Source organism: Salvelinus fontinalis, chromosome 32 (assembly GCF_029448725.1).
Source record: "Salvelinus fontinalis isolate EN_2023a chromosome 32, ASM2944872v1, whole genome shotgun sequence".
Taxonomy (NCBI): domain Eukaryota; kingdom Metazoa; phylum Chordata; class Actinopteri; order Salmoniformes; family Salmonidae; genus Salvelinus; species Salvelinus fontinalis.
In genome coordinates, this window is record NC_074696.1 from 23464449 (window position 1) to 23525396 (window position 60948).

The 60948-nt window shown below is 41.3% G+C and overlaps 5 protein-coding genes across 17 annotated transcripts in view; 3 read left to right on the forward strand and 2 right to left on the reverse strand.

Moving 5' to 3' along the window:
- Positions 1-3529, forward strand: part of LOC129830949 (protein OSCP1-like) — an 8639-nt gene extending 5110 nt beyond the window's left edge. The window contains exons 5-11 of the mRNA XM_055893813.1: positions 559-639; positions 784-887; positions 1324-1452; positions 1584-1638; positions 2158-2300; positions 2445-2505; positions 2884-3529. Of these exons, the coding sequence (XP_055749788.1) occupies positions 559-639; positions 784-887; positions 1324-1452; positions 1584-1638; positions 2158-2300; positions 2445-2505; positions 2884-3021 (711 nt within the window). The 3' untranslated portion in view covers positions 3022-3529. The remainder of the gene's footprint in view (positions 1-558; positions 640-783; positions 888-1323; positions 1453-1583; positions 1639-2157; positions 2301-2444; positions 2506-2883) is intronic.
- On the reverse strand, positions 3530-5572 carry LOC129830947 (glutathione S-transferase A-like). Its single transcript, XM_055893809.1, has one exon. The coding sequence runs from the start codon at positions 5477-5479 to the stop codon at positions 4790-4792; it is 690 nt and encodes a 229-aa protein (XP_055749784.1). The 5' UTR covers positions 5480-5572; the 3' UTR covers positions 3530-4789.
- Positions 5573-5610: 38 nt separating this feature from the next.
- On the forward strand, positions 5611-7510 carry lsm10 (LSM10, U7 small nuclear RNA associated). 2 transcript variants are annotated; one of them, XM_055893811.1, is made up of 3 exons: positions 5611-5691; positions 6182-6385; positions 6670-7510. In XM_055893811.1, exons 2-3 carry the CDS (start codon positions 6218-6220, stop codon positions 6868-6870), a joined length of 369 nt encoding a protein of 122 aa, XP_055749786.1. In that variant the 5' UTR covers positions 5611-5691; positions 6182-6217; the 3' UTR covers positions 6871-7510. The 2 variants fall into 2 exon arrangements, with proteins under 2 accessions (XP_055749786.1, XP_055749785.1); XM_055893810.1 differs by having other exon boundaries at positions 5627-5739.
- Positions 7511-9825: 2315 nt separating this feature from the next.
- On the forward strand, positions 9826-14115 carry LOC129830950 (protein eva-1 homolog B-like). Of its 2 annotated transcripts, XM_055893815.1 has the most exons (4): positions 9826-10178; positions 10479-10572; positions 12732-12927; positions 13427-14115. In XM_055893815.1, exons 3-4 carry the CDS (start codon positions 12861-12863, stop codon positions 13855-13857), a joined length of 498 nt encoding a protein of 165 aa, XP_055749790.1. In that variant the 5' UTR covers positions 9826-10178; positions 10479-10572; positions 12732-12860; the 3' UTR covers positions 13858-14115. The 2 variants fall into 2 exon arrangements, with proteins under 2 accessions (XP_055749790.1, XP_055749789.1); XM_055893814.1 differs by lacking the exon at positions 10479-10572.
- Positions 14116-15486: 1371 nt separating this feature from the next.
- On the reverse strand, positions 15487-58841 carry thrap3b (thyroid hormone receptor associated protein 3b). Of its 11 annotated transcripts, XR_008755656.1 has the most exons (13): positions 44859-45065; positions 34278-34411; positions 32597-32617; positions 25803-26654; positions 24580-25236; positions 24219-24394; positions 23394-23505; positions 23101-23176; positions 20006-20190; positions 19515-19791; positions 18709-18870; positions 17515-18140; positions 15487-16228 (listed from the first exon to the last, which is right to left on the reverse strand). XR_008755656.1 is itself a non-coding variant. In XM_055893821.1 (12 exons), the coding sequence occupies exons 2-12, from the start codon at positions 34391-34393 to the stop codon at positions 17907-17909; spliced, it is 2868 nt and encodes a 955-aa protein (XP_055749796.1). In that variant the 5' UTR covers positions 34394-34423; positions 58750-58841; the 3' UTR covers positions 17403-17906. The 11 variants fall into 11 exon arrangements, 8 of the variants coding, with proteins under 8 accessions (XP_055749796.1, XP_055749795.1, XP_055749791.1 ...); XM_055893821.1 differs by lacking the exons at positions 15487-16228; positions 44859-45065 and adding an exon at positions 58750-58841 and having other exon boundaries at positions 17403-18140; positions 34278-34423; XM_055893820.1 differs by lacking the exons at positions 15487-16228; positions 44859-45065 and adding an exon at positions 45229-45321 and having other exon boundaries at positions 17403-18140; positions 34278-34423.
- Positions 58842-60948: the final 2107 nt, after the last annotated feature.

The window sequence follows — 60948 nt, forward strand, 5'->3', positions numbered from 1 at the left end:
GTAGCAGAGAGCTATACACTGATATCGGGACCTTGACAAACTTAGCACTGAGTAAGTGTTGACCATGAGAACACAAGATTGATGGCTATAGCTATACTCAACAAGTATATTATACCTCTGGCTTATTCTATCTAGCTCTATTTGTGATATTTTTCCTTGCCTCTTTAGCTTGCTAGGTAATCAATCGTCTGACACCTGTGATGATGTACACAATAGCCATCTGATTACGTGTTTCCTAATTTACATGAGCTGCATCTGGAGTCAGATGTGATCTTATTTACTTCTATGTAAACAAAACGGTTTCTGATTCGGAACTGCACACACAACTTTTCATGACATGATTGGGAAATGGGTTTATAGGGCTCTGGTCAAAAGTAGTGCAATTTTTTAGGGAATTGGGTGCCATTTGGGACGCAGCCTGATTCATTGTGACAGATTACATGCATGCTTTATCTAAACTACAAAAAAATGGCCTTAATCTGCTGTCTCGCCCACATCCTGCTTGTAATGCCAAGCTAAGTCTGATGTACCCTTTTCTACTCTTCCTGTTTGCTAAAGGTGTACACACCCTTGTCTGATGGGGAATTTCAACTCCTCCGACAAACGCTTCTCATATTTCTTCAAGACATGCATGTCAGGGTAAGTCCCTTTTTATCTTTATCGGCTGTTGAAAACTAAATGTTTCTGTATAAACATTTTAAAAAATCCATACAAATAAATAGTATTTTGACCGATTCTGCTGTTGACAAAAACAAAAACAAATATGAATGCTGTCTCTGACAGGTATCACTTTTCCTCAAGGATAAAGTGCAGAATCCCAATGGACGCTTTTCTCTCTCGACCACAGGCCCAGTGCCCCATGGGACAGAAGTCCCGGGGTTAATCAGGTAAAATACTTGGCAGTAGCCAATGTGGAGTCGCCAGAAAACGCTAAGATCTGTTTTTCAGGGATATAGAATTTTCAACATAACTTCCATTTCCCCTGAAAACACTGAAGTGGGAACTCTGCTCAGGCATCTTTCTATGCCTGCTACGTTAGGTTAACTTGGCAGTAACGCGAGGTGTTAAACATATTTGAACCGCTAGTTCGCGGATCAACTACCTGGTCTCCATGAGTAGTGACTGAGAGGTCATATAGAAATGCATTGTAAAGGCCAAGAGGAATTGTATTGACGGTCATGCATCGCATGCTACAGTTAGTGGTAGTATTTTGCTAGTCTGTTCCTTTTTTTACTACTTCCCTTTTAGATGCGTTTCAACCTGAAGACATCAATGTAACCAATATGAATTCAGGGTTTCATCTCTGACTTCCTGTTATCCCAGGATGTTTAGTAGCAATGGGAAGGAGTGGAAGAGGTGGGAGTTCCCCACTGGAGGCAGTTACACCAGCTCCATCCGAGTGGGCTCCTTTGAGCGGTTTGGAGATAGAGTCATCCGAATTGGGACAAATATGTAAGTAGCTACCTACTGCACCTGGCATGGAGGCTCGACCATTAAAATGGCAAAAAAATCCTGGAAAGGGAGTCGTAAATCTATATTAGCTGTTTGTTTTAAATCGATATGTATCTGTTGAATTCTAACAGGTACAGTGTGACTCAACCAGAAGAAACTCACACATCCAAGAACTACTCTCAAAAGGTAGAACTCTGAACACACTTCATTCCACTTAAATCGCCCTCATTTTTGTCATCAGGCAGTATGTATCATGCATCTCAAAGTAGGGGTGCTGATTTAGGATCAGTTTAGCCTTTTAGATTACATTGAATAAGACTACATGGACAGGTAGGACCTGATCCTAGCACTCCTACTCTGAGAGACTTGATCCAAACAACCCCAGGTGTGCATGCTTACAAGCACAGTAAAGACTGCCCTCTTGAGGCACTAGCACTTACTGTACATTTGAGTCATTTAGCAGACAGTTATCCAGAGCAACTTACATGATTTTTAAAAACTTTTTCATAATGGTCCAACGTGGGAATTGAACCCACAACCCTAGCGTTGCAAGCGCCATGCTCTACCAACTGATCCACACAGGACTTACTCTCCATGGGGGGGTAGTAAACCCAAGTAACCCAAATTGCAACCCAAATGGCACCCTATTCCCTATATAGGGCCATTTGGGACGCATCCCCACTATATATACTTATTGTTCCACAGGCGAACTCTGAACCCAACCCTCTGGCCAAAGAGGAGCTGAACCTGCTGGCTCAACTGCTGGGTGGAATGAAGGTTCAGAACCGAAACACTGAAACAGGGTTCCGGGTCAACCTCTTTGCCACAGACCAAGAAGAAGAGGAGGCGTGAGTTCTCTTTCACTACTAGTGCCTTAGTTCTTTGTTTAACAGTGATTGTGATGCACATTGCAGCATCTTGATCATCTATAATTTGGTTTGATCAGAGCAAGTAATTGATATGTGTGAAGGAATGATCTTTGTCTTCTACAGTGGAGCATCAGGAGGGAATGGGGATCAGTCATTCCAAGTGATTAATATTCAAGCAACACAGGTATGATGGTATTGAGTAATTTCATAGCAATTACACATACCGAATGCGATCTGCCGTTCATCTGGCGTTTGTTCGCCGCAGTGTGTTTTAGAGACCGTCTGACTGCTGACATTTTCAAGCGTTTCTACATGTAGATCGGTTTGCAAATTACGGCTGGCACTCTGTTCAGAGGTGCTAAGTACTCTCGGCAGGCAACCTAGCATCAGACTGACAAACCAAAGATCACCATGTCATTGGTGTGTATTCCTGCTCAGCTCTCTTTTACAATCTCCACTAAACCCCCTTTAAGCTCAACAGCATATCTGTATCAAGCAACAATTGTAGTTCATTATTGTACTGATTATGCATCAAATGAAGTGGGGTTTTTTTCTCTCTCAGGACGTGCAAGTCAACACAGAACTGGCTCGGATCGCGGGAGAGTTTACCGGGGAGCCGGAACAGACTGAATCGCCAGCGGGACCAAGCAACAAGGGGGATAACCTGCTGGCCATGATGGATGAACTTATTGAACTATAATGTTGATTATGATGAGGTTTTGGTGGGTAGAGCTGTACAATCAGTATTGTAGTTTTGGCAAGATGCCTATTGTAGTTTGGGTGCCTAATGTTACTGTGGTTATCCACTATACTGGAGCTGGTCAATCAATGCTTACATACACAAACTCAACATTACCTCTTAGGCCCGTTTGTTGGACAAAAGTTGAATCACGTATTACATTAGTCAATCTTTTCATCCCTCTGGTGGTGCTATTCTGGTTTGTAGATTACATCTTAAAACAAGTGCAAAAAGTGAAGTATAAGACTGTAAAAATAAATGAAAATTATTGTAGATATGAATAGCTGTTAAGTTGTATATTTGTAGTGTAGATGATTCTATGAAGAAAATCTTGTGTATATAGAGAATATTTATATATAGTATGTATGAGTTTTATTTTTGTACTCGGTGGCACTTCATATTTTGGTAAATGATCTACCAGTCATTGAATATAAGAAGCAGTTGTCTTCAATAAACCAACACTCAAGCATCTTTTTCCACATTTGTATTTTTGTAGATTTGCACAGATCATGTTTTCTTTCTGAAGGATCCTCAAATCGCCAGCAGGGGGAGTAGTAACAACATGCCAGCAGAGCCATGTATTTCTAAAAACATGTTTTCTTGTTAAGTGATGTTCTTACAAACATAGATGGGGTTACAGTACAAAACAGCCTTTGTTTGTTACAAAAACAAATGTGTAAATGCTTAAAATTATGTTCGCTTGGTGAATTTAAAACTACTCATCTGTTAGGAAACCCACAATAAAAGCAACTTTTCTGTTTCATGAGGTGTGCAACAAAGGGAAGCTACACTACATAACTAAAAGTATGTGGACACCTGCTTGTCAAACATCTCATTCCAAAATTATGGGCATTCATATGGAGTTGGTCCCCTTCCTTTGCTGCTATAACAGCCTCCACTCTTCTGGGAAGGCTTTCCACTAGATGTTGGAACATTGTTGCGGGGACTTTGCTTCCATTCAGCCACAGGAGCATTATTGAGGTCGGGCACTGATGTGGGCGATTAGGCTTGGCTTGCAGTTGGTGTTCCAATTCATCCCAAAGTTGTTCAATGGGGTTGAGGTCAGGACTCTGTGCGAGATGGTGAAGCGTGATTCATCACACCAGAGAACGAGTTTCCACTGCTTCCGAGTCCAATGGCGGCGAGCTTTACACCACTCCAGCCGACAGTTGGCATTGTGCATGGTAATCTTAGGCTTGTGTGCGGCTGCTCGGCCGTGGAAACCTATTTCATGAAGCTCTCAACGAACAGTTCTTATGCTGACATTGCTTCCAGAGGCAGTTTGGAACTCGGTAGTGAGTGTTGCAACCGAGGACTAATGATTTTTACGCGCTTCAGCACTCGGCAGTCCTGTTCTATGAGCTTGTGTGGCCTACTACTGCTTGACTAAGCCGTTGTTGCTCCTAGACGTTTCACTTCACAATAACCACTTATAGTTGACCGGGGCAGCTCTAGCAGGGAAGAAACTTGACGAACTGACTTGCTGGAAAGGTGGCATCCTATGACGGCACCACACTGAAAGTCACTAAGCTTTTCAGTAAGGCCATTCTACTGCCAATGTTTGTCTATGGAGATTGCATGGATGTGTGCTCGATTTTATACACCTGTCAGCCGAATCCACTAACTTGAAGGGGTGTCCACATACTTGTGTATATATAGTGTACATAGATTTTAAGTGCCTATAAATACTTTAAAAATTGTGTGTGTGTTCCTTAAGTAGGTGTGAGTCTCAGAGCTCTTTGAGAAAGTCACCCCACTGAGGTTTTTCCTGGTCTTCCAGCCAGTGTGGGGGCCAGGTAGTTTTGACACTTGGTCTGTCCTTCATCATAGAGTAGTATGCTCTCAGTTTGGGGTAACGCTCTGCTGACAGCCCAGAGCGGAAGGCGTAGGCAATGGTGGGGAAGACAAGGACATCAGCCAACGAGAAGGCTTTTCCTGCCAGGTAAGAGCCTGCATCCATCTTCTGAAAGTATCCCTCCCACAGTTTAATTTCAATCGCAAGGTTATCTTTGTTCCTCTTGATAGCAGAGTCATGTCTCTCTCCCTGAGGGACATAATACTCATAGTAGACCACATCACTAAGTTTCTCGTAGAAGGTTTGGCCCTCAAACATGCGTTGGTACATCAGGGCTTGTTCGGCTAGACCCTCAGGGATCATCTGGGTCCCCTGGGACCTGAACTGGTTTTCCAAATACATGCATGCTCCATAGGACTCGTTCACTATGCAGTCCCCGTGTTTGAATGTAGGGAGCTGTGCCCGGGGGTTGAGGTCCATGACTATTGTAGATTTGTGCTCTTCTTTATCGAAGTCCAACAGCGTCTGGTTGTATCCCTGCAACATTTTCTCCTCCAGAGCGATCATAACCCGCCAGCACGGAACCGAGAAGGTGCACCAGAGAAGTGTCATGTTATTGGCCATGATTGTAGACACCGCAGAGAAAGAAGCGAGGAGTAGTCGACTTGGTAGTGTTGTTCAAGACGTTGGCAAGTTTCGAAATACATGGGCCCTGCGTGGCAGTTGGCGGTGACGTAGACGACACAGTTGTGAAACGTCATCAAACTGCTCCGGCGGTTTACTTTCATCCTCAAGTTTGCTCCGTTGACATGATTAGCTGCGAGGTTCTTCTCTAAGTACACTTAACCTTGGTTTCTCCTGAATGTAAACGAATCAACCAAAATGTACGCTCGCTTCTTAGCTTTGACAAGCTTTGTGTAAAGTCCATGTTATCTAGCTTGTGTTGTTGTACCTCTAGTCCATCGCGCCACTACAACGAGTAATCTAGCTTTGTCGCCTTCCATTGATCCTTTAGGAGATTCTTTCTCTATGCTTATTGACTTGACTTATATGTATACTTTAGTAACCCACCAAAGTAAAGATGTTGTGCTGTACCGTGAGAACATATTTATTTGTGCGCACGGTGTCGCGTTTTTCCAAAATAGTAGCTCTGGTCCATGCGTCAGATGGGAATGCAGATCCAACGCGTGCACCAGAGCCTTCTATTTAGAAATATAATGTATGATAGATCTACCCATAATGCCGTTTTTGCAAGAAACGTTTTGGAAACGAATCAATATCAAGTTCTTACATTTTATACACAGACCCTTTCCTCCCTCTCCATAGTCTTCCCTGGCTGTATCCTCAACTTAAGCAGGACCAATGGAGGTGTCCCATTCGATCAGGGAGCGCACCATAGCAGAGAACAGCCTAGTGATCCTTCTCCAGGGGCTTCAGGGGGAGGTAACCACCGTGGACCTGAGGGATGAGAGCACGGCGAGGGGACGTGTGGTCAACGTGGACGCCTTCATGAACGTGCGTCTGGAGGAGGTGAATGATTGGTTGATTTTTGGGTGAAACTGTTTTTGACATTTAGAAACAATAATGTGAAAGTACAAATAACTCCAGAGGATGACACATGGATGTGTTAAATACACGTTTTTCCAATGTTAACTCATAGTGATGATGATAATGATATGTGTTGCACAATTTTGCACAATATTTATTTATTCTATGTGGAAGCAGCAGCACATTCTTTAATTGTCCAAGACGATTTTCCCCTTTGGTGACAATAAAGTATATCCTAATCCTTCCAATGTGGTCCTCGACCACAGGTGCTGTACCGGGACCGCCGCGGCCGGCTCAGTCAGCTGGCCGATCTGTTTATCACGGCCAGGAACGTGCGCTACGTCCACATCCCCGACCACGTGGACATCATGGAGACCATACAGACCCAGCTGACCAGGATCAGACGCGTTCGCAACTTTGCCGGCGAGAAAAGGGGCAGGAAGGAGTATCTAAAGAAAAAGAACTGAACTTGGAATGGTGGAGGACGTTGTGTTGGCCCCAAGGGGCTGACCTTTTCTGACCTGAGTTTCAGCTCCTTGTCACTCATGGTCATCCCAAACGTGTGGCTTGACAATGAGCAATGGAGTTGGCAAGAGCACAAACAGATCTGGGACCAGACTGAATTTATAAAATAATTGAACTTGAAGAGTGTTATTCTCATCCACGTGTTGGCTTTCTCTCTGTCTGTATGTGGTTGGCTAGCAATTGAACCAGGGGACGAGGTTAGAAGGGTGGAGGTTGTGTTGCCCCAAGGAGCCTTCCATCACCGCTCATTTCAAATTGTGCAATTTCTCCTTGTTTCATGAATGAAATTGTGACTCCAGAACAGAAGAATATGAATTTGAATTGATTCTCACAAGTTACAGGTGTCATCCTTGAGTCTTTATGTTCATAATGCTTTAACATTATAATTCACAGAGGGTGACAGGTTCTCCTCTTATCCAAGGAAAGAAAACAACTAAAGTTTAAGAATGTCAATAGTTGGCATTGTAAAGACTTTTCTTTGGTAAATAAGACTATTCTTTTTGATGCTTAAGTGTTTTTGATTCTCGTTTTGCTCCACCTCTTGTTGAAATACTTTGAATAAACATTCCTTTTTTAAAGAAATCATTGCATTTTCAGAAAACAAAACTAATTGAGTAATTCCAAGCCATGCAATCTTAAGTGCTGTTTGATAAGATGACAAGATGTGTGATTGCTATATTTTGTTGGTTAGATTGTCCTTTTGTCTTGGGGAAAACTGGTTTTGATATAGGCACAATGCAATTTGGTTTATTGTGAATCAATCAAATGTATTTATAAAGCCCTTTTTACACCAGCAGATGTCACAAAGTGCTGTACAGAAACCCAGCCTAAAATCCCAAACAGCAAGCAATGCAGATGTAAAAGCACGCCATGTAGGTTACGCCTATGTATACCATTATTTCATTACGTATACCTTTCGTCCCTTCCTTGAAGTGATCACAGACGGTTGATCCTGTAAACTATGTATTGGAGTCCTTGCTTTCACCTATCCAACTGTGTTAGATCTGTACTTATGAATTCAAGGAAGCAAGGAAATGTTTTAATTGTATAGAATTTGAACAGGAACCAATACATACACTACACTACAGTGAGGGTGTGTTTGTGTGGGGGCAGTGTTTTCTCTACTGGACATGAACATGGCTGTGACCCAAATGGCACCCTATTCCCTATGTATTGCACTGAGGTGCAATATCCCTATGAGCTCTGATGAAAAGTAGTGCACTATAAAGGGAATAGGGTGTCATTTGGGACGCAAACATGGCCAGGAGCCTCGGCTAGGATAGACCACAATGCCCATCTGTCTGAGTTCACGACTAGGCCGGTCTACCTCCCTGCCCACAGGCCAGCCAGGGAAAAGATGACATGATCAATACCAGTCTGAATGAGGGGAAAAAAACAGGGCTGTTTCCAAAGCTTAGCTCTCTCTCTCCCAAACAGAACCCACTCATAAAAGCCTTTTGGTTCACTCTTGAACGTGATTGGTGGACTGGCAGTCACGGAACCAGGATGGAACTTCTTGGGGCCAATGGCATTGAGCAGAGAAGCTAAGAGGAAGAAAGAAGTGCTTCCCTTGGAAATGGCTATCCTAAATGTTCCGATGGTGTTTGGGATTTAGAGGAATTTCTAAATGGGTATGTTATTTCTTAGCAGTGTCAGGAAGAGGACAGGTCTGACATAACATGTGTTGGCTGGAGAAGAAGATTAACGCTTGATTTCAGATAGAGTTTCACCATTATCAGTCAGTTACATTTATATAGTGTACTACAAAGGGGAGGAGTTGAATTCACCTGGGCTCAATATGTCCCTACAGAATGTGGTATATAGGAAAAGGGGGATACCTAGTCAGTTGTACAACTGAAATGTGTCTTCTGCATTTAACCCAACCCCTCTGAATCAGAGAGGTGGCTGCCATAATCGACATCCACACGTCTTCTGCGCCCGAGGAACAGTGGGTTAACTGCCTTGCTCTGACAGGACGACAGATTTTTACCTTGGTCAGCTCAGAGATTCGATCCAGCAACCTTTCGGTTACCTGCCCAATGCTCTAACCACTAGATAAAGAATGAAGTTACACACCACTGGATCTCAGGAATTTCCCGATGCCGTTCCATTATTGTTAGTCGGGGACCTGTGGTATGATTTTGGTTTTGAACCTTCTTTTAAAAAAACAAATGTTTTCTCTAAGACCAACCTTGAGAAACCTCTCAGTGACAACAACCACATAACTGCTTTTGAAAGCCACTGGACTGACTGCCACATCAACACTGTTTAGCTCAGAATAGTTCTTTACAGAGGAATTCAAAATAAACATTTTGGTTGTAAAAGCCCCTTGGAATAATAAGAAACAATGGTTGTTTACCTCATCAATCTGAAATCCCTAAAACCATGTGCCTGTCTTAAATGGCACCCTATACCCTACATAGTGCACTACTTTTGACCAGGGCCCATAGGGCTTATGTCAAAAGTAGTTCCCTATATAGGGAATAGGGTGCCATTTGGAATGTAACCCCTGAGATCACAACACAAAAAGTTGAATTAATCCCGTCAGTCCCTCCTTTAGCACCACACCAGAGCCCTCCTGGGTTAACACTGAACAGAGGTTCCTCACTGTGGCATGGCCTAGAGCTGGAGATAGCCCACACACTCACAGAGGCCAGGTTAACAGAACACTCACTACAGCACAAGTATACCTCAGACTGAGTGTAAGTATGTATGTATGAAGATCTGGAGAAGGCAACTAATGTTGTTTGGGGATTTTTGATAAATGCTAATCAAGCTAATTTCTCTCTGGGTTTTTTGGAAAATGCTAATCAAGCTCATCTCTCACTCTCCTCTCTCTCTCTTCTTTTCTCTCTCAACACTTCCATTTTGACAGCCTCTTTTGGCCCAGGTTTGGCCAGTCCTCCCTCTCTCTGAGTAGAGGCAGTGGTGGTGGAGCACAGCTGATGTTGAGGAGAGAGGCAGCACGTGTGAAGGCTGTTCTCTAATGGACTAACTTCAGCTTTACAGAGAGGCCAGGTCAAGCACCCCTGAGCCTTGGATCATTCCTCATCTTAACCAGCAGTATAACAGCCCGATGGGACTAACTGCTCCTACTCCTCTATGCCTCTGAGATCCTCTGATTTCTCCTCCACTTTTTTTCACAGCCTTACACAGAGATGGACAACTGCTCAGTCTAGACTTAGAATCATTGTTGGTTCTGTGGATTGACTGTGAAGCCACAAATTCAACTGACTTTATCAAGATTAAGGTGAGTGAGTGGTTTCAGTTCACTTGTGTTGTTGAATAGTGTTGTCACTATTTCTGTATGTAGGACCGACTGTTGATGTCCTCACAAGTGATAAGGATGTATTCTCTTGCCTTTTATATGTTATGTTTTCTATGGAAGAGATTGATTTCCTAACAATTTAGGAAAACACTCTGAGTTGACCTAAAAAAGTGATCCTGTACTCTGGAAGTAACATGACATGGAGGTTTATTAGTAGAGACTGTTGTTAATTATTATTAATGCCTGTACTTCATAATGCCACATCTATAAAACTCTTTATAGGCACTGTAGCAGAAACAGAAGCAGAGACCCAAACCGCCTCTACATCCTCACCTAAACATGATCAGAGCAGTCTGTCTCCCAGCCTGTCACACATGTATGTTGTTAAAGACCACTTGTGCTTTTGGCAGTTTTGTTGTCTCTATGTTTGTTGTATTATGACAACAACCTTATCCATTAAAGTTACTGTGTTGTTGGATGTTATCTGTTTTAAGGCACCAGTGACAAGAATAATACTTACGGGAAATTCCACGGCAACAGAGTGATATTGAGATTTTAACAGAATGACGGTTTGTGCTTTTGATGCCGTCATTCTGTTACCAAACTTTGCATCTGCACTGTTCTTCAAGTAAATGTGTTTTTGTCAAATTCTGTGGAAATTGTTAAAAGTTGTCCTTGTACATAGTTGTATGGTTTGTTTAACTTCGCAGTCATTGGTTTTTGTTTGGCATACATTTTAAAGTGAAAAATCTGAGTCTGTGTTACCGTAGAATTTCCCTTAGGTATTCAAAGGTTTAAAATGTAATTGTTTGAATCTGATTGGTTTATCCAAGCAGGAAATGTGTAGGGTTGAAGGCAGAGGGTTTAATGAGGTATATAAACACGCACGCCCACAGTTGATTCCAGGAGTTATTGAACTTGTCTGGTAGGTGTTAATGCTGTCTGTCTTAGAATTTGTTGACTAGAACTGTGTAACTTAAAGAGCCATCACCAGTTACCGCCGGTATGTAGCCTGCAGATATTTTAAGACTTTGAGAGAAACTTTTATGACGGTAACATTTCTTGCTTGTTGTAATAAAGTTTTATGGTTGTTTGTGATAAAACTGCTTGGAGTGCCTTGATATACATGGCTATTCAAAGAGAGGGAGGGAGGGGAAGGAGAATGCACAGGGAGGAGAATGTGCTTGAAAGGGATTACATTTCGAGATGCCAAGAAGTAGACTATAAACACACAAAAAAGTACAGAAATGTGTCTGGTGCATTTTTCAAATGAAGAGAGCTTTTGTGCCTCTTTTTTTAAAAGAGTCTTCCTAACCTTGATCCTTTTCAATCTGCCTGACTCATGGGGATGAAACACCATCCTGGTAATTTGTATGATTTGGGAAATTAAAATTGAGGCCAAGCAAGGCCTAATTAAATGAAAATATTGTTTGTCTTTAAATGAACTGAACACAAAATTACTCACAGCACTTGTCATTAAAGCCTGAAAAAAAAAACGAGGATGAAGTTGGTGAGCTATTTCCTTCCAAAAGTCAAATCAATTACCTAGCCAAGAGAACTATAAGCAGAGAACCCAGGGCCCTGATGGGGCAAGGCGGCAAGTCCCACCATCTCCCATGAGTCTGTGGGCCAACAAAGCAGCAATGCTGCCAATTGTGGCCACCATTTAATTGGCAAAATGTACTTTGAGAGCGAACAAGGTCAGGGTCTGCTGCCAAGAGTCGGCGGGATAAAGATCAGGGTGGCAAAACACAGGGTCCTGATGGGCCTGATGATAGCTGGCATGATTTTAAACTCCCAGAGGAAAGACACAGCGAAAGAGCAACATTCTGCCATTGCCTCAACTGTTGTTGAATTGCATGCAAGCAATGAGGGAGGAAATCAGTCAGCAGTCATTGGATTTCATCAACACTTTGTTGTCCTATTCCCTCCCCCTATCCCCAGATTCACTCTCAACCTCTGTAACACTGTATAGTGTTATTTGTCTTTTAGATCTCTCCTTCCCTTTCTCTTTGGCTCCTCCTCGCTGTGAGACTCCACACAGACAGACTGTTAGCGTGCATGTGAAACACGTGTTTCTGTGGGAAAAGTGAACCCCCCCACTCTGAGCACACAGGAAAGGGATAGCTGGGTCACTGCTACGGAAATACCAGAAATACGAAGTAATTAGTGGTTAAGCAAGCACACTGACTGACTCTGTGTTTATGGAGTCCTCTGTGGGGCACTCGTGACGAACTACCAGGAACACAATGTGTACATCCCAGTGACCTCTGACACCTCATTGAATTGTAGTGATGATGGTTGGGTGGGAAATAGGTGGAGGCATTATGTTACACTCTCCTCTAAGCCTTGTGAGACTCCTAAGGACCAGAGAATGAGCTCAGACAGTTAGACACTGAGTGCTGTCTGTCCAAAATGTCAGTCTGTTCCTCCCATTGGAAATTACACATGGCGTCATAGTAGAAGAGGAAATGTTGATTGTTTCCTGTTTGTGGGGGCAGTTCTGACAGTATATTAATTATTTTTGAACTACAGGTCCTTGTATTGGAGACAGGCCCGGAACTGACACCATAGAGACCTAGAGATGTGATGACCAGAGAAGTCGTCTAAACAGAAGAACTCGTAATATTGTTGGTGAATGGTGTCAACCAAACAGAGGTCAAAATGGAACCAATTAGAAAAGACATGGAGCTGCTAAGTAACAGCATGGCGAGCTATGCTCACATCAAAGGTGAGACATCCGTGTTTGTTCTTCTTATAGTTCTAGGATAAAGCAACCCTTTATTAATTATGATGCTTTAAGAAAGCTTTCCGATAGATCTGTAACCTCTGAATAGAACCACAATCCTTTCCAGGGACTTGTGTGTTCTGTTAGCTTTGGCTTGACACCCCTGTACCGTGAAAGTGTCTGCATGCTTGACCTCTCAAATATTGTGTAAAGTTCCTCATTTCCTGCACTCATATTACAGCCAAAGGACAGTGGCTTATACAGTAAGACCAGTCAGGAGCCCTTTGTGAAGAGATTTGCCAAGAACTGATAACAAACAAGGCATTGTTAAAGTCAATTCACATGCTGTTGTATTTAGTTTAAATGAAATGAAGAATTGTCTGAACCCCTTGCAATGTAGCTGATAGCATCAAAATGAACCCGATCTTGCAAGCTCACACAATCTGTTTTCACAAGGCTATGTAAGTGAGTGATCTAAACGGTTTTTCCTAAACCCATCTAGCCAACCCAGAGAGCTTGGCTTTGTACTTCATGATGGGTGTGTGTTTTGGCCTGCTCCTGGCCCTGTGCCTCCTGGTCACTGGCATCGCCTGTAGCACACGTCGTGGTCGCACCAAGAACAAGAACACTCCCCACTCCCTAGAGAGGAGACAACTGAAGTCTAGCGAAGAAGATGAGGAACAGGAGAAAGTGGATGTGGAAGAAGGGGAGGAGGTTGAGATCCCTAAATTAACTGCGGTGCCTATGAGCAACCGCAGCAGCCAATCAAATGGTACTTTGAAGAGCGTGAACGTGTTCGCGTCGGCAGATGAGCTGGAGAGGGCGAGGCAACTGGAGGAGAGGGAGCGCATCATCAGAGATATCTGGAGAAACGGGCAGCCCGATATACTGGCCACTGGGACAGGGACCATCGAACGGGTACACTACCTCTAAAGGACCTAAAGTGACTCAATGACCTATTAACATTTTATTAACCCTGAACTTTATCTACTTCAGACAGAGACTGTAGAGGACTTTACTGGGCAGGCACAGATTCACCTTCATCTTTTCATTCAATGTGTATTTTCAACATTTTTCATTAATGTATGACTATGGCAAATGTATTGCACAATACAATGTACACTTTTATGTTTATAATTCAATGAGTATCCATATACATTTTTTATTTTGGTAATAAAAAGTATAATTTCATGACCACTGGACATTTACACATTGATTTACAATGCAGACAGCTTAGAGAAACAACCAACCACTATCGCTGTCTCATGTATGTTAACATTTGCTTATTGACTTACATGGTTGTTAGGCTGCTCCAAGCTCCAACACTCCATGTTAATCTTAGCCGGCTACAAGTCTTCCCACAGAATCCCCCATCCTTTAACCCCTCGTTAGCCACCATCTCTGACCAGTAACTTCCTGTTTTCCTTTCCACAGTCCCAGCAGTCTCTGTTACAGCAGCAGCAACACTGTGGATGCGTAAATGGCACCCTACTCCCTACATGGTGCACTACTTTTGACCAAATTCCTAAATGATTCCATTTGGGATGCACACCAGATTTCCCTTTCCACACTCCCTGCAGCCTCTCTCTCTCTCCTGAAGAGGTTGTTCAGGACTTATGAAAAGCTCATTTGTCCCCAGGCAAAATACCTGTTTTGTGCCCCGAATGGCAACCTATTTCCTACCAAGTGCACCACTTTTGACCAGAGCCTCTGGTTAAAAGTAGTGCACTATACAGGGAATAGGGTGTAATTTGAGACATACGCCAGATTTGTTTTCTATGGCTGTTGTAACAATCCCCAATTGAAGTAGTAAAATGAACAGGACACTTACTGGCACTGGACATGAACACTCCAGTCATAACAAGCAACCTTTTCATTAAGCATAGAACAGTTTGGGTTTGGAGGGGAAAACTCACCCAGGGAAGCCAAAAATAGAGAATCCCCTGGGACATAGCTGGGATGCACTGGACTTTTCACAAGGGAAGTAGTGCCTTGGTAAGATATACAGTACAAGTACAGCACAGGGTATTTCCAAAATGACACCCTATTCCCTACTAGTGCACTACTTTTGACCAGGACCTTGGGCTCAGGTTAAGCAGTGCACTATGGGATAGGGTGCCATTTGGGCTGGCATTTATTCCTTGAATATAGCTTGAGTGAGTGACTCGTGTTTGCTTTTGAGGTTATGTAACTTCAGTCTGCACTAGTGATGGATGGGTTATTAGCAATTGCAGGTGAACAAACAGCTGACCCGCGCACAACTAGTCTGCAGTCGCATATCAAGTATGTGCTCATTACCAAATTCCACAGCTAAATTCCTGCAGTCCTTATCAAATTGTCCTAAGCAGGCACTCATGTCTAAAATTAGTTAGACATGTTGCAATATATCCTGTCAAGTCCAAAGAATTGCAATAAAACAAATACCGTGGATGTGTACACTTTTTAGAGCTAATTACTTTCCATTAGACATTTGATATCACAGGTCAAGCTTAAGAATGTTGAAACTCTGAACTTTAAATGAGGAGTGCAGAAGGAAAATGCAAGTAGTACATGACAAAACAATTCAAGTGAACCAGAGAAAATATTTATTGGAAATTAATGACAAGTACTTAAAATCTCTGAGGGAACAGTAGAAAAGATGTCAGCTTCTGTTTCGAGTAAGAGCGTAAAAACAAAGAATAGAATCCTACAGTTACGGTATGCTCAATACATACAATATGGACACAATGCAGTCTTGGGGTAGACTGCACAAAGCAGCAGTCTTGCACTGTAGCTGACTAAACCTGCTCCTCGACGTCTACTCACCTGTGTTCGTGCTCCACCAACAAGTATAGTTTGACAGTATTTATTTGCCACATACAGGGAAAAGTTATACTTGTCATCTTGTGCCATAACCTCAATAGTACAGGTTTACCTTTTGATGTAGAACATTACGGAAGGACGAAAATGATGAAGCCCATAAACTGCTATTCTAGACGGAACAAAAATATGAAAAACGCAACAATCTCACTTATTTTACTGAGTTACAGTTCATAAGGAAAATCAGTCAATTGAAATAAGTTCATTAAGCCCTAATCTATGTATTTCACATGGAACCACTGGGGAACCAGGCCCAGCCAATCAGATTGAGTCTTTCCCCACAAAATGGCTTTATTACAGACAGAACTACTCCTCAGTTTCATCAGCTGTCTGGTGGCTAGTCTCAGATGATCCCGCAGGTGAAGAAGCCGGATGTGGAGGTCCAGGTCTGGCATGGTTACACGTGGTCTGCTGTTGTGAGGCCTGTTGGACGTACTGCCAAATTCTGTAAAATGACGTTGGAGGCGGCTTATGGTAGAGAAATGAACATTACATTCACTGGCAACAGCTCTGGTGGACATTCCTGCAGTCAGCATGCCAATTGTACACTCCCTCAACTTGAGACATGTTGTGACCTTTTATAGTCCACAGCACAAGGTGCACATGTGTAATGATCATGCTGTTTAATCAGCTTCTTGATATGTCGCACATGTCAGGTGGATGGATTATCTTGGCAAAGGACCAATGTTGAGTAACAGGGTTGTAAACAAATGTATGCACAAAATGAGAAATAAGCTTTTTGTGCATATGGAGAATTGTGATCTTTTATTTCAGCTCATGAAACATGGGACCAACACATTACATGTTGCGTTTATATTTTTGTTCAGTATATTCAAAACATTTAAACTCCCAATATAAAGGCCTCAATATCAATAATTTTGTTTGTTACATAACTACTTATTTTTCCTAGAATTATATTAATTTACCAAAAATTATGACACAGGCACAAACATACACCTGCTATTTGTCAGCTGTGAAACAAAATCATTTTTTGTCACAGACCTTTCATTTTACACAGTGAAAGTCCTCTTGATGCTTAAAAACAGGAAGTATCAATGGGAACAAAGCACACAGAAACAACCTCAACCCCCCAACAAGTAGAAGACCAGAAGTATTGGTGGTAATGAGAATGCTTTATGTAGCATATGATGGAGAATTCTCAACGTGGCAGGACATACTGGTATGTGAGCAATAGCTGGGACGATAAACCGAAAATTAAATCGCAGGCATTTTGCTGGTATCGTTCAATACGATAAGTAGCCTATAGTAGAGAAATGTGAACCTTTAAATAAAGTTTGCTAATATGGGTGATTGTTAATGGGATAATTGATGGCTAAACCATCAAACTAGTAGTAGTTAAAAGTATAATAAAAAAAAAAAAGATTTAACTGTGGTGCACATTGTTAGAAATGTATTGTTCTCGCATCAATTCAGGCAATTTATCGTGATATGGATTTTTTGTCCACGTCGCCCAGTTCTAGTATGAGCCCAGTTCCCACAGTAGAGATTGGACTCTAACCTTACCACCCCATGGGACCAAAGTGTCATGCAAAACACCATCAAAAACCTAGCACTGCCCATACAACTGTTTAGCTAAAGGCTTGCTTTTTGCAATTTTTGGTTGTTGAGTCAATTAGACCATACCTATTTCAATCTGGGCATGGTCTAATTGACTCCAAAAATAAATAACTTTTTTATTTCATAATATTTACTGTAGGCAAGTTAGCTTACCAACTCCTTTATCCTGTTTTGTAGTATATCCCACAGGAGACGATGTCCCACAGGAGACTATTGTTCGTAACAAACAAGCAAATACAGATAAAAAGACAAACAAAGCACATCTTTACACCCAGAAACAAATACAAATTACTGGTAGTAATTTAAAAAAAATAAGAAGTAGCTCGCCCCTTAATTCAAGTTCAATTAAACATTTTCTCCCATATAACCCTTACTGAAAGTGGCTTGAGTCAATGATAGGAAAACAACCGTGTACATTCTGATGCTGTGACTGACTAGGTAGCCAGAGTTTAGGCTCTTCAAGCTTACACAGAGATGACGGCAGATAATCAGATGACCTCAAACAGATGGACAGAAAGCTCTGGAGGAAGGAAGAGGAGGGTCTACTACAGCTTGGAAGCTGAGGGGTCTCCGGACTGGATGTTGTCTTTATGGTCCATCTCTGTGTGGTGCTCCTCCCCATGCTCACCCCCCTCCTCCCCATCCCCCTGGAACTTGTCATGAGTCCACTTGTTGGGGCTGCTGCCGCCCTTGCGGTAGATGAAGCGTCCCCTGCTGCGGGGGAATGCCCCTCGGCCGCGGCTCTCCAGCCACGTCTTCTCTCCCTCTCGGTCATCATGCTGCCAAATAAGTAAACAGTCAGATCAGTGAAAAGGATTCCAAGACAACATCAGCAAATTAAAATATGTTAACATGTATTAATGTTCATTATTAAAACCTTGATCCACATTTGGTGAAACAGTGCCACTGGTCACCCCAAGCACATTTGTTATTGTTTTCTTTTGAAACGAGGCAGAGGAGCATTCTACATCATGGTAAAAAAATATCATAGAACATACTCTGCTGTTCTATCGCGCGTGCAATGCTGTCCGAGGGAAAACTACGCCTTTGTTGTAATATCGCAAACAGACGTGGCAGTTTCACCGCTACCGATTCCAGATTTAACATGTATACATCTTGTATTAATGTCACTAAGAGCTAAGATGATCATCTATCACAATACTGAAAACAGAATCAAGACCATGTTTTCATATTCTAATCTGGAAAACACAGAACCAAAATCAGCTCCGAATGTTAGGAGAGACTAATTGGATTCAAATCCACTAGGAGGGATATTGTGCAGAGAAGTGCTCACACAAAAAAAGTAATTATGGTATACTCAAATAAAGAGTAAGTGCTGAAACTTACAAAGTAATATTTCCTGCTCTTAGGAGTGTACTCTGGGTCCCACTCCTCGTCTGGTGGGCGCTCTGGGGGGGCGTTGCTCATATTAGGAGGGGGGTTGCTGTTGTTATTTCCTTGGTAATTGCCCCTGTTCCAGCCCCTTCCACCTCCTCTCACTCTGGGGAGCTGAAACCAAAACAAACAGGGTCAGACTGGGGGTGTAGAGTGAAGTTGCCCATAAACACTGATCTAGCATTTCCCCTACTAATGGTTAAGGTTAGGATTGGGGGAGGGGAAGCTGATCCTAGATATGTACCTAGGAGAAACTTGGTCTGAGCACAATCAACTATTATAATTTCCAATATTCGCAGGGCTTGGACTGAGGGCTTGGACTGAGGGCTTGGACCTGAATAAAAAATGATAGCTGCAGGAAAGCAGTCCCGATGTAAAGATCAAATACATCAGAGATGGAGAGCGAGAGAGCGAGCAAGCGGAAGAGAACACCAGGGGCTCTCAGTTGGCTGTGGAGAGAAGGAGGAGTCAGGCTTCTGCTTTGAGTATTGTGTTTCTGAATGTCACATGAGTATTACTTTACCTTTAGTAATCAGGTATGGATTAAGTGTGAAATAGTATCATCATCCTCCTCATTCTCCTTATCATCATCATCATCATTAGGAGGAAGGAACAGAGCAGAGAAGCACAGTCTACAGCGAAGTTATAAAGATAGAAAATTACAAGACAATCAAAGTCATTCCATAGTGCACTCCAGTCCATACAGTAGGCTGGCTAGGTGAAACAGTAGAATACATCACACAGAGAGCAGAACTTACAAATCCTCCTCCACGTCCTCGGCCCCTATCCATGTGGCCCTCATAATCCCGGGGGGGACCCCTCTCCATGTGGCCCTCATAATCCCGGGGGAGACCCCTATCCATGGGGCCTCCGTAGTCCCGGGGCCCGAAGCGAGGTTTACTGTAGCCCTGGTCCATGTGCTCCATCTCCTCCCCCATCATGTGGTCTTTACCTCTGAACCCTCCTCTGAAGGGAGAGGGAGAGGAGGAGGAAGAGGAGGAGGATGGAGAGCGATCACGCTTCTTCTTGGTTTTTCTGTGAGCGAGAGGGGTAAAAGGGGAAATTACAATTAGACTCCATTTTAACTGGATCTATATTATAAGTGCTGAACATTAAATCGCAAAGAAACCCTGGGGTGGAGAAAATGACATGCATATAGTTTATATAACCACATTTCAATGAAAGAAACAATTCAGGGACGGAGGAGACTATAGGGAGGTGATTTTAAAGTAAACTATAATAAGCCTACTTGGATTTCTTGTGGTGTTTGGCAGATTTCTCTGAGGACCTCTCTTGGCTGGGTCCTCGGGAGCCTCCGGAGCCCTTGCCCCCGTCCCGTTTATGCTGCCCAGGCTCCTTCCCAGAAAACCTTTTACGGCGCTCTATATCCAGACGCAGGTCCATTGGGTCACCTTTAGGTTTTTTACCCTGATCCTGTGGAGATATGGAAGTGCTGTCTATGTTATTTCCCACTTCCGATACCACAACTTAGAAGTGGGTAACATAATGAAGTAATGATTCCTTTCCATTTCATGGGTTGCACGTTTTGTCACAATATTGTTTTGAACATTTGTTTTAGGACTTATGCCTTACTGAGCATTCTATTCAATGCATTGTCAATGAGCGCTGATGAAGATTTATTCAAAAGTGCATTACAGTGTCTTGGAAATACAAAAATAATTAGTAAGAAAAGAGTCATCATTGTGATGTCGCCAGATTGACTTTAGATGCAGTATAACATTAGCTAGCTAGCTAAGATTGAGGGAAGACCACCAGTTTTTAGCTGGCTAACATTAGCATTGCTAGCTATTTTTGAGAAACTTTGCAAGATAATGACATCTGTCTAAAGTAAATTTGACAGCATGATAATGATGGCAAAGTTGCTACCTACAAAATATTTGCCTTCTTTAGCAATGTCAAATTTCCAGGTCACAATCGTATAATTTAAACAAAACAGTCATTAGCCTCCGTTCAGAATAACTGGGCTTATCACGAGGGCATCTTGAGAACGTTCATAACAATGGCATGGCGTGACAGTGACTGAGGTACAACCTATGAATATATCAAAGATTAAGTTAAAAAAAAAAGTTTTAAACATGCAGTGAAATAAAGAAGGTGTGTGTTTGTAGTATTGCACCCCATCTGCTGGTGATTGCACAATAAATGCATCCCTCCAGAGAGCTAAGGCCATCTTGAAATGTTCTCTTCCAAATAACTTAAGCTCTATATCAAAGTATTTTGAATTGATGTACTCAAGTAAAACAGATCAATCACGTGTGTTAATGTAATCTTAGTTCCTTTTCTAAGGCTTTATTAAACGGAGTAACTTGGCCAAGTAACAGACATTCACATCAACAGACATATACACACTCATGGGAAACAGGTGCATGCTTTTAAGATACAGTGGGAGAACAAGTATTTGATAACCTGCAAAATTGGCAGTGTTTCCTACTTACAAAGCATGTAGAGGTCTGTAATTTTTTTATCATAGGTACACTTCAACTGTGAGAGACGGAATCTAAAACAAAAATCCAGAAAATCACATTGTATGATTTTTAAGTAATTAATTTGCATTTTATTGCATGACATAAGTATTTGATACATCAGAAAAGCAGAACTTAATATTTGGTACAGAAACCTTTGTTTGCAATTACAGAGATCATACGTTTCCTGTAGTTCTTGACCAGGTTTGCACACACTGCAGCAGGGATTTTGTCCCACTCCTCCATACAGACCTTCTCCAGATCCTTCCGGTTTCGGGGCTGTCACTGGGCAATACGGACTTTCAGCTCCCTCCAAAGATTTTCTATTGGGTTCAGGTCTGGAGACTGGCTAGGCCACTCCAGGACCTTGAGATGCTTCTTACGGAGCCACTCCTTAGTTGCCCTGGCTGTGTGTTTTGGGTCGTTGTCATGCTGGAAGACCCAGCCACGACCCATCTTCAATGCTCTTACTGAGGGAAGGAGGTTGTTGGCCAAGATCTCGCGATACATGGCCCCATCCATCCTCACCTCAATACGGTGCAGTCGTCCTGTCCCCTTTGCAGAAAAACATCCCCAAAGAATGATGTTTCCACCTCCATGCTTCACGGTTGGGATGGTGTTCTTGGGGTTGTACTCCTCCTTCTTCTTCCTCCAAACACGGTGAGTGGAGTTTAGACCAAAAAGCTCTATTTTTGTCTCATCAGACCACATGACCTTCTCCCATTCCTCCTCTGGATCATCCAGATGGTCATTGGCAAACTTCAGACAGGCCTGGACATGCGCTGCCTTGAGCAGGGGGGCCTTGCGTGCACTGCAGGATTTTAATCCATGACGGCGTAGTGTGTTACTAATGGTTTTCTTTGAGATTGTGGTCCCAGCTCTCTTCAGGTCATTGACCAGGTCCTGCTGTGTAGTTCTGGGCTGATCCCTCACCTTCCTCATGATCATTGATGCCCCACAAGGTGAGATCTTGCATGGAGCCCCAGACCGAGGCTGATTGACCGTCATCTTGAACTTCTTCCATTTTCTAATAATTGCGCCAACAGTTGTTGCCTTCTCACCAAGTTGCTTGCCTATTGTCCTGTAGCCCATCCGAGCCTTGTGCAGGTCTACAATTTTATCCCTGATGTCCTTACACAGCTCTCTGGTCTTGGCCATTGTGGAGAGGTTGGAGTCTGTTTGATTGAGTGTGTGGACAGGTGTCTTTTATACAGGTAACGAGTTCAAACAGGTGCAGTTAACACAGGTAATGAGTGGAGAACAGGAGGACTCCTAAAAGAAAAACTAACAGGTCTGTGAGAGCCAGAATTCTTACTGGTTGGTAGGTGATCAAATACTTATGTCATGCAAAAAAATGCAAATTAATTACTTAAAAATCATACAATGTGATTTTCTGGATTTTTGTTTTAGATTCCGTCTCTTACAGTTGAAGTGTACCTATGATAACAATTACAGACCTCTACATGATTTGTAAGTAGGAAAACCTGCAAAATCGGCAGTGTATCAAATACTTGTTCTACCCACTGTATCCTTTAAACTAAATCATTTTTACTGAACTTGAAAACATGTTGCTTGTTTGAGGAGAAATACTTACGATGGCATTGCTTAGGGTCCCATGAGAGGCTTGGACACAGCATCTTAAGTCACCTCCTTTTAGCTTTTTCTTGGGTACGTACATACTCGCTCAATAACCATATCTCATAGGCTGGGGGGCTCGCTTGGGATTACAATACACAAATTGGGCTCTTTTGATTTAGACTTATGCATCTCCTTTAAAAGAAAAGCACAAGCTGAACACTGCTGCTTTGGATCGTCTCAATCACCTTAAATCTTTACATCAAATGTCAAAAAGGCCGGTCACCTTGTAGCTGCACTCCTCCAGCTCCTCTAGCAGGTGAGAGTGTCTCTTAAACGCACTGGGGGAGACATCGATTCTCCTGGAGGAGAACACAAAAGGAAAAGGCACAAGGTGAGTTGGATATGACTTCATCAAAGCATGTACTTAACACACTATAGTGTCAACGTATTTGAGAGTATTTAATTTGTTGAACACACACCTTTGCAGCTATATTGAATGCTTGACGTAAACTCATAGCAATCTGAAAAGGCAGCAGCCAATACTGGCTGACACAGTTATGAGAAAGACTGCCTTACCTATGGATTTCTGGACTCTTCCTTGGCTTCATCAATTCCATCTCAGCGGCTTTTCTTTGGTACATGGCAAATCGCTCACTTAAAGTCATGCTTGAAGAGCTGAAATGTTGGGCTGCAAATGGAGGACAGATACAATATTTATATAGTCTTCCTAGTCAATGGACATCTCTAACAGACCAGAGCCTAATATTAGACTTTGGCGGGTAAGATATCTATTTCACCAGCCACGTTGGCGGATGTTCAGGGCTCCACTGTGCAAACATTTCACTTGCCTTTTTGTGAAAAAAAAAAAAAAAAAAAAGTCAAGTATGACCACATTTATTGTAAAATCGTCAAAGAACTACAAATCCTATATAGCCCATTCCACCTTGTGCTGCAACACTACCCGGCTGGGCTGTGCACACATGAAGAACTGAGTGAAAGATTCATTTTTAGAAACGCTGCATACAGGCATGAAAGTTTACTTGAAGCTAAAGTCTACTGAAGTGAGACTTTGTCCTTGTTTCGTGGCTATTTACATTGTTTTGTTAACAAGCTAGGTTGTTTTTCTATGTATGAGTTTCAACTGCTAAGGAAGAGAAGATAACGCTCCTACCAAAAATGTTTATAGCTAACCCAAGATAGTGTCATTTTAGCAGAAAATATATATTTTGGCTGGTAAATAATCTGAGAGGCTGGTAGATTTACATCAAATCCTACAAAGGGACAAGTGATTGAACAGTCCATGGAACTAGTGACTATTTCAAAAGCTAAACCCCACTGCTGTCCTTGTTGTGTCTGTGGCTTCATAGACAGCACTTTATGGTCCCCAATAAGAGACCTTACCTTTGATGTAGTGCACAATGGTGACAATGTGCTGCGCAAACAGCTCCGAGGGGCTGCGTCTGAGCTGAGCCGCCTGAATATGCTGGAAGATGGAACGGAACTCTCCGTGATCTTTCTTAGCGGGATGCACCAGATCCCTGGACATACCACGCTCCTTGGTCAGACCTCCAGAGGAGCTGAGAAAGAGAGTCCAGGTGGATCAAGCAGATACAAAACTGTTTTGTTCAAGACCGTGATGAGTTCCATAACATTTTTAACTTTCAGGCAGATCAAAAACTATCCCGTGTTAAAAATTATATTTTCAGAAAACATTAACCCTCCAAGCAGTCTGTTGATGAACAATAATGGTAATGCTGCTTACCTGGGCATCTTGTCAAAGGAGTTGATACTAAGCTCAAAGTCATCCCTCTTTCCAGAGGGCCTGAGTAGGGGTGACTCCACCCTAGAGACGGGGAATAGGGCCAGGGGCCTGTCCTTCTCCCTGCTACCTGAACCCCTAAGGGCCACGGTTACTATGGCTGGGGACGTACTGCTCTTCTCCTTGTCTTTCTTCTCCTTCTTCTTGGACTTCTCTTCTTTCTTGGACGCCTGCTTGCGGCTGCGGTAGAGCTCCTCTTCCATGTGCTCCAGGTCTTCCACCACGTCGTCGGCCGTGTCTCTCAGTCTCTCCTCGTCCTTCCCTGGGGGGTAGTAATGGGGCTCGTCTTCCCACTTCCCAAACACGTCCCGTGTCGTCAGGGTGGCTCCTTTGGGCTTGGCCTCCTCTTCCGCCTCCCTCTCCCTCTCCCTCCCTGCAGCCTGAGACTTGAGGAAGGCCTCTTCAGCTTTGTCCAGGAAGGGCAGGGACTTATCGGCCTTGGAGCTGAAGGAAGCTGCTGTTATGTTTAAGAGGCCACTGCTAGTCCTGCTCTTGCCTTTCTCTCTGCCGTCTCCGTCCGTGGTGCTTTGGTCCCTGTCCCGGCCATTCTCCCACTCTGCCGCCGCCTGCTGCTTTTTGCTCTTGTTTTCTGCCAAGAACCTGGACAATCAGACAGAGAAGTAAATGGACCTTTACAACATGTTATACAAAGGAGAATGTCTAGTTGTGTTACAGAATCCCAGTTTTCTAACAGGGCACTGATTAAATTCGAATGCATTTCGTCACAAGGGGTACACATATTGGATGATCAACAAACAGAAAAGAAACAAACAAGACAGCACAACCATAGAGGTTACAACACCACAGAATGACATGTAACACTTACAATAGCATAGGTCTGGTATTGTAATAATTATACTTAATCACCACCTCCAAAACTAGGGGGGATTTCATACAACTGAACCTACTTTCAATGCATAGCAGAGGACAACAGCCAGCGAATTTTTAAATGTTGTCACTTGCATTTGAAATGCGAAGAGGACTGCCATTGACAATGGCATACAGTTTTAGCTGTATTCAGTTAGCTGAGCACAGACTGAACAATTTTAAAAGAATAATTACAATCACAAACTGGGATGAAGAAAACTCAACAAAAAGAAAATAAAACAAAACAGGTATGATGAAAGACAAATGTAGCAGAATATAATGGGAAGTATGGAACACACTTTTTGAAAGCAGAGGAAATGGCACTCTTATCGTCTGCCCTGGTGGGATCCTCCTTGCCAAGGAAGCCAAACCCGCTGAAGGAGGCGGTTGGCACGGCCTTGGTGGAGCCCGGTGGGCTGTGGGTGGAGGGAGCACTGCCAGTGCTGCCGATGGTTCTCCACAACGGCCCTTTGGGTTCTGATTTTCCCTGGTTGGCAGCAACAGCAGGACTGCTGCGTTTGGGGCTGGTGTCATAGTCACTCAGACCCTGCCATTTCCCAGCAGAATCCTTATCATGACTACTGGCTTCTCCCCCCTGTCCTTCTGCCTGCTCCCCAGCCCCTCCTCCGCTCTCCCCCTTGGCCTCTGCTGGCGTAGGTGTGTCCTTTACATCCTTGGAGCCGGGCTTCCCCGAGCTAGGGCTGCTGCGGCGGTGCCGCGGGGACGAGGAGCGGGAGCGAGACGAGCTGTGGCGCCCCCGAGACCACCGAGAACCCCTGGAGGACGAGCGGTCAGAGTATCGAGACCGAGAGTGGCTGCGGCTGCCCGAGCGTTTCCTAGGAGTGCGGGAGCGTGAGCGGCCTCTCCTGGGGCTATGCGGACCGTGGTGATCCTGGTCGCGGTGTGGCCCGTCCCGGTAGCCACCCCCCCGCCAGTTGTTGGCTCTGTAGCCATAGCTGTTCCCTCCTCTCTGGTAACCACGGCGAGGGTAGAAGCCCCGGGTTCTACCGCGGAAGTAGAAGGGTCTGCGGAAGCCGCGGTTGTAGCCTCTCTGGTAACCCTGGTAACCCTGGTTGTTCTGGTAGTCTCTGGTGGGATAGTTCCTGCCGTGGGACGGAGAGTGAGATCTGGAGCGGGAGCGAGACCTGGAACTAGGAGAAGAGAAGAAAACAGAAGAGGTATGTTAAAAGATATTGTGTAATCAACGCCCATACAAGTTTCAGGAGGTAGCCTAAAACATTGTAAACCATAAACACATGTTGAGATCCAGTCTGGTGTATTCAGACAGAGAGGAAAAGTGTTTTGTTTCGCCAGCCTGCACTTTGCCAACTCAGGTGTGCGTTTGCCCGTCTCCAGACAATTCACTCACAGAGAACATGGAATAAACCCCACAGGGATTGACATTAAGTTCTCAAAAAGGCACTTACTTTCCCATTCCTCCAGTCAGGAGCAGTTTTTACTTGCCTGGAGATTATGGTCGCTTGACCAGAAAATGTAGTTGGCTAAATAGTAACACAACATTAACAGATCCAGAAAAAAAAAATCAGGTCAGAGCCCTATACTACGAATGTAGTTTGAGTTGGCGGAGTAAATTTGGTCAACTGAGTTCAACTTGGGATAACCGGTACCATGAATGTGGCTCACCTTTTAGCCAGGTAAATGTCTATGGCAATGAATCTTTCAGATCTAACCTGCTCCAGGGCAGGCTAAATCAGGGCTAACTACATTTATCCTAAATGAAGTGTCTGAGCCATGAGTTGAGGATCAATTTAAACCTGATTCCCTCCCTCTCGCAAATATTTAGTCATCATCTACTTCATTTGAGGTAGACATAAGGATAAAATACTTTTCTAATCAAAATGTGTTTGTGTGCAAAAAAATATGTTAAAATAACTAGCACATTACCAATTTAGTAATGACAAATGCATTTGAAATTACTTAACACAATTATTTTATCATAGGAGTGTGAAAAAAAGGTGATCGTGCATTGATAACCACACCAAAGTAACACAATAAAAGACAGCACTTCTAAAAGTATATTTCACACCATACCCGGCTGAATTTGAAAGATATCTAAATTAAAGAAATGTTTTCGGTTCAAATGAAAGTGACTTGCCCATGGATTGATGTTTCAGCACTGTCTCAATGAAGAGTTTGGCATTCGACGAGCCATGTCAGACATGCATGCGCAGTTACAAGCCTGCTAGAGTTAGCGGCAGGCAGACGAGCAATATCCACCGTCGTAGTACGGATTGTTTGTAAATGATGTCTGAGTGTTGGAGTGTGCCCTTGGCTATCCATAAATAAGCTGGAATGTGAAGCTAACTTCAGTAAAAAAAAAAACTGAGTAGACCTAGCTTGCTTCGTAGTATACCCCTCAGCAGTGGTAGAAAAAGTACTCAAATGTCATTCTTGAGTAAAAGTAAAGATACCTTAATAGATAATTATTCACGTAAAAGAGAAAGCCTCCCAGTAAAATATTACTTGAGTAAAAGTATTTGGTTTTAAATATAATTAAGTATCAATAGTAAATGCAATTGCTAAAATATACTTAAGTATCAAAAGTGAAAGTATTATTATAAATAATTTCAAATTCCTTATATTAAGCAAACCGGACCACACAATTTGCTAGACTTATTTATTCATGGGTAGCCACGGGCACACTCCAACACTCAAACATCATTTACAAACAAAGTATTTGTGATTAGTGAGTCTGCAAGATCAGAGGCAGTAGGGATGACCAGGGATGTTCTCTTGAGAAGTGTGTGAATTGGACAATTTTCCTGTCCAAATGTAACGAGTACTTTTGGGTGTCAGGGAAAATGGAGTAAAAAGTACATTATTTTCTTTAGGAATGTAGAAGTAAAAGTTGGCAAAAATATAAATAGTAAAGTAAAGTACAGATGCTAAAAAAAAAACTACTTAAGAAGTACTTTAAAGTGTTTTTACTTAAGTACTTTACACAACTGCCCCTCAGGTGTATTCAATAGCTGGGAGTGAATTAAGCAAACAGCACAGACTATCAGGCAAAAAAAAAAAACTGACTGTAAATTAACTGGTTGTGCTCCAAGTGGATGGGACTGAGGGACTGTGTTAATGGAGTATTCTGTCCACTCGGGGGAGCTACAAAACCATACACTACATCACCAATTACAACTCAGCCAGAGTTCAACTCAGCAAATATACTACTGCTGCCATTTTCCTCTGGAGTCTCAACATTCAAACATCTTCACGTCAAGGTGCCCTTTGACCAGATGGAAAGAGCAGGAGAAGTGCCCATTCTAGCATTATATGGAATAAAATAGCCAGCGTTTCTTACGAAAACAAATCAAATGTAGGCCTATTCATGCAACTGTAGCCACAAGCCAATGCATTTGGTTAAATCCTGGAGAATAAAAGTCTGCTATCTAGGTCTAACACCTTCGAAAAGTTTAAGATCATGTCTTGCCTGTTACACACACAGGGAGAAGATTCTTACATCTGTCTTTAAATCAATGGAAATAATGTACAAAGAATGAAATGGAAAACCCCATTGTGGTAGCAGTAGAAGTACAATAACATTGAAAGTACCGTGCCTACAGTACATCAGCACACCTTACATATCATGGAAAATACTAACTAGCAGGCAAATTTTTTAAATGACAAATGCAAATTGGGGCCTCACAACAAAACCCAAATTAGAACCCATGCAGCAAGCAAACCGGAGATTAGTTTCTACCCATCAAATCAAGTTTTATTGGTCACATACACGTGTTTAGCAGATGTTATTGTGGGTGTAGCGAAATTCTTGTGCTTCTAGCTCAGACAGTGCAGTAATATCTAATAATTACACAACACACCATGTACAGCAGAGGGGTTGGGGGGGAACCCCCAAACAGCCAAATCCGTCATGTAAATCCCCCATAACTTACCGCTTGCGCCTTTTCATTGGAATATTCTGGAGGTGATGTGCTAAGCAGTGAGCAACATATAACACTCACAGTAGTGAGGGACTCCCCATGTCTGGTGAGAGCGCGTGTGGAGGGACTGGAGCAGTGGAAAGAGGCGGTACACATTGGGCCAAAACAGGAAGCATTTTCACTCTAATCCTTGAAGGGAGTGGGGAGAAGGGGGTTTGGCCTGGATTCTCCCCCCCACACCTCCCTTCTGCCAATTCCTTCTCTCTTTATAAAAGTATGCACTTCCAGCCATTACTTTCCCTTTGGACAAATCACTCAAATGTATGTCACTTGTCTTATGCATTGTTGACCATTAAACTGACAGAGCGTCCTGTTTTGAGCCTAAAGCATGGCATAAAAACAACATCTCCTGCCAGAGTGGGATCAAACTTTAACAATAGCCTACTTAATATCAATATGTATTTTTTTAATTACAAAGCTCAGTCATGAAAAACTAAGTTGTGACGTAACTGACGCCGGGCCCATATAATTCCTCATTAAAGTCCTAACAGCTGAAAACGTACCGACAAAGTGCTGCACGCTGTCTGGCAACCCTTCAACTTCAGAGCAAAGAACCAACCGAAATTATGAGTCAAATCAAAAGGATTTAAGTATTCCTCTGAAACAAAAGGCTGACTAAATCATTTATCAAAACTGATGGCGTCACTCCCTGCATGTTATGTAAGTGCACTATTTTATTATGTCACTCACAAAATGTACAACTCAACAGAAGACTGGAGCGAGGTTGTGTAACAGGCCCTATGTGTCATCTGGAAAAGAGGCTGTAGACTGTACCAGAGCATTGATACTAGGGCCAGGATGATACCAGTATCACGATACTCATTAGTATTGTGGCAAGGAAACAAAACACTAAGCGGATTTAACTTCTTTAGGAAAACAGCCCTCATGTTGGAAATAAACATCATCATGGTGTCATTGAGTCACATTTATTTATTTTCCTAGCTATAGCACACAATATTTAGCATACAGGAGGTTAAAGAGTAACTTTCAAGGAGAAACATTTTAGGCTTAGTTATACTGACACACTTCAATTCTGGTTTTCATTTTGACAGTTCGTTGCAAAAGTGATATACACCGACTGTACAAATCATTAGGGGCACCTTCTTAATATTGAGTTTGACCCCGCTTTGCCCTCAGAACAGCCTCAGTTCGTTGGGGCATGGACTCTACAAGGTGTCGAAAGTATTCCACAGGGGTGCTGGCCCATGTTGACTCCAATGCTTCCCACAGTTGTGTCAAGTTGGCTGGATGTCCTTTCGGGTGGTGGACCATTCTTGATACACACGGGAAACTGTTGAGCGTGAAAAACCCAGCAGCGGTGCAGTTCTTGACACTCAAACCGGTGTGCCTGGCACCTACCACACCCCGTTCAAAGGCACTTAAATATTTTGTCTTTCCCATTCACCTTCTGAATGACACACATACACAATACATGACCCAATTGTCTCAAGGCGTAAAAAAAAAATATATCCTTCTTTAACCCGTCTCCTCTCCATCTACACTGATTGAAGTGAATTTAACAAGTGACATCGACAAGGGATCATAGCTTTCACCTGGATTCACCTTGTCAGTGTACTTTGGTCTTTTGGTAGTAAATCTAGTTCGTAGGCTACACTCCCTTCTAGATGTGCTAAGTGGTACCACCTCAAGGCAAGAAAATCCACCCCATGGGATTTGAACTTACACCTCAAGTAGCAATAGATGTCAGGAACTCGGCGCCTTACCACCGTGAGCTAACTGTCCAGAGCCGTATTTGCTTACAATGCACATATTTTTATTATCAGAGTGTGCCAGTGCACTTCTGGTAAGTATGCTTTAGTGAAAATGTGTTGGGATCAGGTACAACTACATTTACCCACCACCAAAATAAATATTTGAGCAATTCCCACAACTTCTCACCTGAAAGCATTTTTTTTACAAATTTAAAGTGTAGGGCAAAGGCTCAAATTGGAGTTGAGAGTTACCCTTTAAAAAGGACCAAAGAGTTTGTCGGCTTCGTGTTTTCATTTTGCTATAAAACATGTTTAAAAAAACGTTTTTAAATGTGTGATACTGGTATTGTCACAGCCTCAATGGATACAGCACATCAGCCTTAATATGAAGAGAGGTTAGTCTTCTAGTAGCAAAAGAAGAGCAAGCGATAAACATACATTAGTTGAAAGTTTGTTTAACCAAAATATTCTAAGAATCGATATAGCCCAACTCAAGGCTGAAGAACAGGAGATACACATATTCAAATCTCATAGTGGGTAGGCTTTCCATCCCAGTAATCTTATGAGAAACAGGACTGGATTACAACTTCATACAGTAAACCAGTGGTCCCCAAAACTTTGAGTCGAGATCACAGTCAAAATGAAAGCCAATATCTACCGCTCAGATTTTTTTTAAACATAACATTTAAAAAAAAAACGTAAGTCTGTGCAACACTAACCTATTAAAACAGTTCTGTAACAATGAGGTTTGTAGTAGGCTATAGGCCAAATACATTATCACTGCATTTTGGTTATGCTCAAACTGTCCTGCCAATGTTCTTCTCAGACCATAAAAATATATATATTTTAAAACTTGAGGAATATGATCACACTGGTTATAGATCACTTGTGGTATTACTTGTGAGGCACAGCTGAGCGAGCATACATTTAAATAAATATGTTTTTATTTTATTTTACTGGACTGATTGTGCATGCATCTGATGGTCTGTCTCAGTGGAGGGAGAGCATCAGAAGGTCAGCCTCCCACCATTAGACAGTCCCTTAGCCCTCCAATGTAGACTGACCAAAATGTAGACTGACCAGTCTTCCAGCTGATAGCAAAAATCAAGTCATACCACATTATTTCTGCCTCATGCACAAATTCATGTTGTTACTCCTATGACCAGAGAAAGTGATATTCCTCTATATTAAAAAACACATCTACCAATAATAACTCCAGCCTATCAATACATTTTGCTACTAATTTATTGAAGCTGCAATGCTGGTTGCAGCGCGAGTGGCGAAGCACATTTCATGGCTTATAAACGTGTTGAATAAAAACGTAAACATGAACTCACTCAAAAACAGGAGCTCTGTTGTATTTGTTGATACTCTCTCTTTAGTCATGGTTTTAGACATTTTGAAATCACAGTATCAACTTACTTTTCTGTGCGTTTGAGGAAGCTGCAGACAGGCACAGAGGGGTCAATTGGTGGGAAAAACAAGTTCACATTGGTTATACCAGAACTGTGATTAGGTGCATGTCATTTTTCTTATTTAAATTGTTACTAAGCCACAAACAAATGTCATTAAATCATTGTTCAAAACAAAAAAAACTATTAGGCCTAGTTATTTAAAAAAAATATATATATAGTCTATAGAATGATTTTCAAATTGGTAGGGCCATGTTTCTCTTATCCATAAAAATACTCTAATATCAGTTATTAGCTTACCTTTTAAAAATAAGCTGGCTTTATGACTTTGTGACTGTGGTAACTAGTGACGAACGCTACTTTCCGACATAAAAAGGAAGTGATGGGATTTCACTTATAGTATAGCCTGCCTTATGCTAAATCAGAAGGGGGGGGAAACGATGGCTGACTTGGTGGAAAAGAAAGCAGGTCTTCGCTTTCAGGCCGAATGATAAAGGTGAGGGATCAGCAGCAGACCGAAGTCAATTGCAGAATATGCAAAAAAAATTATCAGGTCAAAGGACCTCCGTCAACATTAACAAGTGAATCATCCTGTTGAGTGCGCTACTCTGGGGCAGAAAAGGTGAACATGCTTGTGCTCCTTGCCAGAAACCTTTAGGCCTACCTAAGACTTGGCAACAAAAACAACTAGACCTAATGGTTCCACATTGCACTTTAATTTTTAAATGGAGCCTATATTCCAAATACATATCTTATAGGCAAAAATACTCTGTCAAATCTTGAAAGACTTATTTGCAGCATTTTTTTTTAAGACTATTTTATTTTGTATGCCTATATTTACTGTCAATATTTAGGATTTGTACAGTTTGTTAGGCAAAAGGCATAGCCTGGATAATAGGCCTATTCGTTTTAAGCCTAAAACAATGTTCATGCAAGTGTTAATAGCTTTCTGACTGTCAACTTTTATATAAAAAGTTATTCAAAATAAAGTTGTTTTTCCAGACAACTATGACACCAACTCATCATCGATTAATTGATTCATTGAAAGATTGATTAATTGAAAGTTCTGCTACGGGAGCTTATATGCCCAGTTTACGGACATTAATAAACACTTCGCAAATATTAGTTTAACTTTTATTGATAGTAGCCTATGTGTAGGTCTATACTCTATAGCCTATTGTTAGTTTGGTTTGCAAGGAGAGAGTCTCTCTCTGAGTAGGCTAGGCCAACAAGTTACATTCAAATCAAATGGGGAGAAAAAGGGGAAATTAAGATTTTTAAACAATAAGCCAGACAGTGTCTGCTGTAAAAGGCCCATGATCATCATCCAACATTGGAGAGGAGAGGGGAGGGAAAAACAACAAAAAACACATTAGGCCCCATCTGACATTTTGCGCTGCTTTGGTGCCCTCCATTCTTTCTACATTGTTCTCTTGCATTAGCAACTACCACACATGTATTGAACATTTTAGGTTATGGCAAATAGGGAATAGGCCATTTGGCATGTCGCCCTGCTGTGTGCTTGCTGCCCTGCCAGACTCAAATATGCTAAAACATAGTTTGTGACATCACAACGTCATCATCATCGACGATGGCTGAAAAAATTGTTGATAGAAGAAAAAAAAGAAAAATTACAGAAATGTTTCACAATTGACCACCAAATAGGGGAAGGAAGTTCAAATAAACCTCACCTGTAGCGGTGCTTCCTGGATCTGGAGCGGCTTCTCGAGCGAGACCGCGTGTAAGACCGGGATCTGGACTTTGATCTGGAGCGGGACCGTGCAGGGGAATCTGGAGCCTTGGACATCTCCGCAGTCACAACTGTCTAGAGGTTTACCTGTCCAACAACAGGGTGATGTTAGTATGCACTGGGTAATACACTTGTGCTTTAGACAGTTCTCAACTTTCCTGCCCGTTGAACAAAATTGATACGCCTAAAACCAGGAAGTTGCCATCCTTGAAATAAGCACAGATCTACAATAAAACTAGTTTATTTGCAAAAATATACAGTACTAGTCAAAGTTTGGACACACCTACTCATTCAAGTGTTTTTCTTCATTTTACCATTTTCTACATTGTATAATAATACTGAACACATCAAATCTATGAGATAACATACGGAATCATGTAGTAACCAAAAAAAGTGTTAAACAAATCAAATTAAATTTTCTATTTGAGATTCTTCAAAGTAGCTACCCTTCGCCTTGATGACAGCTTTGCACACTCTTGGCATTCTCTCAACCAGCTTCATGACACCTGGAATGCATTTCAATTAACAGGTGTGTCTTGTTAAAAGTACATTTGGAATTTCTTTCCTTCTTAATGCATTTGAGCCAATCAGTTGTGTTGTGACAAGGTAGGGGTGGTATACAGAAAATAGCCCTATTTGGTAAAAGAACAAGTCCATATTATGGCAAGAACAGCTCAAATAAGCAAAGTGAAACAACAGTCCAACATTACTTTAGGACATGAAAGTCAGTCAATGCGGAAAATTTCAAGAACTTTGGACATTTCTTCAAGTGCAGTCGCAAAAACCATCCAGCGCCATGATGAAACTGGCTCTCATGAGCACCGCCACAGGAAAGGAAGACCCAGAGTAACCTCTGCTGCAGAGGGTAAGTTCATTAGAGTTACCAGCTTCAGAAATTGCAGCCCAAATAAATGCGTCACTGAGTTCTAGTAACAGACATCTCAACATCCACTGTTCAGAGGAGACTGAATCAGGCCTTCATGGTCAAATTGCTGCAAATAAACCACTACTAAAAGGACACCAATAAAGGACATTAGACCGGTGGAAATCTGTCCTTTGGTCTGATGAGTCCAAATTTGAGATTTTTGGCTCCAACCGCTGTGTCTTTGTGAGACGCAGAGTATGTTAACGAATGATCTCTGCATGTGTGGTTCCCACCGTGAAGCATGGAGTAGGAGGTGTGATGGTGCTTTGCTGGTGACACTGTCAGTGATTTATTTCGAATTCAAGGCACACTTAACCAGCATGGCTACCACAGTATTCTGCAGTGATACGCCATCCCATCTGGTTTGCGCTTAGTGGGACAATCATTTGTTTTTTAACAGGACAATGACCTGAAACACACCTCCAGGCTATGTAAGGGCTATTTGACCAAGAAGGAGAGTGATTAAAGTGCTGCATCAGACTACCTGGCCTCCACAATCACCCGACCTCAACCCAATTGAGATGGTTTGGGATGAGTTGGACCGCAGAGTGAAGGAAAAGCAGCCAACAAGTGCTCAGCATATGTGGGAACCGCTTCAAGACTGTTGGAAAAGCATTCCTCATGAAGCGGGTTGAGAGAATGCCAAGAGTGTGCAAAGCTGTCAAGGTAAAGGGTGGCTACTTTGCATAATCTCAAATATAAAACACTTTTTTGGTTACTACATGATTCAATGTGTTATTTCATAGTTTTGATGTCTGCACTATTATTCTACAATGTAGAAAATAAAAAAACTTGAATGAGTAGGTGTCCAAAATGTTGACAAATACTGTATATAAATCACATCACTACACAACTTAAAAACAATGTCCAAGAAAATCAACTCTACAAATTCAAAATCATGGCCCCCAGAGAATCTTGGAGCCTATCAGCAACCAGGGGCCTGTCTGACTATGTCCCAAATGCCACCCTATACCTACAGACCCTGGTCAAAAGTAGTGCACTATATAAGGCAGGGGTTGTCAACAGACGAATCTAGTTGATTTAGGGAATAGGTGCCATTTGAGACAGCCTATTTCTAGAGCTGTTGTGACCTCAGGTCTGAAACAATGGCTTGACACCTTGTCCCCCGTCTACAAGACCCACTGCCTAGCGGCCCTCACCTGCTTAACCCCTGCCTGTCACCGGCAGTACCGCCAAAAGCCCCCCACGACCTTCATGGCGAGTGTGGAAAAAGGCTAAACCTGGCACTGGCTAAAAATAGAAACTACACTGTCCGAATATATAACAAGACGGTGGAGAGAATGACGAGGAATGCTTTTAGCGCCGGCTTTATCCTGCAGCCATATCCATAGTGCATGATAGTGCAGGTGGGGGCTGGGAATAGAGCAGCACTATTTCGGACACAAGATACACAGCCTCTGGCAACTCCATGGGGATAATGGCTGGCTCTGCTTCAGATACACACAAGCTTAATATTCAGCCCAAAGGACAGGTGCCTCAAACAGAAAGGAGGGATGGGGACGTAGTCCAAGATCAGACATAACACAAAGGATTTGAAAATAGCTTTAAAAAGCCTGACAGAAATCTAGTGCTCCGGCCTAAACAACATCCTTCTGAATATCAGGCAGCACGAACGTGTTTTATATTGTTTTCCTTGTTATCGTTTCTCGTAACTTCACATCTACCTTCCAGCCACACAATCATCTCAGGGGTGTCAAACTCATTCCATGGAGGGCATAATATCTGCTGGTTTTTGTTTCTCTTTCAAATAAGACCTACAAAACCAGGTGAGGGGAATTGCTTACTAATCAGCTACCGTAATTTATCAAACAAGTACAAGGGAGGAGTGAAAAGCCAGACACTCGGCCCTCTGTGGAATGATTTTGACATGTGATCTAGGACAAGTCAAAAGCAACTGGCTTCCTCACACGTGTATCAATATAAAATTGGACACAATGTACCATCATTTAACAGTGCATTCTTCTCTGGAATAGCACAGGAGGAAGACAAGTAAACAAAATGATGCAACTGGGTACTTATTGTAGGGTTAGGATGTCAAATTTGGTATTCAAATGTATTTTGGAAACACTTTTTCCCAATAATACACAAGTATTACAATTATTTTTTATTCTTCTGTAGTACTGTTAGCGATGGAGAAAAATTGACAGTAGAGGACACTATGGCCCAAATGGGCCAGGAGAGTGGCAGAAGTCAGGGGTCAAGTGCTCTGCATTTTCCTATTTCATTGCTAACAAAACATTATTTCAAATATTTAGAGGAGTTAACTTTAAGGTAGTCTACATACATAACACTAACTAGCAATGCATAAAGACGCTGTTAAACAATTAGGCCTAACCTTTGCCTTTGCTCATAGCGAATAAGGATGCACTGCACACACCATCAAAAGGTAGGCGGCGTAAATCATTTATCAATAAAAAAATGATTGCAAGCATTTCACGGCACCTGCAATAACATCTGCAAATCTGTGTATGCGACTAATGAACTTAGATTTTGATTTCTTGTCCAAGCAGTATTTCAACCACAAACAAATGTTTTTCTTCAATCAACTGCCTAAATATGTTTAACTTGTTCTCACAGGTTGTATCTATACATTTCAATCAACACAATGATGAGCATTTGCAATTTTGCACTTGTAGGCATATTTCTTGCCTATTGTTCTCACCAAACCAGTTAGAGCCTAATGTTGGGACATTGGCTATAATGAGTAGCCTAATACAGAAAAGACAGAGGTAGACCTATGATAAACAAGGCTGTCTACTGTTTAATAATTAGCAACGGAAGGTTTGTATGCGAATCCTCACTGTCTGATGCTCCTTTCCTCATTCCCATGGCTGTGCAGTGCATCCTGCAGGGTGCATGTTACAAGCACTGTATTGTATTTACTCCTCAATGCCTTCCTTCACTTTCCCTGGCCCGCATTATCAACCTTATTCATCAAAACTGGCTTTATGTCTGCATCCCAAATAGCACCATATTCCCTACATAGTGCACTACTTTTGACCAGATCCCTAAAAGTAGTGCGCTATGTAGTGAATAAGGTGCCATTTGGGACATACGCTTACCCCCTCTCGAACTTAAGTCAAGAAATCAGAACAGAGAATAAATATTTCACAATGTGTTGTTCTTCCACTTCTTGAACAGTATGCTGGTAAGGGGTTGTAGTGTGCAAACGAGACAAGGGCGGTGGGATCACGGGAAGTGTTGACACATCATGTACAACACAGGAAATCTGACAGAATGTTCCTTTACAACCTAGGTCTCTAGATCCTCAGCTTTCACAGATTCTGAAGAACTTGGCTTTTTGACTTCGCTATGTTACTCATTCAGACCTAAAAGTTTACACTTCAACTAAGCAGTAGTCTCTCACAGAGAGTAGTGCAAGTCACATACCCTGAACTTTAGCTGGGTATTTCACAGTAAGAGGCTTCTAATTCTGGTCAACATACAGGCAGACAAAAAGAGCCTGTGGTTACTAAATGTGGGACCTATCCTAGTGCACACGCAGGCCTAGCATATACACTACCGTTTAAAAGTTTGGGGTCAATAATACCCTGACTACATCGCGTGCGCGAGCGTTGCAAAATAAATTTAGAAATCTATATTATTCAATTATTGCGCGCTCGCCAACGAGAAGTCAGTTCTATTTGTGACGCAGATCGCACTGCAAGTCCTGCCTCTCCCATCTCCTCATTGGTTTATAGAAGCAGGTACTAGAGGTCGACCGATTATGATTTTTCAACACCGATACCGATTATTGGAGGACCAAAAAAAGCAGACACCGATTAAATCGGACAATTTTATTTATTTATTTGTAATAATGACAATTACAACAATACTGAATGAACACTTTTATTTTAACTTCATATAATACATAAATTTAGCCTAAAATAAATAATGAAACATGTTCAATTTGGTTTAAATAATGCAAAAACAAAGTGTTGGAGAAGAAAGTAAAAGTGCAATATGTGCCATGTAAAAAAGATAACGTTTAAGTTCCTTGCTCAGAACATGAGAACATGAAAGCTGGTGGTTCCTTTTAACATGAGTCTTCAATATACCCAGGTAAGAACTTTTAGGTTGTAGTTATTATAGGACTATTCATCTCTATACTATTTGTATTTCATATACCTTTGACTATTGGATGTTCTTATAGGCACTTTAGTATTGCCAGTGTAACAGTATAGCTTCCGTCCCTCTCCTCCTCCCTACCTGGGCTCGAACCAGGAACACATCGAAAACAGCCACCCTCGAAGCATCGTTATGCATTGCTCCACAAACGCAGCGGCCCTTGCAAAGCAAGGGGAACAACTACTTCAATGTCTCAGAGCGAGTGCCGTCACCGATTGAAACGCTATTAGCGCACACCCCGCTAACTAGCTAGCCATTTCACATCGGTTACACCAGCCTAATCTCGGGAGTTGATAGGCTTGAAGTCATAAACAGCTCAATGCTTGAAGCACAACGAAGAGCTGCTGGCAAATGCACGAAAGTGCTGTTTGAATGAATGCTTACGAGCCTGCAGCTGCCTACCTCCACTCAGTCAGATTGCTCTATCAAATATCAAATCATAGACTTAATTATAACATAATAACACACAGAAATACGAGCCTTAGGTCATTAATATGGTCAAATCCGGAAACTATCATTCCGAAAACAAAACGTTTATTCTTTTAGTTAAGTACGGAACCATTCCATATTTTATCTAACGGGTGGCATCCCTAAGTATAAATATTGCTGTTATATTGTACAACCTTCAATGTTATGTCATAATTATGTACAATTCTGGCAAATTAATTACGGTCTTTGTTAGGAATAAATGGTTTTCACACAGTTCGCAACGAGCCAGGCGGCCCAAACTGCTGCATATACCCTGACTGCTTGCACGGAATGCAAGAGAAGTGACACAATTTCCCTAGTTAAAAGTTAGTCATGTTAGCAGGCAATATTAACTAAATATGCAGGTTAAAAATATATACTTATACAAACGGGTGTATTGATTTTAAAGAAAGGCATTGATGTTTATGGTTAGGTACACATTGGTGCAATGACAGTGCTTTTTTCGCGAATGCGCTTGTTAAATCATCACCCGTTTGGAGAAGTAGGCTGTGATTAGATGAGAAAATAACAGGCACCGCATCGATTATATGCAACGCAGGACACGCTAGATAAACTAGTAATATCATCATCCATGTGTAGTTAACTAGTGATTATGTAAAGGTTGATTGTTTTTTCATAAGATCAGTTTAATGCTCGCTAGCAACTTACCTTGGCTTCTTGCTGCACTCGCATATAGTTAGAGCGTTGGACTAGTAACCGGAAGGTTGCAAGATCGAATCCCCGAGCTGACAAATTAAAAATCTGTCGTTCTGCCCATGAACAAGGCAGTTAACCCACCGTTCCTAGGCCGTCATTGAAAATAAGAATGTGTTCTTAACTGACTTTCCTAGTTAAATGAAAAGGAAAAAAAATATATATAAACAATCGGTGGCCACAATCGGTGTCCAAAAATGCCGATTACCGATTGTTATGAAAACTTGAAATCGGCTCTAATTAATCGGCCATTCCGATTAATCGGTTGACCTCTAACAGGTACCCACGTGCCATCTCCTGAAAGACGAACGAGGTCAGTGGAGGTAATGCACCATAATTTATGAAAGTTGCCAATCGCAATATAAAGTCCAGGGAATAGAAAGCCTGGAAGGAGGATAGATGACTAGAAACGATTCAGTTGATCGTTTTATGTGTGGATTAATTGTCGGAGTAGAGGACCTTGTGCATTTCAGGTAAAATAACAACTCAATGTTTATATCCCAGGACAAATTAGCTAGCAACAGCAAGCTAGCTAAATATGACACATTAGCTACCAAGTGCAAGCTAGCTAGCTAAATTGCCATAAATGTTTAATGCTTTTCGACCTGTGCCCAAGTTAATGTAATTGGTTCAGAGTTTGTTCTGATATTTTAACCTGCGTGTCGTGATCGCGTTTGGTGTGGGGGGACAAAATAAATTTATGCACGATGACGCATGTGTGCAGCCGGTTTGGGTTCTGTGTTAGAAACGTTCTTGTTTTTGAAAGAAAAGCAGATTTTTTGTCCATTAAAATAACTTCAAATTGAACAGAACTACAGTGTAGACATTGTTAATGTTGTAAATGACTATTGTAGCTGGAAGATTGGAAAAAAGTGTTATGGACAGACGAATCTAAGTTTGAGGTGTTCGGATCACAGAGAACATTTGTGAGACGCAGAAAAAATGAAAAGATGCTGGAGGAGTGCTTGACGCAATCTGTCAAGTATATTGGAGGCAATGGGATGGTCTGGAGCTGCTTTGATGGTGGTAAAGTGGAAGATTTGTACAGGGTTAAAGGGATCTTGAAGAAGGAAGGCTATTACTCCATTTTGCAACGCCATGCCATACCCTGTGGACGGCGCTTAATTGGAGCCAATTTCCTCCTACAACAGGACAATGACCCAAAGCACAGCTCCAAACTATACAATAACTATTTAGGGAAGAAGCAGTCAGATGGTATTCTGTCTATAATGGAGTGGCCAGAACAGTCATCGGATCTCAACCCTATTGAGTTGTTGTGGGAGCAACTTGTCCGTATGGTACGTAAGAAGTGCCCATCAAGCCAATCCAATTTGTGGGAGGTGCTTCAGGAAGCATGGGGTGAAATCTCTTCAGATTACCTCAACAAATTGACAACTAGAATGCCAAAGGTCTGCAAGGCTATAATTGCTGCAAATGGAGGATTCTTTGACAAAAGCAAAATTTGAAGGACACAATTATTTAAATTAAAAATCATTATTTATAACCTTGTCAACATCTTGACTATATTTCCTATTAATTTTGCAACTCATTTCATGTATTTTACATTTCTATGTGACCCAAAACTTTTGAACAGTAGTGTATATACACAGATTTTTCTTTAAAAGGGTGCAATATGCATAAATCACTGACATTTCCTGGTTGCTAAAATTCTAATAGTTCAACTAATTTCAGTGTATGTGACAAAACAAGCAAGTATAGTGTAGAGAATCATCGTACCATTTAAACCGCTGTTAAATATATTTTCAATAACCACATATTGTATTTTTCAGCTGTTTGAAGCTGGTGTACAAAACCGAAAGTAAAAACGAAACTTAACTGGAAGCATTGAAATGGAGCACAGAACAGATCTACCCCTACTTAGACTTGCTTTCAATGAGAATTACATATCTATAATCCCATTTCGATCTAAATTTGGTCAGGTCGACAAAAAAAGTTACATATTGAAGCTTTAAATTTTGACATAGCCTATACAGCCTAAGCCCTATGGTTGAACATATTCGGTAAATAATGATATTATGAGTTGTAAGCCTCGGTTTCTTGTTACTGAGTATTGAATCCCGAGTCGGGTCCTCACTAGTCACCACAAAGTCATAATTATGACTAATCCCAACCTAACTCGTCACTGGAAATAACACTATCATATTTCATAACACTTTTAAAACAATGAAATGCACTCCAGATCGCCACAGCAGCCACTAGATGGTATGGGCATAATTGTCTAGAACACATCCATCCGTTTATATCGTCATGAAAAATGAAATATTTCACTTAGATGTGCTTTATCTAAACAGTGTCCAAAATTATTCAACTCTGTTTCTCCTTCAAGTACCATGTCGCAATGCGCCCTGTCTGTGAAACAGAGATATTAAATAAAGGAATGGAGAAACGCCCCACCCAACTGACTGTCGACCCATCACATTCACGTCGTCATGCTAAATCACGTAGAATAAGAGTCGAGAAAGTTACCTATTTTCCTCAAAAGTACGTAATGTCATGATTCCAAAGCTATATGATATTACAGCGAACAAGTTAATTATCTCACACCTTGGAAATGGTTTGCAACGTTGTACTTCTTGTTTCTCGAAATTCATGCTAATGTTTGGTTTTTGAGCTAGGGCTCAATTGACTCCCATTCCCTACTTGAAGGGGAGCTCTCATTGACAGGGAATGCAATGCACCGCGCGGCTCATGGACGATTTACGGGCAATGTTCACAATGGGCGTTAATACGATTCGAATGGAGTACCCCATCTCCTCAAAAGTATCTCTGTGGGAAAGCAACGTTGCTCTGGGTATAGACGCCGTTTATAGCTCAGTGGCAGAAACGAACTGGAAGTTGAACTCGGTGAGTAAGACTTCTAAATTGATAGTGCTGTTTGTTTAGGCGATTTTACAGCTAGCTAGTTACTTCACATGCTTAAATTGACTGCTACTATTGTGTGTAGCTATGTTTTCTAGCTACCTAGCCCAGCGAGAGAGACTTGCATTGTGGGTTTTGTAGTAGATTTGAGCTGCATCAGATTTCCTTAACGACAAAATGAAACATGTTAAAATAATTTTTTACATTAGTGTTATTTACCACTCATGAATTTCTGTTTTGGGATGGATGATCCCTTAAAGCAAAATTGTTTTCATCAATTTTTATGATATAGCAATTTTCACTGGCTAGTGACAACCGCGGAGTCGTCTAATCTAGAGCAATCTCATTTAAATATTGACATTGATTGGGAGCATTCTAGTCCCTGAAATGTTGCCCGATTGACATGTGATCGGTCTGCTTTTGGTCCATCAAGAAGACGCACATAAGCTTATAGTTCAAGGATGTATTGCTACTCACATGATTAATACTGGTGGAGTATCATTTAAAATTCTGGCTACAATACTGTAGACTATTGTTGATTTCACATGAGGCTACATTATACAACCCCAAAAAACAGATGACAGCAACCGTTTGATGCCCGACGTTAGTTAGGTCATTAACAGTTGGTGAATACATCTGTTTTTGCACTCATTTAGCTGTTTAATTATCCTAATGTGTTTGGCAAACAGCTGCTCTAGCTACTAGTGGAGTAATAGACATGACAACAGTCAGTGTACACATTGTGGCTAGTTAGTTAGCTAAAGTCAAGACTAATAATGAACCAGATTAACTATATAAAATCAGGTAGCTAGCTAGAATTGCGTTTTCTAACTACCTAGCGAGTCAATTCTTACAGTAAACTGGGTTAAACTTTAATTGGTTAACAAGCTAACTACACGATTTTAGTATTCAAGTGACTAGTTACCTGGCTGGAGAGCAGAGGGTGGGTAGCCGACTAAACTGGAGTTGAATCGGCTAGGGGGTGGGTAGCTAACGTTAGCTAGCTAACTAGCTTCACTGGCAGACGTCAACAGGTAAAATAACTGGTTTATAAAACAACATGCCCTTTCACTTACCTCAGACTGGTTTCACACGGCTAAGTTAGCGAGCTTGTTTGTTAATACAAATAAAATGTTAACAGTTAGCTAAATTGTGTTGCTAGCCAAACCAGACCAATACGCTCCTGCTGCTTTCCGATAAAGCAACTGAATAACGTTACCCCTGACAAGGACGCAGTTGCACGGTCGGTATTTAACTTAACTACCCGAAGTCATAAATGTAATTTTCTGCTAAATACATACATATTTCTGAGATATCGTAACTAATGTATATCCACAAGTACCGTACACTAGCTACCAAATCTAATGAGCCATTTGGTCCCCTCACCAGTGAGTCGTAAGGTACAGTACGCAGCAGCAGTAGGCAAGTGAGGCAGAGATCGGTATATAACGACGAGATGCTCATATCTCCGCCCCAACAATGGAGTCGTTGTCCCAAAGGCAGGAAAGCAGGTGATTAGGTCAAAAATAAGCCCATAGGAACAAATTCTGCTTATTTTAGACATTTTGGCGAGAGTGAAACATCTTGCTATGCCTCTTCCTCTTTGACTGAGGTCAAATTTCCTTCCTAGATTTCCCTGTCAAATCTTTAATTAAGGCTTGCCCCCCATCTCATTTGATTATTATTTGGATTATTCAAATCATGCTGCCAATCAGTCATCCAGTAGCTACTGTAGGCTACTACTGTAAAATATTACCTGAACCTGCAGTGTATTGTGCTTTCCTGATGAGACGCATTTTCTTGGGCTCGAAATAGACTACAGGATGCACTGTTTCCTCTACCAGTATTGACCTCAATGAACATGCGCTCAACCCCCTTTTGCTTCATCATACTCTAAAATGTTTCATACATTTTACAAGCAGTTGGCTACCTGTCCAAACTATCTGTCCCTAATGAAAAGGAAAGTGTGACTTAATTGACCATACTTTTTACTTAGCATAAAAATGTATATACTGTTTTAATCATGCAAATCACTTAATGTATTTACTCTATCAATCCAATTACAAGCTCTACAAAGGGGGTCATCGTAGCAAAGGATGTGAGCATTCAGCCTGGTCTCATAGACTAGGTGTAAAATAGTACACATTAATATGGGTCGGGACACTCAAATTGATATGTTGTTTGGTATGGTTACATAAGACAGAAGGTTACTTAAAGGGATACCTTGGGATTTTGGCAATGAGGCCCTTGATCTACTTTCCCAGAGTGAGATGAACTTGTGGAGGACAAATTTTTTATAATAATATATGAGCATGGCGTTATTTCTATTACAGTAATCCATTCACCCAGCTCAATGTAACATCGATAGGTTTAAGATAGTATTTGAAATTAACATTTTCCCTATACCCATCATGAGGTTGCTACAACCTAGCCTATTAATGAAAGTTTACAATATAGCTGCACAGATCGAGAGAATTTGAGTAACCAAGGTGACAGACATTGGCACATTTAATCTTGGGTGTAATCATTAGTTCAACAGTTGCAAACAAGAGTTTCTATTGGAAAAATTGAGTAATGTTTATCCCCGCTTTGTTCTGTTTGTTTATGTTTAAGAAACGTTTTTCAACAGAATCGGCTGAATGAATACATCCCTGATCTCACGCAAACACAGTTCACTTTCATAGCAGCCACATTCAAACAGCATGACCACTACTTGTTGTGTAATTCCTTCTCGCATCTACGCGCTCTCCTCTCACCTTTTCCCTTTGCTTGTGGACTTCAGTGCACAATGACCGAGCGAAAAAACCTTTCCAACCCAAACCTACATATCCTAACTGCTAACCACTATCCACAGCCTACATCATTGTCAGCATATTAGCAATGTCATAGTCAACATGGCTACTAGAACTAACACGTTAGTAAACCCGCTACAATCATGTAGTACAGTGTACACTCAGCAAGCAGTTTAGCAGTTACAACAGCAGGTCCCGGTGGCAATACATGAATAAAACCAAAAGCTTACCTTAACTTGAAAGAGTTCCAGTGTTGGATAGGCATAGCCAACCAGCTAACATAGCATCCCTCTCTGTTTGAGCCGGGTGTTTGATCAGGGTAAACTAACTAGCTGCATTCACTAGCTAAGTAAGTGAAAGTGAAAGAAATACAACAAAATATAGCTATCGCTCTCCCTCTTGCTTCTCCTTCATTTTTTAAGAAATCAATTTTTTGAAAACTGTTCAACTATTGTCTTTCTCTCTCTGAGTCAACTACCCACCACAGGTTATGCAATGCAATGCTAGCTAGCTGTAGCTTATGCTTTCAGTACTAGATTAATTTTCTTTTCCTTTGATTGGGTGTACAACATGTCAGTTCATGCTGCAAAAGATCTGATAGGTTGGAGGACGTCCCAAAGTTGTCACAATAATTCATGTGTAAGTCTAAGGAAGTGGGTGAGAACCATGAGCCTCCTAGGTTTTGTTTTGAAGTCAATGTACCCTGAGGAGGAAGGAAAGAAGATGGCCTCTGGCTACACAATGGTGCTACCCTACAGAGTTCTGTTGAGGCTACTGTAGACCTTCCTTGCAAAACAGTGTGTTTTAATCTTTAAGAGTCTATTGGAGCACCTGTATGTCAATCTAAGTAAAATAATTTTAATTATTTCGGCCTTCTGCATCTGCAGTGGAAGGTGGCCGAGCTACAGCGGTTTTGTCAGACCATGAGACATCCCAATCAGTCTTCTCCCGAAAACGTCTGTAGCGTCCGAACGGTTTCGCCTACAAACTATTATGGAAAGGGGAGACTCTCACGAACACAATGGTGTTCTCCGTTTTGCTTTTACGACCCCCACAATTCTCAAGTCTGAAGGTAACCCATACAAACGAAAGGAGGTAGTTTTTTGCCAACAAAAATATTTCCTGAGCTTTCTTATATCTCCTAGATATAGGACAGACACTTCAAAACCTTACTCCTTATGATTTATCTTTTGACTGTCTTTTTTTTTGCCATTTATGAATGTGTAATTCAATGCGTTTCTATTGGCTATAGTAGTAAAGGCCAAATTCAATATTTTACCAAATCATTTTTCAATAATTGTTTTAAATACCTAAAGGAGTCCTAAAATTCTAAATCAAATAGCTAAATGATCCATGATATTTAGTATAGTTTTATCTGAAATGGATAACTTTTTAAAAGTTTATTTTTTATTTTTCTGAAATTCACTGAGGAAGATTGTCCTCCCCTTTGTCCTCTGAGGAGTCTCCACTGTCGGAGAAGAACAGAAACAAAGTTGTTTTTCTAAGATAGCTGCTGGGATGGTGTAAATAAACCTAGGCTGCACTACACACTGCAATGGCTATTTCAACCCTGAGCCACGGCCTGCTCTGCTCTTGCTGATCAACATAATTTTTGTGTGCTGCCTAACCAATGGCTGTGCTGTGTAGGCCTACAGTGGCAGTTCAGGAGGAGAGTCAAAGGCTTTATACGTAAATATTTTTTTATTAGGCCTAGTCCAAAAAAGTCACTATCTTGCGTGTAGACTAGCCTATAGCCTAGTTCTGTTCAGATTGAGAAGGAGAGTGTGAAGATAAGGAAGACTGGAGTTCAACTTTGATAATTTCTTGTCCATGATGTATTTATCAGAATTATTGATCTCACAATAAAGCCAGATTCAAGTAACTTATATTGTGGAGCTGAAACTTGAAGCAGCACCCTTGGCACAATCAGTCAGAAATAGACAGCTCATGCTGCTGAAAGTAGGCAAATTCGAGTAGGCATAATTCATTTAAACCTTCATTTTAATTAGACTTTACTATCAAGAGACCCTGTGTTGGAGCCTGTTTCTTCCTATTTAAGAAATAACAGGTAGGCCCACCTGTTTGACAGACATGTTGGTCAATTCCTCCACCCACCATGCACTCGTTAAATGGCTTACATCCATGTCAGTGAAGGGCTGTTAAGTTCAAACCAAGACTCAAATTGAGGGGGTATGAGAGGGTATGCCATAGTTCTACCTTTTTTATTAAAGAGCTCAAGACTTTGAAACAAATAAAACGGCTCAGATTATACAGCATAAAGTGATCTATAACAGCGCTTTGGTCCGCAATGCTTTATGCTAGAAATAATCTGTAAATATCTGGAAAAGACCTGACTCCAATGCATATGGGGATATCATTGTTTTGTTCCTTTGACATTGAGACTGAGCTAAAACCTTCTATAGCCGAGGAGACAAAAAATGGACTTTACTTGGGAAGTAATCTAATTCTGTCACTGCCAATTGATTAACCTATTCACTTTCTGTACAATAGATGTTGAAATGCCGACAGCTTTTTGGGAAACACTTGTGACCTTCACTCATTGGCTTAAGCCACAGAAGAAGACTAGCCAGCAGTTAAAACTTACACTTTTCTGTGTTGGTAGGTCTACTCTGTCTGAAGTAAAAAGATAGGCCTAACTTTGAAAGTACCATGCTCAGATTCCTAATGACTTCTCAGATTGAATTATTTGCAAAACTGGGTCAGTTTTGGTATTTTATTAGGATCCCATTAGCTGTTGCAAAAGCAGCAGCTACTCTTCCTGGGGTCCACAAACAACATGAAACATGACATAATACAGAACATTAATAGACAAGAGCATCTCAAGGACAGAACTACATCAATATGAAAAAGGCACACAGCCTACATATCATTTGAGCAACACAAACTATCTAGGTCAAATAAGGGAAAGATGTTGTTCCGTGAGGTGTTGCTTTATCTGTTTTTTTAAAACCAGGTTTCCTGTTCATTTGAGCAATGTGAGATGGAACGGCTCTATATAATACTGTACGCTTTCGTAAATTTGTTCTGGATTTGGGGACTGTGAAAAGACCCCTGGTGGCATGTCTGGTGGGGAAGTGTATGTGTGTGTCAGAGCTGTGTAAATTGAATATGCAAACAATGTGGGGTTTTTAACACATGAATGTTTCTTATAAAAAGAAGTGACGCATTTTGTCCCTCAACTCTTAGCCAAGAGAGACTGGCATGCGTAGTATTTATATTAGCCCTCCGATTACAATGAAGAGCAAGACATGCCGCTCTGTTCTGGGCCAACTGCAGCTTAACTAGGTCTTTCCTTGCGGGAATCGACCACACGACTGGACAATAATCAAGATGCACTGATTTGGCATTGGAGAAATATGATAAGATGAACACATCCCTCTGTCCATACTTGCCCTGTAATTTGTGTGGTTTAAAAAAATATTCTGCTAATATGTAAAATGATGTAGAATTGCATGAAATGTTTATAAAGGCCATTTTTCTCTCTGACCTGGAAATACAATGATAGATTCATGCAGTGCTTTTACTATAAAGGAGCTCTTTCCACCTACTCTTGTCCACAGTGGCCTAATAAACCCACAACCAACTATAAACATAAATATATAAAACAATTATTAGAAATCATTTTTGACCTTACTGTTGTTAGCCCATACAAACACAATGAATAACAGATTCACTACATGGAACAGATGGCGACATAACATCTAAAATAAGTTTGTTCTGAATTGTCTCTACCAGTCAAAAGTTCGGAAACTATGAAATAACATACAGTGGGGAGAACAAGTATTTGATACACTGCTGGTTTTGAAGTTTGCCAATGACCATCTGGATGATCCAGAGGAGGAATGGGAGAAGGTCATGTGGTCTGATGAGACAAAAATAGAGCTTTTTGGTCTAAACTCCACTCGCCGTGTTTGGAGGAAGAAGGATGAGTACAATCCCAAGAACACCATCCCAACCGTGAAGCATGGAGGTGGAAACATCATTCTTTGGGTATGCTTTTCTGCAAAGGGGACAGGACGACTGCACCGTATTGAGGGGAGGATGGATGGGGCGATGTATCGGGAGATCTTGGCCAACAACCTCCTTCCCTCAGTAAGAGCATTGAAGATGGGTCGTGGCTGGGTCTTCCAGCATGACAACGACCCAAAACACACAGCCAGGGCAACTAAGGAGTGGCTCCGTAAGAAGCATCTCAAGGTCCTGGAGTGGCCTAGCCAGTCTCCAGACCTGAACCCAATAGAAAATCTTTGGAGGGAGCTGAAAGTCCGTATTGCCCAGTGACAGCCCCGAAACCTGAAGGATCTGGAGAAGGTCTGTATGGAGGAGTGGGACAAAATCCCTGCTGCAGTGTGTGCAAACCTGGTCAAGAACTACAGGAAACGTATGATCTCTGTAATTGCAAACAAAGGTTTCTGTACCAAATATTAAGTTCTGCTTTTCTGATGTATCAAATACTTATGTCATACTGTATATGGAATCATGTGGTAACCAAAAAAGTGCTAAAAAAAAATCAAATATATTTTATATTCTTCAAAGTAGCAACCCTTTGCCTTGATGACAGCTTTGCACACTCTTGGCATTCTCTCAAACAGCTTAATCTGAAACACTTTTCCAACAGTCTTGAAGGAGTTCCCACATGCTGAGCACTTGTGGGCTGCTTTTCCTTCACTCTGCAGTCCAACTCATCCCAAACCATCTCATTTGGGATGAGGTTGGGTGATTGTGGAGGCCAGGTCATTTGATGCAGCACTTGATCACTCTCCTTGGTCAAATAGCCCTTAAACAGCCTGGAGGAGTGTTGGGTCATTGTCCTGTTGAAAAACAAATGATAGTCCCACTAAGAGCAAACCAGATGGGATGGTGTATCGCTGCAGAATGCTCTGGTAGCCATGCTGGTTAAGTGTGCCTAGAATTCTAAATCACAGTGTCACCAGCGAAGCACCCCCACATCATCACACCTCCTCCTCCATGCTTCACTGTGGGAAACACATGTGAAGATCATCCGCCCAAGCAAGTCTTTTCTTATTATTGGTGTCCTTTAGTAGTGGATTATTCGCAGCAATTTGACCATGAAGGCCTGATTCACACAGTCCCCTCTGAACAGTTGATTTTGAGATGTGTGTGTCAATTGAAATCTGAAGCATTTATTTGGGGCTGGTAACTCTAATGAACTCATCCTCTGCAGCAGAGGTAACTCTGGGTCTTTCTTTCCTGTGGCGGTGCTCATGAGAGCCAGTTTCATCATAGCACTGGATGGTTTTTGCGACTGCACTTGAAGAAATGTTCAAAGTTCTTGAAATTTTCCGCATTGACTGACCTTCATGTCTTAAAGTAATGATGGACTGTAGTTTCTCTTTGCTTATTTGAGCTGTTCTTGCCATAATATGGACTTGGTCTTTTACCAAATAGGGCTAGCTTCTGTATACCACCCCTACCTTGTCACAACACAACTGATTGGCTCAAATAAATTAAGAAGGAAAGAAATTCCAAAAATCAACTTTTGAAGAGGCACAAAATGCATTCCAGGTGACTACCTCATGAAGCTGGATGAGATAATACAAAGAGTGTGCGAAGCTGTCATTAAGGCAAAGGGTGGCTACTATATACAATATATTTTGATTTGTTTAACACTTTGTGGTTATTACATGATTCTTTATGTGTTATTTCATATTTTTGATAGTCTTCACTATTCTACAATCTAGAAAATTGTAAAAATAAAGAAAAACCCTTGAATGTGTAGGTGTCCACACTTTTGACTGGTACTGTATCTGAGATCCATTATTTTTGGTACTAAACAGTTTCCAAATTTTTAAAAATGTTTTTTTTTAACCAGGTAGGCAAGTTGAGAACAAGTTCTCATTTACAACTGTGACCTGGCCAAGATAAAGCAAAGCGACAAAAACAAACATACAGTCAATTACACAATAGAAAAATCCATGTACAGTGTGTGCAAATGTAGAAGAGTTGGGAGGTAAGGCAATGAATAGGCCATAGAGGAGAAATAATTACAATTTAGCAATTAACACTGGAGTGATAGATGTGCAAATGATGATGTGCAAGTAGAGATACTGGGGTGCAAGAGGGTAAGTAATAATATGGGGATGAGGTAGTTGGGTGTGCTATTTACAGATTGGCTGTGTACAGTGATCGATAAGCTGCTCTGACAGCTGATGCTTAAAGTTAGAGAGGGAGATATAAAAGATACTTCCATTCATTAAAAAAATAATCTGGTACTGGTGGGCCTTCAGAAGAGTCTTGTGGGGCCTGTGGGCGTTCTAGAGCAAAACAACCGACATGTACCTGTTCAAGAGTCTCAGAAGTTGGCAGATCGGCTGTACCGACATCATACGAGTCCCAAGACGTTTGTGGGGGTTGTAGAGCCAACCGGAGAATGACATATTAGTGAGAGTCTCACCTTTTCATAGAGGGGTCATAATAGTTTGTAGGCCAACACGTTCGGACGCTAAAGACGTAAGACCGATTTTTGGGTGTCATGGTCTGACAAACACCGCTCTAGCTCTGTCACCTTTCATGGCAAGATGTGGAAGTGCGACATCGGCGGATACGGGGGTGAAATGTTTTGTTGAATTGGCACTAGTTGACAGCTCAACCGAATGTAAATTTAAAAAAATAGACATTGAACTGACGTCTGTGCCCAGTAGGCGCCCCTCGACGAGGCCAACAGGAAGCTTAATCTGATTTGTGTCTAGTTCATAACTGTAAATAACTTGCACAAAGCAACACTCTAGTGTTGGCGTCATAGTGCCCCTCAACCCAATTTGTGTGTGAGGAGGAGATGAAGGCCATCTGTTGGGGGCCTATGTTGAGGTTGTGATGTAAGGTTGTAATTGAATAGTAAAATCATAAAAATAAAAAAATTGAGGCAGAGCACCCAGTGCCATTTTTAATTGGGGAGGACGGGCTCGTGGTAATGGCTGGAGTGGAATGCTATCAAATGCATCAGACACATGGTTTCCATGTGTTTACTGCCATTCCATTCGCTCTGTTCCGGCCATTATTATGAGCTGTCCTCCCCTCAGCAGCCTCCTGTGGTGTCAGCTATGATATGATACCTTGAGTTTGAAAAAATCTCTTGGTTATTGAGCTACAGTAAGTGAAGTGGATCAACACTCGGATGACGATAACATAATTACATCATTGGTCCATGATCTGTACTAAACATACTGGAAATGCATCATTTAGTTATGTACTTCTCTTCATGGTGATGTATCCTGAAATATGTACACAAAGATATAAACATTTCATATCCTCCATTTCATGTTTGGGTCTTATTCTACACACTGGCTATTGTTCTAACAAGCTCCTCCCCCAAACAAGACCAAATGTGTTAGTCTAGACCTGACCAAATCTGTTCCAGTCATATGTTTGGACATCACAGTATGGTAAAGAAAAGTATAGTTCAGTACAGTAGACTACTGTCCAGTAAAGTAGAGCATATTACATTATACTGTACTCTACTCGTGTGCTCTACGGTACTGTACTACACTATACTCTACTGCAACTAGTTTGACTACTATGATTTCCCATTGTGACCAATTCAATTGCAGCTATTCTGTTACAGATTTTTCGGGTCACTCTGTTTAGCGATTTGATAACAGAGTGACGTGTTTTAAATACTTAGTAATTCATAAACAAAATTGTTAGCAGTAAAAACACTAACTAATTAGTAGGTCTACCTTTACTTCTGTGAACTTTCTGAATTTTCCCTCATGAGGGAGAGATGTGAAAATATCTTAAAGATATGGGGGTTTTGGTAACAGAATGACAAGACCCTAGACAATATTTCTTAAACTTACAGAAGGCAAATAATTTCTGCAAAACTAAATATAAATGTTGATATTAGTTGGCAGGGTCCTTAACTTCAATGTAATTGTGCTTTAATATATTTCAAATACATTTTAAGACTTTTTGTAGTAGATGTTTTTAAGACCTCTTTTAAGTCTTTGCTTATTCTTAATTGTTACGATGTAAAACATTTTTGTAAACGTATCTATGCCTTAATTTCCCCAAAATATAGACTCTACGCTTTCATTTGACACAATTTGATATGCACCTATAAACTTCCCATGTTGGTGCTCATGGGTCCTTTTTACATAGAAATGACCATAGAATACTGTATCCCATGAATGGGTTTACATGGCTGTGTGTGTGGGATTAGTCATCTGTAGAGCATTGTATTAGCCAGTAGTAAATGTGTAACAGATTTTGGTAACACTTTATTTGGATAGTCCATAGTAGATGTTCAATAACCGTCAACAACATTTCAACTAACTATCCTCTGCCCTACCCTAAACTTAACCCTTAGCCTAACCTTGACGCTAATCCTTATTCTAAACCTCCCCTTAGCAAGTATTTGCTCATCAACAGATAGTTTGTTGATAGTATGACCATCTGTACATCCTCTATATGGGACTATCCAAATAAAGTGTGACCCATATTTTTATAATCATTGTCCATTCACAGAGAGAGCGCATTGTGGGAATCTGGAGTCATTTCACAGTTGGACATGTTATTCCCCCCTGAAGTGTTTAAAACAAAAATCTTTGTATTCAATGGAATACACTGCCAATCTTTATCCAAACCCAAGCCAAGGCCTAGCCAGCCAATTCAGTAAAACCCCAGATGTGTTATGGAAGAAAACAGCACTTTTCCATTCAGAAGAAGGCAGATAAATGCATTATTTTTGCACTCGGGAGGAAATCCCCATTAAAATCCAAATGAATAAGAATCATATTAATCCAGCAAGAATTACTGCATGAACTTTAATAATGCGATTGTATTTTTGTGCTCTTGTAAAAAAGAGCTGATTTGTGTAGTAATGCGCCTCTGTAGTCCCCTTTTTGTTCTGTGCCATGTGTAGACCCCAGCAGCAGTTATGTATTTCCATTACCTTCCATTTAACAGGGCAGAAAGGTGGTAGCATGCAGCTTGTTGGCAGATGATGCCTTTGTTTTGATGGTCTCTTAAACCAGCATCTTTGCTCCCTGCTGAGAAGTCACGTCGTGTTGACTATATCACTGCTACCATGCAGTTGGGGTTTGAACAGTGCCTGGCTGCAGGCTCCTGAAAGAGAACCTGATGAGATCAGGTGTGTTTGATCCAAAGCATAAGCACCCGTCATTTCTCTGGAAACTAAATAGTGAGATATGTCATGCCCTGAGAGACTCGAGCAGGAAAAATGCGCTCGACTTCAACTCCGTGCAGCGACAGTGACTCCCTTTCTATTTACTGTGTTCTTATCATGCTACGTTGACATGTGTCCCATACTTGATAGTCTTTAAATAGGCTAACTGTGCACCACATACATACAGGGTATCATCATAATGGTTGTGGAAAGGAGACAAACCCAGCTGTTCTCTAAAACCATCTCAAGGACAGAGGAACTGCCTATCCAGATAGTTTCTAAAACTATCTCTCTCCTACTGCATATATAATATAGTCTACTTTACTGTATAACATATCATAACTAACCACTACCAGCTCCAAGATGCATCCTTTATCATTTTTACAAGCACGTCTCACATCTGTGGTAGTAAATTCACCCCCTTTTGACCTTAGAGGCTGCAGAGACAGTGACAAACACTTTTATTTCTCACTCTCCCTTCCTTCCAGGTGCTTTTGGAATGCAGGTGTCCCTAGACCTGGTGGTGCCAAGATTAAATTTAGCCCATGCCCAATGTCCTGTCGACACATTGTGTAATGCCACATGCCTCCTAGACCTGTCAATCACTATTATAGACTGTTTATGGTCTCACTTGGGCTTTACGTTCCATGAGGGAAGGGACTAAACAGGCAAAAGGTGGGTGACAATAAATTGTTGCCTCAAAGGTTTTGACCCTGTAAAGGAAACACTAACCTATAAGATGAAGATATGGCAAGGATTGTTGTAAACCTTAGGACATGTCTGCCGTAACATCCCTTTGACAACTAATTTACTAGATTCTGAAGTTTCATATGTCTAACGTCTTGATGTTCTGTGCGTTTTTATGACTAGACCTACAACCAGTCAACTAAAGCCTTGGCCTATGTGAAAAAATCTTGGCGCTCTGCTTTAAATGCACAAACCTTCAGGAAAATGCTCTTTTATGTTCATGAAATTGTTGTACACCACATAACTGCAAGCATAAACTAAATGGGTTAAGTTTTTATGCCAGTACTTGAGTCATCTAGTCATAGGCTTTCCAGGTTACGGGATTAGTATACTTGATGTCTTCATCCCACAAAAAGGCTAAACCAATAGCACATGTCAACACTAGGCCCATAGGACAATGAAGTAAGTCAACTCAAAAAGAAGGAAAACAACCAATGTTGCATCATTTGGTGAGATAGGTAGTCTGTCCACGACAGGACTCTAAACCAACAGAACAAACACAAGGTCATGCTGCAATTCATTCGCGTTTTTATCAAATGTGTTTTGTGGTTTTATCTGTGTGATTCCCAGTTTACTGCATTCCCATTGTAGGAATGCCAGTTTATATCTGGAGTGTGTTGTAGTGAGTGACTGGCTGGCCACCATAAACTCAACCAAACACTGAAGTGGAAGACAACGTCTTTTGTCAGTACCTGTTTCTATGTAAAGCCTTGATCATTGCCCTTCACTTTCACAGGAGACTGGAGGTACATATTCTGTGGGAATAAGATGGCTGCTGCTACAGCGGTGACGCAAACGATTTTCTGCTGTGACCTATTTCCTGCTTCTGGCTGAGAGCTGTCCACAGTAGCATGTGTACCAAATGGCACTCTATTCCCTATATAATGCACTACTTTTTACCAGGGCCCATAGGACAATGTAGGGAATAGGGTGCCATTTGGGACTCAGCCGATGTGGCTCTAGTTGTGCAGAAACACACTGTCAAGTTTGAGGGTAATTCTGCTGAGTATGCTATGGGATAAAGGTATGTCCCCTTTACTTGGGCCTCATTACACAGAGTGGTGTGTAAGGCCTCTACAAGGTCTCTCCATCTCTTTCTGTCCCCCTTAGCTTTAACTGGGGTTAACTGTGCACCATGTCAACAGCTTAATAAAAATGCCTCAACAGCTTCAAACGCTTCCTATTATTTTGTTGGTAGATGTAATTGCCTCTCCTCTGTGTTGGTCTCTTAACTCTGTTTACAAGAGGTTTATTTTTTACATAGGGTCATGATTGATTATATAGATATACAGTCGGGTATTATATTCAAATAAATTATATTGTTCTAAGTATTAAAACATAATTATTGGCACCCCTGTTTTTAATACTCCGGCACCCTCTCCGACGCCAAACCCACCACTGGTGTGCGTGATCAAAGGGCTCGATTTTTGTGTCATCTGATCATAGCACCGGTTCCAATCCAAGTGCCAATGCTGTTTTAGCAAACTCCAGGCATTTACATTTGTTGGATGACATGAAAATATAGTTCTTTGGCCACGCACACCCAGTGGTGGGTTTGGCCTTGAAAGAAATATGCATATGCAGAAAAGTACATCATACCTACGGTAAAATGTGGTGGTGCATCTTTGATGTTATGGGGCTTTTTTTGCTTCCACTGGTCATGAGGCCCTTGTTAAGGTCAACGGCATCAAACTCTACCAGGTACCAGGACATTTTAGCCCAAAACCTGGTTGCCTGTGACAGGAGGCTGAAACTTAGCCACAAGTGGATCTTCTACCAAGACAATAACCCCGATCACACATCAAAATCCACAAAGAAATGGTTCATTGACCTCAACATTTTGCAAAGGTCTTCTCAGTCTCCAGACTTGAACCCCAATACATGCGTGTTTTGAATTCTGTATATAGAAATTGTCTAAGATCTCTCCCAATGTGTTCTGCAATCTCATAAAACATTTTAGAAAAAAGTGCAGGAGTATTGACAACAGGAGTGCCAATTATTTTGACTGTCTTTTTTTTAAAATAGTTTTTTATTTGTTAAACAAAGCAATTGTATTAGTATAAAATATAATTTTCACCCAAAAAATAGCATTGTATTACTTTATACAGTCTTTTTTTGCTCATCTTTCTCTTAACTGTTGACACACGGCATGTTACACAGCTATTACCAAATCTAATACAGATAATATTAAGAAAGATACTATTTGGAGTACAGTAAGGTTTACATCAATGTTGTATCTTCCTTTTATATAGTCGACACGCAAGTACGAAGGGCATTACAGAATGCCTCCCCACTGAGCACACACTGGTTGAATCAACGTTGTTTCCACGTCATTTCAATGAATTGACTTTGAACAAATGTGGAATAGACGTTGAATTGACGTCTGTGCCCAGTGGGTCATTGTATGTCCATTTAACTCATTATAATGGCCGATCTACTCTCAAATTATTTCAAAAGCGTTTAAATAATTAGTTTCAGACCTGCATACCTACCATCACACAAGATCTGTCTAAAAACAAGGGCTAGGTCAGCATGTAAAAGTAAGAAATCCTAACATAAAAAGAGAACTCACCTCGAGTCTGGCGGCGTGAAAAAGAAAGTAAAAATAAGAGCAGGAAGCCCAATGAACCACGGGGGAGGAATACAAACCCTGGTTCTTATCTGGCATGTGCTTGATAAAAACTTCAACGGTAAACGATCTGTATACTGCACACGTTGTTAGTTTTATTTAGTGCAGTCTGTAGTTATGTGGGATTATGTGTTTGTATATGATATGTCTTCAGCCTCAAGGAAACCATGTGTTCAGCAGGTGGAGTTGACTTTAAAAACAATTAAATGGTAGATTTTATGAGGACCGAGACGGAGGCAAAGGTCAAAAGTTCAATGTTATTCATGTCTAAAGGATGGCCTCCCTAGATGCTGGTTCATTCCAGTAGACTCGGTGTTGTTTAGTCTGTAGGAAAGGGAAACGCAGTGTTGTATAAAATGTGTCCTGTAGTGTTTTGGTAAAGTAGTGTTTTGGTAAGGCCCAAGGTAAAGTTAAGCAGAAGACCTGCCTCGCCCTTTCCAGATGACGGACATTTTAAAATGCAACACGCCGTCCATACCACTGTGGCCAACGTGAGACCAGAGAGGAAAGGGCCCTGATGTACAGGTTTCAAATACCTGTTGGTCATTTTTCAAAATGGCAGAAAGACTAACACATCAGTCACTAGAAATAATGTAGCATACATGGTCGAAACATTTGCATAATTGTAGAAGATTCAAACTATCCATTGTCAAAGGTGTGATACCACATCACAATGTACAGACGGTTATGCAAATAGTCCACCCTAGCTAGCTATCCAGTAACCAAAGGGAAATGGTTCTGTGTGTTATCATATAGAGCAGTAGGCAGCTCTTGACCTAGCTACAATACCATAGAGATCCTATTAAATTACAAATGTGCTAAATTACTAGTATTCCTAATTCTATGACGCCTACACTATAGACATCATAACCTAGCTTTTTCCCAGAACACGTGACATGAGCAGCTGGGACCCTGGTGACCTGGTTGCAGTGAGAACACCCAAGGAGAACATAGAAAATAAGCGACGGGAAGGCTCTTCGTCTACCTCATTGCATTGTACAAGGGAAACAATGGGAATAAACCTTTTAATATACAGTATGTATTGCTGTCTTCAGCTGGAGTGCCTTTGTCTTTTTTATTGTCAAATAAGTCACATCAATTTATTGTAGTCCTGAGGTATGCACTGACTACAAGCGTTCCTAAAGACACAGAAAAAGCTTTCCTCTCCAACAGAGAGTAAACCAATACAGAGGGCATAGTGAGTACTTCCTGTGAGGAATTACCTCTCAGTAGCAGAAAGCCGTTATGGCTGCTGTTTCAGTAGGCCCAGTTTATTTAGCTGGATATTCAATATGTTAGCCAGGGCATGAAATAAGCACCATGACCATAGCCTAGGGGAATTTGTTGTGATAAAGGGTTCTATTAAAAGTTAGTGGGCTGCCCAGGGATGCTGAAAAGAGAGTGACCACAAGGCATATTATGTTTGATTGCAAAGGGATGGTGAACACACAGGCACATACGTACACACACCTGTTGTAGTGTCTGCTTTCATTACAAGGGTCAATCATCATGGGGTTGTAACCCAAAGCAACAGCTAAACAAATACAGCCTGTCCTGCACAGATAGCAGGTGTCTGACTTTTATAAAGCACAAAAAGATTGCTGCACTATCGACCGTCTAATGTCCAATGAATAAAGTCAAATTTGCTATCACAGTTCATTGACCTTTTTTAAGTTAAAATTTTACCCACAGTAAAAACCTGAGATGTATAACAACACAACTTGAACACAATGAATGCCCACCAAAGATCAATAGTTTTAGCCATAGCAACCAAAACCCTGAAATATTTACTGTAAATATGTTAGAATGAGGATTAGACATCTATAACAGCAACCAACAGGGTTGTTGGGTAGGTTATTTTCTAAATGTAATCTGTTAGTTACTACCTGTCCAATTGTAATCAGTAGTGTAACTTTTGGATTACCTTAACTCAGTAACGTAATCTGATTACTTTCAGTTACTTTTGGATCACTTTCCAAAGTCATTAGAGGAAGACAAAACTGATCCATCATACGCAGTTGGTGTCACTCTGGTGAACAAATTTGAAATTGCGCTTTTCAATGCTGAATTGAATGTAATTGAGAAAAAAGAAAGGTGTCAATGTATTTTTTCGCGAACATCCTTTTCTGAATTTAAGTGAAC

Coding starts and splice junctions, on each gene's coding strand:
- LOC129830950 (XM_055893815.1), top strand. CDS start 12,861: ATGGAACCAATTAGAAAAGACATGGAGCTGCTAAGTAACAGCATGGCG. Junction 12,928..13,426: donor GAGCTATGCTCACATCAAAG/GTGAGACATCCG, acceptor AAACCCATCTAG/CCAACCCAGAGAGCTTGGCT.
- LOC129830947 (XM_055893809.1), bottom strand. CDS start 5,479: ATGGCCAATAACATGACACTTCTCTGGTGCACCTTCTCGGTTCCGTGC.
- lsm10 (XM_055893811.1), top strand. CDS start 6,218: ATGGAGGTGTCCCATTCGATCAGGGAGCGCACCATAGCAGAGAACAGC. Junction 6,386..6,669: donor TGAACGTGCGTCTGGAGGAG/GTGAATGATTGG, acceptor CCTCGACCACAG/GTGCTGTACCGGGACCGCCG.
- thrap3b (XM_055893816.1), bottom strand. CDS start 44,936: ATGAGCATCTCGTCGTTATATACCGATCTCTGCCTCACTTGCCTACTG. Junction 24,395..24,579: donor TCCTTTGACAAGATGCCCAG/GTAAGCAGCATT, acceptor TCTCTTTCTCAG/CTCCTCTGGAGGTCTGACCA. Junction 23,177..23,393: donor AAGAGTCCAGAAATCCATAG/GTAAGGCAGTCT, acceptor GTTCTCCTCCAG/GAGAATCGATGTCTCCCCCA.